Source organism: Nycticebus coucang, chromosome 7 (assembly GCF_027406575.1).
Source record: "Nycticebus coucang isolate mNycCou1 chromosome 7, mNycCou1.pri, whole genome shotgun sequence".
Lineage (NCBI taxonomy): Eukaryota > Metazoa > Chordata > Mammalia > Primates > Lorisidae > Nycticebus > Nycticebus coucang.
The window spans coordinates 51,089,261-51,161,349 of NC_069786.1; the positions used below are offsets into that span (position 1 = coordinate 51,089,261).

Below are 72,089 nucleotides of genomic sequence, written 5' to 3' on the forward strand. Positions count from 1 at the left end.
GAGGTACAAAAGATCACTGACTACTACAAAAAACTCTATTCCCCAAAATTTGAAAATGTGGAGGGAATGGACAAATACTTAGATTCAAACAATCTCCCTAAACTCAACCAGAAAGAACTAGAAATTTTGAACAGACCAATATCAAGCACTAAAATTACAACAACAATAAATTTTTCAAAAAAGAAAATACCTGGACCAGATAGTTTTGCAATAGAATTCTACCAAGCCTTCAAAGAGGAGCTCATACCTATATTACAGAACCTATAAAAAATATAGAGAAGTAAGGAATCCTCCCCGACACTTTCTACAAAGAAACATCACCCTGATATCAAAACCTGGAAAGGACCAACAAAAAATGAAAACTCTAGACCAATATCATTAATAAATATTGATGCAAAGACATTCAATAAAATTATAGCACACCTACCTAAGGTGTACAATATAATTCTATACAGCATACCCCCTCAGTAAGGGGCTCAACTACAATTTGAAATTTACCTGAGAAATGGAAATAATGTAACCTAATCATTTGTACTTTTATCTTAATCTAAATTTTTTAAAAATTAAAAAATTAAGTGAAATGAATAATCTTTATATAACTTTCAAGGTCTCAAAAAGAGAAAAATAGGGAGAGTGATAATATTCAAAGAATTTCCAAATAGTATTAATGCATGAATTCTCAGAAGTGGAGTACACAGTAACCTTAAGCAAATATTTAAAATATTATAGGGAATATCAATTAAGAGATGGAAGACAGTCTTAAGCACAGCCAAAGATAACAAATAGAATTACACATAAGAGAATGACATTAAGGGCTTATAGATAACTTTTCAAGTATAGCATGAAAAGCCAAAAATTAAGGAGGGGAAACATTGTTATTTAAGTACTAAGAGAAAACATTTTTCATGCCTCTATTTAATATGTAGCTAATTTATTATTGAATAAAGAAATAAAAGGCATGCATATCTGAAAGGAAAATGTTGATTTGTCTCCGTTTGCAGACAACATAATCTTACATATAGAAAACTCCTAAAAATTCTACCCAGAGTCTATTACTGTACCAAAAAAATCAGTAAAACTTCAAGATACAAAATTAAAATAACAAAAATCAGTACTGTTTCTGTACAATAAATGAACTCTCCAAAAAATAAAGAAAGAAAACAAATACTTTTTAAAAATACTTAGAAATAAGTTTAATCAATGAGGTAAAAGATCTGGGCACTGAAAACTATAAAACATTGATGGAAGAAATGGAAGTTATCTTGTGTTCATGAATTTGAAAAAAATATTATTACTCAAATGTCCATACTACAGAATACATGCAATCCGTATCAAAATTCCCATGTCATTGTTCACAGAATAGAAAGTATAATCCTAATATTAGCATGGAACTATGTAAAATTCTGAATAGCCAAAGCAATCTTGAATAAAAAGAACAAAGCTGGAGGCATCACATTACCTAATCTTAAAATCTATTACAAGATATAGTAAACAAAACAATGTGGTATTAGCACTATAACAGACACATAGACTAATGAACCAGAATAATGAGCCCCAGAAATCAGGCATTAAAAGTTAACTTATCTTCATAAAGATATAAAAGCAAACAGTGGCGATAAGATAGTCTCTTCAATAAATAGTACTGGGGAAACTACAGATTGGCATGCAGAAGAATGAGATTGGACATTTATGTCATCCCACACACAAAAAAATCAGCTCAAAATGGATTGGAGATTTAAATTTAAGACCTGAGACTATAAAAGCACTAGAATAAAACACAGGTGGAAAGCTTCTTGACATCAGACATGGCAAAGATGTTTGGATATAACCCACAAAACACTGTGAGCCAAAGCAAAATTGGACAAATTGGATTGTATCAAACTACAAACATTCTGCATAAAACCCTAGAACAATCAACGTAGTTAAAAGACAACCTATGAAATAGGAGCACATATTTGCAAAGCATTCAATCTGATGAGAGGTTAATAAAGAATTTAAATGACTTAATGGCAAGAAAACAAATAAACAAAATAAAAATAGGCCAAAGACCTTAAAAAGAAAACCTATAAATGGCCAATAGGTAAACAAAACCTGTTCAAGATCACTAATCAGCTAGGGTTCTTCCTTTTTATCTTTAGGATGTCACACCATTCTCTCCCCCATCCACATCTTCTCTTGTCTCACACCCTGTTGCCTGCTCTCTGCTTGCTCTCTTTCTCATCTCTTCCATTCCCACTCTCTTCCCTTTCTCTACTATCAAATAAACTTATACTTTAATATTCTTTAAAAAAATCATTAATCATCAGGAGAATACAAATCAAAACCACAAGAGATGTGACCTCACACTGATGAGGGTCAAAAAGACATGAAATTAAAAAAAAAAAAAAAAAAAGGAAAAAAAAAAGATTAAAAAGAAAAGACAAGATGTGAGATAAGTGTTGGAGAAAATGTAGAGAAAAGGAGACATCTGTATACTTTTTATGGCAATATAAATTAGTACAGTCCCATGGAAAACAGTATGGAGGTTCTACAAAAGGAAAAATAGAACTTCTCTATGATTCAGCAATCTCACCATCGAGTGTATATTCAAAGGAAGTGAAGACAGCGTGTGAAAGAGTTACAGTATTTCTGTCTTCATTGTATCATTATTCACAATAGCCAAGATATGGAATCAACCTAAATGGCCATCTTCAGATAAATAGATAAAGAAAATGTGGTATATATGCACAATGGAATACTATATAGCCTTAAAAAAGGAAGGAAATCCTGTTATTTTTGACAATGTAGTTTACATTGGAGGACATTATGCTTTAATAATAAGCCAGGCACAGAAAGACAAATATCACATAATCTCATTTATATGTGGAGTCTAAAAAAGAATGAACTGTATAAAGGAAGATTGAGTAAAAACAATGGTAAGCATGTAGATAAATCTAAAGAACAGAGAGTACAATGGTGATTACCAAGAGTGGAGGTGGTTAATCAGGAAGAGAAGAGGAATACAGGAGATATATTGTAGGGCATACAGATTATAGCATACCGATATATTACATGTTTGAAAACTGCTGAGGGTAGGTATTAAATGTTCTTACCAAAAAGAAAAAAAGTATGTGAGGTGATGGATATGTTAGTGAGCTTGATTTAGACATTTCACAATCCATGCCTACATCAAGAGCTCATGCTGTATCCCACAAATATGTACAATTTTTATTTGTAAATTGGAGCTGGAACATATTCTTCTTAGTGAAGTATCTCAAGAATGGAAGAAAAAGTATTCAATGTACTCAGCCCTACAATGAAACTAATTTATGGCTTTAATATAAAAGCTATAACCCAGTTATAACCTAAGAATAGGGGGAAGAGGGAGAGGGAAGGGAAGAAGGGGGGAGGATGGGCGGAGGGAGGATGATTGGTGGGATTACACCTGCAGTGCATCTTACAAGAGTACATGTGAAACTTAGTAAATGTAGAATATAAATGCCTTAACACAATAACTAAGAAAATGCCAGGAAGGCTATGTTAACCAGTGTGATGAAAATGTGTCAAACAATCTATAAAACCAGTGTATGGTGCCCCATGGTCACAATAATGTACACAGCTATGATTTAATAAAATAAAAAAAAAATTTTTAAAGAAAAAAAACAAGATATGAGGATAATAACACATGTGCCATTCCCAAAAGAACCACAATGTAATATACATCAGAAAGAAGAAAATTAAAAGAAGAAAAGAATGAGATGTTTAGACCAAAGATGAGAGAAAAAAATGATAGTCATGTGAGTAAATCTAAATAATTTCTGACAGTAGAAAATAATAATTATAACAATAATTAATATTTTATCGATGAAGGAATACTGAATAATTGTAAAATTTAAATACTTTGAGGGTTTAAAATTTATGTTTTTTGAATATGGAAGAAATAACTAGTATCATATTTTACAGATTATAGAAATCAAAATTTTAATGATTAATATGAACGGAAATCAAACAAAATAATTCCTATAGAAGTAGAAGTAAAATATGAAATATTTTAAACTTTAGCAGTCCAAGAGAAGAAATGTCAGGAAAATTGAGGAAAAAAGAAAGCAAATAATTATAAATATAAAAAATAAAATGATTGAGGGGCGGCGCCTGTGGCTCAGTCAATAAGGCGCCGGCCCCATATACAAAGAGTGGCGGGTTCAAACCCGGCCCGGCTGAACTGGAACCAAAAAATAGCCAGGTGTTGTGGCAGGTTCCTATAGTCCCAGCTACTTGGGAGGCTGAAGCAAGAGAATCGCTTAAGCCCAGGAGTTGGAAGTTGCTGTGAGCTGTGAGCTGTGCGATGCCATGGCACTCTACCAAGGGCCATAATGTGAGACGCTGTCTCTACAAAAAAAAAAAAAGAAAGAAAGAAAGAAAAAAAAGAAAAAAATAAAATGATTGATATTAAGAAAACATAAGAAATATAAATGGACTGAACTTGATATTTTTAAAAACAGTTTTTATGAAAATCTAAATTAACCTAAAAACCTGATATAGCTCTAATAATATACAAATAAATATACTTAAACATTAATAAGAAAAAAAACTTTTAACTTTTTATGTTTCATTTAGCATAGTTCCAAATACCTACAGAACACTAGGATAATTATTAGGAGAAATTGAAAAATCTAACTTTTAGTTATTGATCAAGTAAGTAGAAAATATATCAGCAAGAATATCAATTATTTGCACAACACAGTAAATAAATATTATGTTCTTATGAATATTATACAAAACAACCACAGTCATTATGTAGAGATTTTGGAATTTTTAACCATACAGTGTACTCTTACAAACTGCACACATACTATGCTATAAGAGAAATCTTTTTTTTTTTAAAGGAAATATGTGGGCAGTGCCTGTGGCTCAAAGGAGTAGGGTGCCGGCCCCATATGCCAGGGGGTGGCGGGTTCAAACCAAGCCCCCACTAAAACACACACACACACACACACACACACAAAAGGAAATATGTGTAAGAGTAATTTTTGCATAGAACAGGTTTTAGCTCAACAACCTTAAGGTAGGAATAAACATCAAGAAAGCCAATCCAAAATTTTATTTAATAACCTAGTTACAAAAAACTAGTGGGCCACATGAGAGATTGTAATAAAAACTAGAACTATAATGAAAATGTTACATGTCAAATGTATGGAATGTTGCCAAATTTTTTAAAGAATAATTTAAAATCTCATATATTTACATCAGAAAAAATAGTAAAAATTTTGATAGAGTTTTTAAAAATTATAATTTACCAAAACTATTTTATCTGTACATATGGTATCCATATCTGCAAAATCTATACCTTATCCCTCACTCCCCCCTCAAAAAAAGACATCTCCATAGATGTTTTATGAATGTATTATAATTTTATTTGAGTAACATAAAACGCAATACTCTAAAAATTCTTCTGGAGAAGGAAAAATCCTATGCTTACTGAATCATTTCATATGGCTAGTATAAATTTTATAGCAAATAGTACAAAAAGTATATGAGCAAAGTCATTAAAAGTGACCCCATTTATTAATGTAAGTGAAATATCCTTTAAAAAATGACCAAACTAGATGTTCAAGGTTAGTTTAATATAAAACACTCTTTTTAATCAACATATTAAATGATAAAGGAGAAATAAAAATTAGACAATTCAAGATTAATTCTAATGACAATGGATGTTATAAACTTTAGAAATGGAAGACAAGATGTGAGTAAATACAGAGATATACCTACCAAGTTTATGAATGGGAAGACTCATTATCATATGATGAAAATTCTTCCATTAATTACCATTCCAGTCAAAATCACAAGACAGTATTTTTAAAAAATTTCCCAAGCTGATCATATAATTTATGAAAGAAACAAAGCCCATAAATAGGTATAGTAAATTTTAAAGAGAAGAATAAGTTTGGGAAACTGTTGTATACTTTATGAGAATAACTATAAAACTAACATAATTCTAGTAACTCACCACTGGTAAATGGATGAAAAAGTAAACCAATAGTTTAGACTCACACATTCGTGTGTAGAAATTCAACATATGCAAATGAAGGCATTAAAAGTCAATGGGAAAAATTAATTGTTTAATGAATTACCAGAACAATTATTTAACGACAGGAAAGAAAGGAAAAAATGTTTACTCCTGGAAACATTCTCAAAGTAAATTGTAGATGAACTAGTCATCTAAAATTTAACCTTTGACTGCAAACAATCCCAACAGGTGTTCAAACAAGATGATCTGTTTGGTGTGAACGATGACCATAGGGTTTTGTTTCTGAGTGCTCCACAGTCAAAGGGTTATATTTACAAAAGCAAACATGAAAAAACTTATAAACAGAAAAAGAGAAACAAATACAAACCATAAGAAGAGACATGTGCATCACATGCAACTAGCAAAGGATTAGAATTATGAAGGTCACATACACAGAATTAGAAAAAAAATCCTCTAAAATAACTGGAAAAGCTATGACTAAGAATTCGCTAAAGTTGATACTCAAGTTATCAGTTAACACAAACTAAGCCATTTTTCTTGGCTACTAATCAAGAAAATAAAAGCTAAACCACAAGTATATATCTTTAGCTACCAATCAGATTAGCAAAATGTTAAAAATAAAGCAAGAGGAGAAATGAGTTTTCAGATGCAATTCTTTTTTTTTTTTATTGTTAAATCATAGCTGTGTACATTAGTGCAATCAAGGGGTACAATGTGCTGGTTTCATATACAATCTGAAATATTCTCATCAAACTGTTCAACGTAGCCTTCATGGCATTTTCTTAGTTATTGTATGTAGACATTTTTATTCTGCCTTTAGTAAGTTTCACCTGTACCCATTCTAAGATGCACCATAGGTGTGGCCCCACCCATTTCCCTCCCTCCACCATAACCTCCCCCCTCCCTTCCCCTTCCTTGGCCCTTTCCTCATAGTCTTGTGCTATAGTTGGGTTATAGCCTTCATGTGAAAGCTATAAATTAGCTTTATAGTAGGGCTGAGTACATTTGATACTTTTTCTTCCATTCCTGAGATACTTTGCTAAGAAGAATATGTTCCAGCTCCATCCATTTAAACATGAAAGAGGTAAAGTCTCCATCTTTCTTTAAGGCTGCATAATATTCCATGGTATACGTGTACCACAATTTGCTAGTCCATTCATGGGTTGATGGGCACTTGGGCTTCTTCTATGATTTAACAATTATGAATTGGGCTGCAGTAAACATTCTGGTACAGATATCTTTGTTATATTGTGATTTTTGGTCTTCTGGGTATAAACCTAGTAAGGAATTATAGTATCAAATGGCAGTTCTATTTTTAGGTCTCTAAGTATTCTCCCAAACATCCTTCCAGAAGGAACATATTAGTGTGCATTCCCACCAGCAGTGTAGAAGTGTGCCCTTTTCTCCACATTCACGCCAACATCTCTGGTTTTGGGATTTTGTTATGTGGTCTACTCTTACTGGGGTTAGGTGATATCTCAAAGTAGTTTTGATTTGCATTTCTCTGATGATTAAGGATGATGAGCTTTTTTTCATGTGTTTGTAGATTGTGCATCTGTCTTCTTTAGAGAAGTTTCTCTTCAAGTCCCTTGCCCACCCTGAGATGGGATCACATGTTCTTTTCTTGCTAATACGTTTGAATTCTCTGTGGATTCTGGTTATTAGACCTTTATCGGAGGTATAACCTGCAAATATTTTCTCCCATTCTGAGGGCTGTCTGCTTGCTTTACTTACTATGTTCTTGGCTGTGCAGAAGCGTTTGAGTTTGATCAGGTCTCAGTAGTGTATTTTTGATACTGCTTCAATTGCCTACGGAGTCCTCCTAATAAAATATTCACCCAGGCTGATTCCTTCAAGAGTTTTCCCTGCAATGTCTTCAAGTATTTTTATAGTTTCATGTGTTAAGTTTTAATCTTTTATCCCGTGAGAGTCTATCATTGTTTTTTCAAGATCTTTTAAGTATGACAGTAATAGGGATTGCGTTATGATTATATATTGCTTTGGGTAGTATGGACATTTTAACAATGTTGATTCTTCCCAGCCATAAGCATGGTATGTTTTTCCATTTGTTAACATTTTCAGCTATTTCTTTTCTTAGAGGTTCATAGTTCTCTTTATAGAGATCTTTCACATCCTTTGTTAGATAAACTCCCAAACATTTCATCTTCTTTGGCACTACTGTGAATGGGATAGAGTCCTTATCAGATCAGGAACCAGACAAGGCTGCCTATTGTCTCCATTGCTCTTTAACATTGTAATGGATGTTTTAGCCACCGCAACTAGGCAAGAAAAGGTGATCAAGGGTATCCATATAGGGTCAGAAGAGATCAAACTTTTGCTCTTCACAGACGATATGATTGTATATCTGGAAAACACTAGGGATTCTACTACAAAACTCTTAGAAGTGATCAAGGAATACAGCAGTGTCTCCGATTACAAAATCAACATTCATAAATCGGTAGCCTTTATATATACCAACAATACTCCTGATGTGTTTTTATTGCCGAGTAATGTTTTGGCTATTCGAGGTTTTTTCTGATTCCATATAAAACAAAGTATTATTTTTTCGAGATCTTTAAAATATGAAAATGGGGCTTTAATAGGAATTGCATTAAAATTATATATTGCTTTGGGTAATATAGACATTTTAACAATGTTGATTCTTCCCCGCCATGAGCATGGTATGTTTTTCCATTTGTTAACATCTTCAGCTATTTCTTTTCTTAAAGTTTCATTGTTCTTTTTGTAGAGATATTTCACATTCTTTGTTAGGTATACTCCCAAATATTTCATCTTCTTTGGCACTACTGTGAAAGGACTAGAGTCCTTGACTTTTTTTTTTGGCTTGGTTATTGTTGGTATATATAAAGGCTACAGATTTATGGGTGTTGATTTTGTAGCCTGAGACATTGCTGTATTCCTTGATCACTTCCAAAAGTTTTGTAGTAGAATCCCTAGTGTTTTCCAGATATACGATTCTGTCATCTGCAAAGAGTGAAAGTTTGATCTCTTCTGACCCTATGTGGATACCCTTGATCGCCTTTTCTTCCCTAATTGCAATGGCTAAAACTTCCATTACAATGTTAAAGAGCAATGGAGACAATGGAAAACCTTGCCTGGTTCCTGATCTGAGTGGAAATGATTTCAATTTAACTCCATTCAATACAATATTGGCTGTGGGTTTGCTGTAGATGGCCTCTATTAGTTTAAGAAATGTCCCTTCTATACCATTTTTCTTAAGTGTTCTGATCATGAAGGGATGCTGGATATTGTCAAAAGCTTTTTGCATCAATTGAAAGAATCATTTGGTCCTTATTTTTTAGTTTGTTTATGTGCTGAATTACATTTATAGATTTACATATATTGAACCAGCCTTAAGTCCCTGGGATAAATCCCACTTGGTCATGGTGTATAATTTTTTTGATGTGTTGTTGGATTTTGTTTGTTATTATCTTTTTGAGTATTTTATCATCAATATTCATTAGTGATATTGGTCTATAATTTTCTTTTCTTGTTGGGTCTTTCCCTGGTTTGGGGATCAAGGTGATGTTTGCTTCATAGAATGTGTTGGGTAATATTCCTTCTTTTTCTATATTTTGGAAGAGGTTTAGTAATATAAGTACTAGTTCTTCTTTAAAGGTTTGGTAGAATTCTGATGTAAAGCCATCTGGTCCTGTGCTTTTCTTTTTGGGGAGATTTTGTATAGTGGATGCTATTTCAGAACTTGATATGGGCCTGTTCAATTTTTCCACTTCATTCTGGCTAAGTCTTGGTGGCGTACTTCCAGGTATTGGTCGATTTCTTTCAGATTTTCATATTTCTGATAGCAGAGTTTCTTGTAGTATTCCTTGAGGATTTTTTGAATTTCTAAGGGGTCTGTTGTTATTTCATCTTTACCATTTCTGATTGATGAAATTAGAGATTTTACTCTTTTTTTCCTGGTTAAGTTGGCCAAAGGTTTATCTATTTTGTTGATGTTTTCAGAAAACCAACTTTTTGATTTACTTATCTGTTGTATAATTCTTTTGTTTTCAATTTCATTTTATTCTGCTCTGATTTTGGTTATTTCTTTTCTTCTGCTGGGTTTGGGGTTGGAGTGTTCTTCCTTCTCCAGTTGCTTGAGATGTCCCATTAAGTTATAACTTCCTCTCTTTCCATTTTCTTGAGGAAGGCTTGCAGTGCTATAAGTTTCCCTCTTAGGACTGCCCTTGCAGTATCCCAGAGGTTCTGATAGTTCATGTCTTCATTGGTTTTTTGTTCCAAAAATTTGGTGATTTCCTTTTTCTTAATCTCATCTATAACCCATCTATCCTTCAGCATGAGATTGTTTTCTCATGCAATTCTTAAGGGACAAAAAAAGCCCCAGAAATGGTGAGTGCTCCTTTTGCCTGTCACCGATATTTCCATACCCTGAGCTCTCTAGAGACGCTAACCCCCCAGCACAGTGCTTGGTCTCTACTCTGCTTTGTTCTTTGTCAAATGATGATTCTCTTTCTACTTGCTCGGAGATACCTCATCCTTATTCTGCTTGAACATGTTTTGAACTTTTCTCAAGCTGAAAAACAAATAACAATTGAACTAAGGTTTTACATTCATAACTATGAAAAAATTTCAGAAGAAATATCTATTTACATTCTAGATTTAGTTCATCAATTAAGTATTTATAAATTGGAAAAAAATGATTTATAAGGTGTATGAAAATAAAATGACATCAATTTCTCTAATTCATTTTCTTGTTGCCCTTTTAATAGCATTATTTTCTTTAAATACTACATTAAATAAATTAGGTTCATTTTGGAAAAGATATCATTTTGAGAGATAATTTACATAGAAAATACACTCATTTTAAGTGTATAGTTTAATAAATATTGCAAAATATGTTCATGTGTGTAACTACTGATACAATTAAGATATGGAACATTGTCATCAACCAGAAATGTTACTTCAAGCCCCTCTGAGGTCACATCCCAGACCTTACTGCCCCTTCCCTCTAGATGACCTCTGATCTGTTTTCTTTAGTGGTTTACCTTATCTAGAATTTGATATGTATAGAATCATTTAGTACGTACTCTTTTGTGACTGAATTCATTTGCTTAGTATAATTAATCCATATTACTTTTTAAGCCAAGTAGTGTTTTGCTATATGACCATGCCACAACTTGTATATCTGTTTCTTTCTACATGTACATTTGATTTGTTTTTAGGTTTTTGCTGTTATAAATAAAAATGATTGTTCCTATAAAAATCTTTAGGTAGACATACTTATTTTTCTTTTTAGCTTACTGTTAAATATAATGAAATTAAAAAAAGTTAAATATTGTAACGTTGTCTTCTAGCTCAATTTGCCCCATGTACACATGGTTAGTGAGTTCTTTACTCTTTCAAATGATTGTTATGTGTATATACTACCCTACAGAGCTGTGTGTTGTTTTTACCTTCCCTTGTCTCTCCAAAGGCAGAATATAATACATATATCTTTGCAACTGGCTTCTTTATTTCGTATTCATTTTATTTTTAATCAACATAAACTTTTTAAATTTAATTCACATTATTTAAATTTTAACTTGTATATAGATTTATGTAACCATCACCATAGCAAAGAGACAGAATTATTCCCTCATTTCATAAAATTTCCTGGTGCTACCACTCTGTAGTCGAATCTTCCATCAACATCTAACCCCTGATAATCACTTATATGTCCTCCATCAATGTAGCCTTTTTGGAACATAAATGGAACTGTATGGTATGGAACTTTTTGAGACCAGTTTCTCCTACTTAGTAATATCTTTAAGATTTATCCAAGTTAATGTACATGTCAATAGTTTTCTTTCTATTGTGTATTTTTTTCATATTTTTCACTGTTGCTTTAATTATAATGTTTCTGTCCATTCATTTAAAAATATTTTAATGAACTTTTCGTTTTAAGATACTTTCAGATTTATAGAAAAACTATGAAGATAGTACACGGCTACTATATCCCCTTGCACTTAGTTCCCCCTCTGTTATTAATATCTTTTATTAGTGTATTTGTTGCAATTAAATAATCAATATTGATGTACTATTATTAACTGAAGTCCATAAATTGTTCATACTTCTTTCATTTTAATATAATCCTTTTCTATCCCAAGATCTCGTTCCTGATAACTGAGTTATGTTACTTGTCACATCTTCTTAGACCACCGGACCATAGTGGTCTCTCAGCCTGTACTTGATTTTAACAATTTTTGACAGTTTTCAGGAGAACTAGTCAGGCATTTTGTAGACTATCCTTCAATCAGGATTTGCCTAATATTTTTCTCATGATTACAGCGAAGTTATCAGTTTTTAGGAAAAATGTCACAAAAATTTACCTTTGTCATTTTCATCATAACCTATCAATGCTAGATACTGTCAACATGACATTACTGTTGATGTTAATTTGTTCATTTGACTAATTTATTCTTTTTTATTGCTGAATAATATTCCATTGTATGGATGCAACAAAGTGTACATTCATCCCCTAAAAACATCCTGTATAGTTTTGGAGATTGTGAATAGAGCTTCTCCTAATAATTGTGTACAGGTTTCGGTGAGGACATAAGATTTTCTTAGGTTAGGGAAAATATCCTCTCATGGTATTATCTGATCACTAGGTAAATGTAGATTTAACTTTTCAAGAACTGGCCACACTGTTTTCAAACTCTACCACTGAGTATTTGCCCCAGTGATGAATCACAGTTTCTGTTCACTGTTGTCACCAACACTTTCTTAGTGCTTTCTTTCTGAATATTTTGCCCTTTGTAGATGCATGTAGTGCTAATTCACTGTGATTGTATTTTGTAAGGGTTATTTACATATTTTAATTAGTTTTTTGACACTTCCATTGCAGAAAGTTTCTATTTACCTGCCTTCTAATATCCACAACATTGTCTTTTAAAGAATAGTTTGATTTAACTTCAATTAAGACAGTTTCTCATATTTTCTTTATATTTTTAGTATCCTAAGAAATCTTTGTCAAATGAAGACAAGGATATTTGTACACCTGATTTTTCTTGGCTTTTACCCCCACTCTCTGATCAATGACAATGTTCTACAATCTGTTAATTATTTAATGTAATCCATATTTATTTATATTTATCATCATGTTTAATCCATATTTATTGTTTCTTGAAACAAACTTTTTTGTTTCTGGATTCATTAATCTTTTCTTGCTCAGTTCATTCTCTCATTGTAAGATGTACAACAGGTAAATTTCTGAGCTCTTATATAAATAGAAACTTCTAGTCTTTATACAGTTATAAAGGTGGAAAAATCACTATGAATTTAAAGTATCTTTTCCGCTTGCTGAGAAATTTGAGAACAGACTTACTCACATTTTGTTAGATATAAACAAAAATAACATTGCAGTTTGAAAAAATAATTTGCCTGTGCTCACTTTCCCTGCATATATGCTAAAATTGGAATGATACAGAGAAGATTAGCATGGTCCCTACACAAAGGTGACACACAATGTATGAAGTATTCCATATTTTTGAGAGTAAGGAATTGGTGATACTGCAAATTATTAGAACCTCTATAGAAAACACTATGGAGATACCTCATTCTCTTATTTGGATGTATATTGGAATGTACTAATATACCCTCCATGCCTCTTCATTTACATTTCATATTTTATATCTCTTGACATCTTTTTAAGTTATATACAAAGACTTTCTTAGCTCCTTATCAATATCCATTCTGCTATCCAGGCTTTATAGCAAGTTAAAATTTATATTTCCATAAGCTTATTTTTTACTTCCAACATATTTAATATTTTGAAATAATTGCTTATTATACTATGCATAAGTTATTTCACTATTAAACATAATTTTATTTCAGTTTGCTCTGTCATTTGTTTCTTTGGCTTCCCCTTAATATTAAAATATTATTAATGTCGGATGTTAGGTTAAACGTACTTGATGTGGGCTTTGCAAACTCTGCGGAAGATTGTGTGTTGGAGTTCTCTTCAATAGTGAAAAACAGGGTACCTTTTCTCAGTAGTTGATGCAGCTGTGGTTTAACATTAGTGGGCTGTAGTGATTTGCTAACACAGTGTGCACTATGTCCCCCAAGGACTTCAGCCACTGAGGCCATCAGACACCAACCCTCACCGTCTTCTTAGTGAAATATCCAGAGTGCTTCTGAGAAACACCTCAAATTCCTCCCACTGTCTTGGCTTTCTAGCTTGTTTTATTACTGCTGTTTTCTTTCAAAGCAGTGCTGCAGGGAATCAGGCCATAGGTGATGTCCTTTCTTGGTTTTCAAAAATGATTTTAGTTGGGGTGGCGCCTGTGGCTCAAAGGAGTAGGGAGCCAGCCCCATATCCCAGAGGTGGCTGGTTCAAACCCAGCCCCGGCCAAAAACTGCAAAAAAAAAAAAAAAAATTATTTTAGCTGGTTAGTTAGTTAGTTAGTTACCTTTCTATGATATCAATGTGTGTTGTGCCCTGAAATTTCCTTGAATATCTATATAGGGAAATGTTGGATTTTTTACATGCCTATTTCCAATAAAGTCTATGGATAATTTGAATTCAGTGACTGGACATTAGAAACTGTTTGTAGACTACCTAATATTCATTCTCCATTTCTTATTTACTAATAACATTCCACTTTATTTGTAGTGGCTCTCCCCAAGCTAAAAATATATTTCATGCTTCTTTTGCAGCTAAAAGTATACATTTGACAAAGTCCTGGTCACAGAGATGTAAACACAATTCACTGGGTATGCCTTCTGGGAAAGCTCTTTATTAAGGGCTGACACAGCTGGCATGTGGGTCCTCTTGCTCTTTCCATTCTCCTTCTTCCTGCCTGGAATGTGGACTGGATATCTACAGCCACAACATCTTTGCTGCCTTCCCACCCGGTAAGACAAAGAGTTTATCATTTCCATTGACATAAAACAAATTCCTATACTGTAGTATGCTTGTGTCAATCCAGTTCATATGCCCACACCTGTTCCCTTATAAGATGTCTATATACAATTATGAGATGATTTATATTCCTAACTTTTTGGAACAATAATTCTCTAGGTAATTGCACCTGTCCTAATTGGCTTAGTTTACATAACACATATCCTTGAACCTGGAACCCTTTCTAACTCCATGGCCGCTAGATGATGGCAAAGCAGTAAAATGGATATTAAGAAGTCACCCTCAACATGGACTCTATATTTTTTTTTTTTTGTTACCCAGCATATATAAATCCCTTGTCTTACACATTGACAAATGCCACTCCTGTGCATAGTATAAAATGATCTCACTGCACAAGAAGATAATCAAAGCCTCTCTTCATTTAACATTTCATGTCATCTTTTAAGAACACTCCTAAGCATGGCCTATTCCACAATACTTTTCTTGGGGTCATTTACCACCTGCCGGGTTATCTTCCTTCCTCTGTGCCTCTAACTCACGTTCTGCTGCCTGAATCATTTCACTTGTCTCCTTGATGGAAACTATCATATTGTTTGTCTAACTGAAAGACCTCTTCATTGCTAGACACCTCTCAGTCATCTGTGTTTGCTTAGTTATTAATTCAATATTTAGATATTTGGTAATTATTCATTAAATTGTTCATGATTTATCAGGTCTATTTCATTTAGTTCATGTTTTCCTTGAACCTTTGCATTACTGGAATATCAGGAATGTGGGTAGAGACCAAATACAGTTATTTAGAGTTTTAAAAATTTTCCATGATAACTAAGCATCTCACTGCAAATATATTAATTTCTCTTAGAGTTTGGAATGCCTGTATAATAATCAAAGAAATTTAGAATATAACTATGTTCTGAAAAATGGTAATGGGCTACTTTTAGTTTAAATCAAAATTCAATTATTAAAATAACTCTTTGCTTTAGTGTGCACATGTGTCTCACCCTCTCTTCCTCTCCTCTTTCACTCACTACATGTCCACACACTAATGGAACCATTAGCATTTATTTACTTACAGTGATCAGCGAGGTTATGATGAGAGAACACAAATGCAATTGTAAGTTACAATAGCAGCACAGGATGCCTAATTGCATTGAGTTTCACATTCTACCATTTCTCTTCTTAAAAAGTAGTTTTCATAATTATTTTATGAAAAATATCAAGAGTGATTGTACCAGGGCACTGTAGTATTCGGAGAATTTTTAAATTAAAAAAAGGCATGTTCATAAATCAAAATCTTATCTTCTGGGAAAGAAGAGTTATTTTATTTTTAATTAGAGATCTTCAATTTAAACAAAGATGGAAACAGTAAGTGCAGAAAGACGTGAGCATAATGAATTAATTTCTATTTAGGAAAGAAAAACAAATGAAGATATATTTGTGGCACACACCCAGAAGATTTTTAAGCAGCAATAATAACCATAAATATATATTTTTTGAATTCTGCCTATATATCTGTCTCTATGGCTCTAAATAATGTCCGGGTTAAATGAAAATGTTCTCAGCTGAAGTGTACCATTACCTAGTCTATCCTTTATCAGCTTCATATGTACAGTTCTAAGGTAAACATGCATTGTACACTTGGAAATTTTGATTTCAAATCTTGACAGCACATTTCCAAAGGTATAACATCTTAATCAAATTTAAAAATAAAACATCCTAGTGCTGAGGTTGGCTGTAAACCTAAAATTATATAACATACATGTTTTTATGTTTTGTCAATTACATTTGAAATAGGGGACTGTTTGTTTCAGCCCTTCTAAAAATGAGATGAGGATGAGAAAACAACCTATTTCCTTATTAGGTTCAGGAGTCAAAGGACTCAGCCAGGAGCCGCAGGCTTCAAGAGCATAGAAGATTAAGACATATATTGGATTCATGATGGAGGGCAGAAAGTTCATTTTCAAAATAAAACAGAATTTTATTCATATTCCTTTTAAAATTCAGATTGCCATTTGCCAGCTGACCTGTGACACGGCAGCAGTGTATTACATTTTCAATGAGCAGTCTTTCTAGAGCTGCTAGTGGGAAAGACTGCTTCCTGGTTTCTAGGTTTGTATTTTTGTAAGTAAGATATTGTTGTCAGAATTTTAGATGGTGCAAATAGGGGCAAGGTAGCCTATTTATTTTTAATAAGCAGGAGATGTAAAATAGCATAGTCATCAACATTATGCATGGTATAATCCTTTAAAAAAAAATCACCACTGCTCAGGTAAAATATGCATAGGGGACCATCAAAGATGTGGATGCCAGCATCTCAATGAGAAATGAGGGCAGGCCAAAAAATGAATCTTTATTTAAAAAATAAATACATGTGAGTGCCTTTTTAAACAAGTTTTGGTAGAGTGCGAGTCAAGCAGAGGTTTTCTACAGTCAAGGACTAGATTTATCCAGCTCTCCATCTGTCAAAATTATATTATAGATGACACATATGCATAGATACAAGACCACTGATTTTCATATATATTAAAACCTGAAACTAATGCAGGATATGAAAACCTACAAACTGCTAAGCCAAAAGGCTTCCATCTAGAACTTATTTTCCACATTGTTTTAATTCTATTCTTTTCTGACCCTACAGTCAGAAAAAAATGGACATAGCATCAATGGAAATAAATAAAAATTAATGTTCATTTAAGGAAAAATAAAAATAGAAACTTTTAGAAAATATAAAGAAAATAAGAGAAGGGATTTACTCATCTTTAATTTTGAGCCTGCTCTTTTGAGTCAGTATTTCAGGTACATACCTTGAAATGTTGGAAAGTGATCTTAGGACAAGGATGAAGACAATTCTTTTTTTTTTTTTGGCCAGGGCTGGGTTTGAACCCACCACCTCCAGCATATGGGGCTGGCGCCCTACTCCTTTGAGCCACCGGTGCATCCAATTCTTAATATAAAATAAACAGGGTTGATGTCATAAAAGTAGACAGCTAGCCATGATGATATGTGTGACTAAATTGAGTTGCCTCTAACCAAGGCAATGCCGTCCTTACTTCATTTCTGAGAATAGCTTTGTGATGAGTTACATGTGTGCTATTTTAGTTAACTTCTCCAATGAGGAACAAAGGAAAACAGACAAAGCAGTTTTGTCTATTTGATTTGGTACCATACTTTTAAAGTAGAATCCAATAGAGGAAGAAAAAACCCTTAAATTTATATTTACTTTGAAGAAATGCTGTATATATATGTGCATATTTTTCTCACATTTAGTAATAATAGCATATTTACTAGGTACAAAGTATTAGCTTTAATCCATTTGCTTCATTTAAAGATATTATTGGTTTGTAAGTATATCTCTTAAAGCTGTCTTCTGTATCTATAAATGAAATTGTATCCAGCCAGAGAATTTTTGGGAAAAACAAAAACCTCGTCATTGAGTTTTATGTCTTCTTATCAATGGCAATACACACCTTCAACATTATATAAATTATTCTTAATACTTTAAATGGAATGAAAATGATTTCACTTTAAGAAAAGCTATTGTAAAAACAGATTATTTCTGATATAATTTAGAATTCATGATAGAAAAACTAATATGGATATCCTTCTTAGACTTTTCTCAAACGTGTTTGCATGCTTTTTAACTGCAGTTTAGTTTTTGTAAAATCTCAGAATTATGATCCATGACATATCAAAGCCCATTTGACATTTTAATGGACAATCTGCAAATAAAAGTTCATCTGATCTTTTTTTAACTTTCACATTTAAAAGAAATAAACATATTTTCATTTTATGAAATTCTAAAACCATTGATTTTGAATATTTGGCTTTTGATGTCCTTTGTAGTCAATGGGGAAACTGGAGACTTTAATTTGTCACTAGCTTTGTTCTATTTTAATTACTGAAATACATTTTTGTAATATATTACTTCTATTACGTTCAAAAGGAAAGAAAAATCTTTCGATTCTCTTGAAAGAAAGAGACAGAAAACGAAACAACAGAGGGAGAAAAAGTGGGAGGGAGAGAGAGTGAAGGAGGAAAGTGGAGAGGAAACAACAAAGGGATGGAGGAAAAAAGGAATAAAGGGAAAAAAGAAAAAAAGAAAATCCTAAACAAACAAACAAATTTGAAATGCAGCAGAAGTGCTTTGGGATAATTTGATTTGCATGTACCATATGTCAAATCATGTACTCCCCTTCCCCTAAGCACACACCCCAAACATCACTAGAAGCCTGCAATTCCTGATATCCTGACTTGGTCTATGCCAAAATATTGGTCCATTGTGCCTAAACCTAGCACTATAGAGCAGACTTCATTACATCGCATGGAAAATGACTGTCAAAATTGATGAAATTAGCGTCTTTTGAGCTATAATGTGCTTGGCATATGTCCCTGGAAATGTTTTCCAGTAGCTCACACAAGCACCAAACAAAATTGTGTTTCTTTTTATTGACTAACAATAAATTGATATATTTTTAATTTAAAGAAAAAGTTTCAAGCCAGAGACGTAACCAGTTCAACCCCAAACAAAAAAAATATACCCCAAATTTAGCAATAAATTTGATTGAGATTGAGATTGCTTCTTCACTGAGCTAATTCTCCCAGAATCCACCGTTCATCTCATTCCTTATAAAATACAGAATTCTTAATTGGTCTGTGCTTCTCCAACATGTTTTTAATGAAAACGCAGCACATAACTCTTAGTTTGTTGGCTGCCAGAGCCCAATTTACAAAAGTGGGAGTGCGAGATAAGAAAAGAGTACATCTGCAAAGCAGGCTGCGCAATGAATCACACGGTGCCAGAGTTGAGTAGAATATAATTGAGTCCAACATCTCTGAGCACTTTCACCATAATTAATGATAATCTGTAACAGAGGAATCTGAGATTCCAGTTCAGAGAACTGTTTAATTAGGCCAAGTAATGAAAGCAGAAGCAGTACAAGAATATGGCCTGTCTCATGATTAATGATTCATGCTACTGAACACAAAAGTGCCGCACCGTTAACTCTAATGGATGCTGCATCTCTCTGGCATTTACAAAATAGTGAAATGCATGCATTTTTGTATTTTAAAGATGTAACTGGCAGTATCCCTTTCTGAGCTATTTACATGATAAATATGGTTCCGAAGGTAACTGTCTTCTTCCCAGGATCTTTGCTCTGGGGTAGTTTAAGATGAATATGGTATCTACCTCTACATCAGTATTAAGGTAACTGCCATTCCCCTGCACAGGATAATTAACACTTTCACTTTCACTTTCCAAGTTAGTAAAACAGTATTTTCAATGTTACTATTTTGGCATTATAAAGATGTGTCTTTTATTGATCAAATTATTCATCTTAATCTTTACATAATAGTCACTCCTTAACAAAATGATAAAAAAAATAGGTTGATGATCAAATGTTAAGTACAGAACAAATAAGGCATGCTGACAGTTATTTTTGGAGGTCAGGGTATATAATGTCCTCTCAGTGTACAGTAATTTAATGTTGGGATTGCTCTGCGAATATAGGGGACAAGAGAAAAGAATGGTTGGCCTGAGGCCTTAACTTACAAACCTGCAAATTATGTAGGTTTTCTGCCATGACTTACTCTGCTTTTCAATAAAATAAGAAATAGTACTTATCAGAGGGAGTGCAGAATTGTACCTTACATATGCAACATCTGTGATAAGACAACTTCCATAACAAAACACGTGTACTCTATTTACAGCAAAATTAAGTCTCTTTAGGTGTCTGCTGCAGAAGCTTCTGTAATTCATCACCCACTGAGATTCATACTGATTCAGAAGACAACTTTATCCATTACATGGATTAAAAGAAAAGATGTCTGTATGTTTCATTCTCCTTACTCTACCTTCCAATACATAGGGACACTTAGTCAATCACAAAATGCAGCAGATTTTGTCAATCACAAAATCTGAATGTGTTTGACATTCAGATATCTCCTGTTGGCCAAATAGAATGTATGATTTCACAAACAATTATTTCCAGGATTGTCAATAAATTTGGATGTACATAATCCCAGAACAATAGGTAGAAACATGAAATTTCACTGTTTATTTTCAATTAGGTCAAGGAAAACTACTCGATTTTATACATCTTTTACTTAACCTACCTAAAGAGAGATTTGCTCTTTCAGAAATATTTTGTAGAAAATTAGTGATGACAACAAAATGTAAATGCAGCAGTTATAAGAAGCAATAAGGAATCATAATTTATTCTAAAATTTGAAATTACATATTTGTGTACCTATATATCTTTGGCTAAATGTTACTATACAAACTTTAAAGTTCAAACCTTTTAAATTTTGTAAGAATGCTCACTTGCAAAAGTAAGTCAGTGTTTGGGTGGACTGTATTTATACAAACCATGATTGATATGTCTTATAACTACAGATGATATATACATCATATACAAGATAAACAATTTTCTTTTGAAAAATTAATACATTTACATTCCTTTTGGAAAGATATATGGAGAACACTCAGAGATCTAAAAATAGATCTGCCATTCAATCCTGTAATTCCTCTGCTGGGCATATACCCAGAAGACCAAAAATCACAACATAACAAAGATATTTGTACCAGAATGTTTATTGCAGCCCAATTCATAATAGCTAAGTCATGGAAAAAGCCCAAGTGCCCATCGATCCACGAATGGATTAATAAATTGTGGTATATGTATACCATGGAATACTATGCAGCCTTAAAGAAAGATGGAGACTTTACCTCTTTCATGTTTACATGGATGGAGCTGGAACATATTCTTCTTAGTAAAGTATCCCAAGAATGGAAGAAAAAATACCCAATGTACACAGCCCTACTATGAAACTAATTTGGGACTCTCACATGAAAGCTATAACCCAGCTACAACTTAACAATAGGGGGAAGTGGGAAGGGGGGGGTGGGTAGAGGGAGGGGAATCGGTGGGATCACACCTGTGGTGCATATTACAGGGGTATTTGCGAAACTTGGTAAATGTAGAATGTAAATGTTTTGGCACAGTAACTGAGATAATGCCGGAAAGGCTATGTTAACCACTGTGATAAAAATGTGTCAAATGGTTTATGAAGTGAGTGTATGATGCCCCATAATCATATCATTGTATACAGTTATGATTTAATAAAAAAATTAAAAAAAAAAGAAAAATTAATACATTTAATTAAAGAGCTTCAAATGAGTTCTTATATAGTTTCAGCTAGTTTGATTTTTGATATTTTTATATAATTTTCTAGATTAAAACTATTTCCTAATAATACTGTTATTGGATACATGTACTGTAGATGATAAAAAGAAAGGAGAATGAGCATTGTGGTGTGTAGGAACGAAGAAATCACATTAACAATTTTTTATACTGCATAAGAATACCTAACATTTTTTAAAGAATGTCTACACACCAGGCCCCAGGCTACACAATTTCATACATTACCTTATTTAGTTTTTATTATTTAAAAAAACTAATGGAATAGACACTACAATTAACTACAATTATCCAAATTTTATAGGTGAGCAGGTTCAAGCTAGTTTATGTGCCTAAAAAAAAAAAATTGTTAAATCCTATAATAACAATGACTTAATAAATGGAAATGTATCTGAAGACCACAGTGTCTTCAGGAAGTCAGAATTCTGTCTTTCCTTTCTGCCTTACTAAGCACATCACTATAGGATCATAGATGGCTGGTAAGTTCCAGTTAGTGCATTCAGACTCTAATCAACAGGAACTGTGGGAACTTAAAAAGAATTTGCCCCATCTTTTCAAGAAACCTTCTTATAATTACTATACAGCTTTTCAAATTAATTATACAGGCAAGAACCTTGCCACATAGTCCATATAACATAGGCTGCTAGTATCAACTTTAATCTTGGTAGCAATGTGATAAACTCAACATTAGGTTTCTATCACTAAGGAGGGTGGGAAGAAAAGATAGCCAAGACACAGACCTATGTAGCGACTTTCAAGCTCTTATGGAGTTCTTAATAGTGGATTCAAAATTTTAAAATAAGTCTGTCCTTTATATAGCTCTGTAGTATTCCATGGTATATGTATACCCCATTTTCTTAATCCACTCATGAATACATAGGCACTTAGTTTGATTTCACATTTTTGCAATTGTGAATTGGGATACCCTAAACAATCGAGTTCAGGTGTCATTTTCATAAAATTACTTTTCCTTTAGATAGATAGCCAGTAGTGGAATTGCTAGATCAAATGATATGTCTACTTTTAGTTCTTGGAGAATTATGCGTACTGTTTTCCTTAGAGTTTGTACTAATTTATAGTCTTGACCAAAAAGTATATCAGTGTACCTTTCTCTGTGCATCCACACCAGCATCTGTTGTTTTGGATTTTTTAATAAAAGCCATTCTAGGGGCAGTGCCTATGGCTCAAAGGATGCCGGTCCCATATGCTGGAGGTGGCGAGTTCAAATCCAGCCAAAAAAAAACTGCCAAAAAAAAAAAAAAAAAAAGCCATTCTAACAGGAGGAAGATTAATTAATTGTGGCCTTAATTTTCATTTTGCTGATGATTATGATGTTGAACATGTTTTCTCATTTGTTGACCATTTTTTCAATCTTCTTTGGAAAAATTCATATCTTTTGCCCACTTTTTAACTTTATTTTCCTTGCTGATATGTTAGAGTCCTTTTTAGATTCTGGATCTTAGTTTTTATCACATGTATAGTTTGTGAATATTATCTCTCATTCAGCAGGTTGTCTACTAACTGTTGACTGTTGACTTTGCTGTGCAGAATCTTTTCAGTTTAATTAAGTACCATTTATTTATGTTTATATTTTTTGTATTTTATTTTTTTGTCATCAATAAATTCTTTGCCTATGTCAAATCCAGAAAAGTTTATTCTGGATTTTCTTCTAGAATAAACACAGTTTATTCTGTGTTTTCTTCTAGAATTTTTATGGTTTTGAGACAGACATTTAAGTCTTTAATCCATCTTGAGTTCATTTTTGTTTTTGTTTTTTTTAACTTCCAAGTGTTTATTGCTAGTTTATAGAAGTACAGTTGATTTTTTTTAGTGATAAATTACATCCTAATTTTATTTATTTATTATTTTTTTTTGCCATTCCAATCATTTTTTTTTATTTATTAAATCATACCTGTGTACATTGATATAATCATGGGGCATCATTCACTAGCTTCACAGACAATTTACCAAGTGAACATGATGAGTTAGGAATCCAGTTTTATTATTCCGGATATGACTATCTAGTTTTCCTAGCACTATTTATTGAATAGGGCTACCCTTCCCCAGCATACGTCTTAGTCTGCTTTGTCAAAAATCGGATAATTGTAGTCTGTAGTTTTTCCTTTCTTTTTCTTTCTTTCTTTTGGATTTTTTTTTTCTGTGTCCTTTCCTTGCTTTGTTATCAGAGTGATAATGACTTCATAGAATAAGTTAGGGAGGATTCCTCCCTTCTTAATATTATGGAGCAATTTCCATAGAATAGGTGGCAGTATTTCTTTGTAGGTCTGGTGGAACTCAGCTGGAAATCCTTCTGGTTCTGGACTTTCTTTGGGGGGAAATTCTTTTATTACTGTTGCAGTCTTGCTACCTACTTTGGTAACTTTTCTTTCCTAAATAAACTAACAAATTCTCCAAGTTTTAAGGCTGCTGTTTTAGGTATTTGTTTATTTTTCTAAAGAAGGAATCTGCTTCTTTAAATTGCACATGTGGATATAAAAACCATTTAGTAATAGCACACACTTGGTAACAATTTCAATATGATAGTAAATATATCATGATTTCTGAGATATTTACATATAAAAATGTATATATTTGATTAGATGAACTATAAAGTACTTATTGAAACGAAGAACTCAATGGATGGATCAAGTAGCAAAACAGACATAAATGGAGATAAAATGAGTGAATCATGGAATAAATTGGAGGATATAAAACAGAATTCAGAAAAAAAGTGACAGAAAATTCAAAAATTACATGGAACATGAAGTTCATACCCCATACATTTATATAAGTAAAATATAATTTAAAAACATGAATAAACCAGTTAGAGTGATAAGTAGAAGAAGAATATTCACTATATAGATCTTAAGACTTATGGAAGGAGAATATAAAAAATTGGGAAGAGGATATAATGAAAGAAATAATAGAAAGTTACCCAAATGTAACAAAACAAATAAACAACAACAACAAAAAACACAAAACATTAGTCTAGATGTTCAGAAAGCTCACTGACCTCTGAGCTAGAGAACTTAAATACAGAAGAAAATCTTCATATTCATAAAAGTAAAATTTTAAAATTTTAAAGAAAGAGCAATTTTAAAACAGCCAGGATTAAAAGACAAGTTGTCAAAAAATAAGTCACAATTCGAATAACAGTAAATATCTTTTCGTAAAAAAAATGCCAATGGTCTTTTCCCAGCAAGAAATTCCAAGGGCAATGCGTTTTAATGATACTATTTTACTTAGTAAAAATATGATGATTATATTCAACTACAAAATAATTTACTCAAATTATTAGTTCTCAGCAAAAATATATAAATATCTAAATGTCTCCACTTAGATATTTATACCTAGTTAAACTTTCAACTTACAATGTCATGCAAATGAATACTGAAAAGGTTTTATATAACCTTATCAGTTATATAAAATCTCTGGCTACAATAACACAGGCTGAGTCACAGACTGGCCTCTACTCCCCACCACAAGGTTAGGCAGCACTGAGTGTCTAAGTACAATTGTCTCCTGAGGGAAAGGGGGCAGGAATGTGGAGAGACACTGTTTCTGAGATGTAGGTGCAGAGGGAAATCTCAGAATTTTTACTAAAGAGGGAGCTTAGAACATAGAAAAAACTACTTCAGCGAATAATCCCTACTTTAAGCACATGGTTATAACAGAGGAATATAGCTAAATTTTCTTTTTTTGTAATGGAAAGTGCATTTATTTCATGTTAATGTGAGGGAACAAACAACTAGGTCAAAATATTCAATTTTGTTAGTCTTTCTATGTTATGTCCTACACACAAAAGGTGTGCCAACCTCCCCCATCCCATGCCCATTCAATGAGAGCAGCACACCTTCCTCCCCTCCCCCTTCCTCATTATCCCTCTCCTAACTGAATTGAAATGAGTTTTTCTCTTATGTGGGCATGTATTAGCTCATCTGCTGGCTTCATAATAGCATGAAGTACATGGATATTTTCTTTTCCATTCTTGTGATACTTTACTAAGAAGAATGTGTTTGAACTCCAACCAGGAAATTACAAAAAATGTGACATCACCATCTTTTATATGGCTGAATAGTATTCCCTAGTAGCATATACCACAATTTGTGAGTCCATTTCTGAGTTGATGAGCATTTAGATTGTTTCCATGTCTTGGTGATTGTAAATTGAGATGTGACAGTTTAGTGCAAATGTCCTTATGATAAATAATTTTTTTTTTCTTCTGGGTAGATTTCTAGCCATGGGATTATGAGGTCAAATGGGAGACAACTTCAGTTCTCTGTGGATTCTCCATACTTCTTTCCAAAGAGGTTATATTAGTTCAAGTCTCACCAATAGTGTAAATGTCTTCCCCTCTCTTCACCTCCGCACCAGCATCTGCAGCTTTGTGACTTTGGGATGTGGGATAATCTTACTAGGGTTAGGTAAATTGGAAGATAAATCAGTGGAAATTATTCAAACTGAAACATGAGGAAAAAGGAATTTATAAACTAACACATCATTGAAGAGATCTCAAGTAATACTAATAATTCTATCATATATATACCTGGAATCTACAAAGGAGAAAAGAAAAGGAAGAACAGGGAAAAAGAAACTTAAAGTGATAGTGGCTGAAAATTTTCTCATACTATTAGAAGACATCAAACTATATGTATAAAAATCTCCAGAGCCTCAAATAAGGTAAATACCACCAATATCAATACCTGTACATATCATATTAAAAGTGTTGAAGCATATTTAAAATTAATATTGAATTAGCCAAAGAAAAAGTGATTAATTACATAAATATGAATCAAATGTTTTAAAAATTAGAACAGACCTTTCATCAAAAATTATTCAAGTCAGAAATAGAGTGAAACATTTAAAGGGCTGAAAGAAAATAAACAGATCTGTCAACCCAAAATTCTAAACGCAGCAACAATATTTTTCAAAAACGAAGAATTAACAACATACTGAGAAACAAAACTTGCATTGTAAGAAATGGCAATGAAAGGGTTTTAGGTGGAAGGACCATAATGCCAGATAGAAACAGAAATCCATACAAAGAAATGACAATTTTCTAAATATGAAAAGAAAATAAATACAAAGAGATATTTTTTATTTCTTATTTATCTTACATATCTTAGTGATAGTCTATAGTGAATATATTAGCAACGTGTTCCACATACATGACAAAAATAACATTCATCTGTTTACAGAAAAGAAAATTTGAATTTGGGAGTATACTTTTATAGGTTCATTACCTACACTTAAAGCAATATATTATTTGAAAGTGATTGTAATTAACCAAAAATGTACATGGCAAATATTAGGTTTAGAAATTTTAAAAATAGCTATAAATAGTAATGAGATAAAAGGGTACAATAAAAAAATTCTTATTAATTACCCTTAAAGGAGGCCTCATTAGAGTAGGGAAAATAATTAAAGAGAAACAACTAAAAAACAATAGATTTAAATCTACCACAGCATCAATTATATTAAATATAAATAGTCTAAACAAACCAATTAAAAGAAAGAGATTATTAAATTGTTAGATGAAGAGGCAGGAACAAGACATAAATATATGCTACCTTTAAGAAATAAATTTTTAAAATAGAGTTATAGATGAGAAAAATAAAAGAGTAAAAAAGGTTTATTATGCAAATATTAATAAAAATAACCTGGGGTGGCTATTTTAATAACAAAGTATACTTCAAAACAAAGCTGATTAAAGATAAAGAGAGATATCATGTGATGATGAAAGGGTCTATTCAATAGGAAATCAGAACAATACTAAATGTGAATGTACAACTTATCAAAACATGAAAATTCATCAATAACTGCAAAAGTAGACAGAAAATCAACAAAGTAATAAAAGGCTGAAAAATGTTGTAAATCAACATTTACAAATCTTTGTTCTTCCTTCTACTTGGTCTAATTAATGATTACAGAGAGATAGCAGAATGCATATTATTTTCATGAAATATTTTCTGGGCAATAAAATCAACTCAAAAGAACATAGAATAAATAGAAATATAAATGTATGCATTTACTAAAATGAAATTAAACTGGAAATTATTAAAAGAAAGTTATTGGGAAAGTATATTTGAAAATTAAAAAACACATTTCTTAAATAAAATAAAGTCATGAGGAAAATTAGAAAATTTTTTGACTTTAATAAAAGTTAAAATAGCATTTTAAAACTAGGGGAGGCAGTTTAAGCAGCACTTAGAAGGAAAGTTGGTTAAATTGAATGCTATAGTTGTATAATTATTCAAAATATACATATTTGTGCAAATATATGATCTATCATAGAGAATATTCTTACTGATCTTACAAACAATAAAAGGATAATAAGAGAATAAATAAATAAATATTATGTACTGTAATCTCATAAATGCAACAATTTCAGTGAAATGTATAAAATTCTTAAAAGTCTCAAACAATCAAAGCTTACTCTAGAATACATACAACGTCTGAATTTTATGTTTATTTGTTGAATTAATAGGTAACTTCAGACCAATAGGGTTTCACTGATAGTATGTAATAAACATTTAAGGAAGAAATAACATCAATTCAACACAATATCTTTCAGAAACTTGAAATAAAGTGAATATTTTCAGCTCATATTATGAAGCGTCCATTACTTTGATACCAAAACCAGGAAAAAGATAAAAGAATATAAAATTTTAGACCAGAATTTCTTGAGAACATATGCATAAAAATCCTCAACTGATCCATGGAAATTATTTTCTTTAATATTAAAAAAAAAGTTTTATTGCTATAAAGCTCTTGCTATAATTATTAAAAAGCCACACTTTAGTCATTCTTTAACTTTTAAATATAAGGTGATAAAATGTTCTAAAAATATATATTAGCAAATGAAATCATTGATTTATAAAAGGAATAACACATCATGGCCATATGTAGTTTATCCTGAGGATCCAAAGTTACTGTATGTTTAAACACCAATCAACATAAATCACATTATCTACAGGTCTACATACATTTATTATAAAAAAAGCAAAATAATAAAATGAAACAAAAATAGTCTGATACAATTTAATGTCAGTTTTTAATAATAAAAGTGTTACCCAACTGAAAATAGAAAAAATTCTTAATCAGATAAAAACCTTCAGAACTACTGCTAACATCATATTAAATGGTTAAAAAAAAAAAATCTTGTTTTCTAACCCCTCAATGATCTGAAACAAGGTAAGGTTATTTTCTCTCACCATTTCTATTCAACATCATACTGTAAAGCTCAATAATATAAAAGACAAGAAAAATAAATTAAAATTATAAAGATTTGAAAGGAAGAAATAAAACTATTCCAATCATTAGATTACAGAATTGTCTGCCAGAAAAATTCAGAGAATCACCAAAATGAAAATAATGAATAAATGAATTAGTCGATAGGTTCCATTGGCAACAAATATTAGTTGTATTTCTATATATAAGAGATAAAAAAATAGGAATTCAAATGAGATTGAAAGATACTACCATTTACAGTATCATCAAAAGCATGACATATTTAGGTATAGGTCTAAAAAAAAAAGTATGATTTGTGGACATTGATTTTATACTCTGAGATGTTACTGTATTTCTTGATCACTTCCAGGAGTCTTGTGGTTGAGTCTCCGGGGTTTTCTAAATATAAGAATATATCATCAGCAACAAGAGATAGCTTGACTTCCTCTGCTCCCATTTGCCCTTAATATTCTTCTTTTGCCTGATTACCTTGACTAGAGCTTCCAGAACCATGTTGAATACTAGTGGTGATAGAGGACTTCCTTGTCTTGTTCCAGTTCTAAGTGGAAAAGCTTTCAGTTTTACATCATTCAGTATGATATTGAATGTGGGTTTACTATAAATGGCTTCAATCAGTTTAAGAAATGTGCTATCTATGCCTAATTTCTTAAACATTCTTGTTAGAAAAAGATGCTAAGGTGTACCCCTATGGTGCATCTTACAAGGGTACATGTGAAACTTAGTAAATGCAGAATATAAATGTCTTAACACAATAACTAAGAAAAATGTCAGGAAGGCTATGTTAACCAGTATGATGAAAATATGTCAAATGGTCTATAAAACCAGTGTATGGTGCCCCGTGATCGCATTAATGTACACAGCTATGATTTAATAATAAAGAAAGAAAGAAAGAAAAAGATGCTGAATTTTGTCAAATGCTTTTTCTGCATCTATTGAGAGGATCATACAGTCTTTGTTTTTCCTTCTACTTACGTGATGAATTACATTTATAGATTCTGTTTTTCTTTCTACTTATATGGTGAATTACATTTATAGATTTGGGTATGGTAAACCAACTTTGCATGCCTGGGATAAAGCCTACTACTTAATTGTGATGTATAATTTTTTAATGTGTAGCTGCCTTCTATTTGTTTGTGTTTGTGAAATATTTAGCATTTTTGCATTGATATCTATTGGTGAAATTGGTCTGTAGTTCTCCTTTTCGTTGAATCCTTCCCTGGTTTTTGGTATTAGGGTTATGTTCACTCCATAAAATGTGTGGGGCAAGATACCTTACTGTTTAATGTTTTGTAATAGGTTCTGCAGAGTAGGTATAAGCTCTTCCTTGAATGTGTGATAGAATTCTGGTGTGAAGCCATCTGATCCAGGGACTTTTTGTGTTGGGAGCTTTTTTATCATTTCTTCAACTTTAGTATTTGATGTTGGTTTATTCATGATATCTATTTCTTCCTGGTTAAGGCTGAGGAAGTTATGTGATACTAGGTATTGGTGAATTTCTTCCACATTGTCGAATTTGGGGGCCTAGAGTTTTTTGTAGCAATTGGAGATAATCTCTTGTAGCTCTGTGGTAAATGTTTATAATAGTGAAGTTGAGAAGGAAACAAGGACACAATACTCTTCACAGTCATTTCAAAGAAAATGAAATACCTGGGAATGTACCTAACAATGGAGGTTAAAGATATTTACAATGGGAATTATGAAGTCCTAAGAAATGAAATAACAGAAGACATTAAAAAATGGGAGAATATACCATGGCTGAGAAGAATCAGCATTGTTAAAATGTCTACACCACTAAAAGTAATCCATGGATTTAATTCAATGCCTGTTAAAATACCAACATTATACTTTGAAGAACTGGGAAAAATAGTTCTTCATTTTGTATGGAACCAAAAAAAAAAAAATGTGTATTCCCAGAGCAATTCCTAATAATAAATTCCAGCAGACTTCAGGTTATATTACAAGTACACAATTATCAAAACAGCATGGTATTAGCACAAAAAGAGACATAGACATATGGAACAGAATAGAAAACCAGAGATGAAACCAGCCTCTTATTACCATCTGATCTTCAATCAAGAAAAGCATACACAAGGGAAAAGAATCCCTATTCAAATAAATGGTGCTGTGAGAACTGGATAACCACATGTAAAAGATTGAAACTGGACAAGTACCCTTCAGCGCTTACAAAAATTGACTCCAGAGGATCAAATATTTAAATCTAAAGCACAAAATGATAAAAATCCTAGAAAAAAGCATGGGAAAAACTCATAAGGAAGCCAGCCTCAGGAAATATTTTATGAAGAAAACTTCAGTGATAATTGCAACATCAAAAATAAACAAATGGGACTTAATTAAGCTGAAAAGCTTCTGCACAGCTAAGGACACAGCAAGTAAACAAATAGACAACCTTCAGAATGGGGAAAGATATTTGCATGTTATGAATATGACAAATGGTTGATATCTAGAATCTACAGAGAACCCAAATTAATCAACCAAAAAGAATGAACAATCCTATCTATCACTGGACAAGAGACATGAACAGAACTTTCTCTGACGAAGAGAGACAAATGACCAGCAAACATATGACAAGACGTTCATCATCCCTGATCAAAACCACCCTGACACATCACCTTGCCCCAGTGAGAAAAGCCCACATCCCCAAATCCCAAAGCTGCAGATGCTGATGCAGATATAAAGAGAAGGGAACATTTCTGCACTGTTGTTGGGATCATAAACTAATACAGCCTCTTTGAAAAGAAGAATGGAGAATCCTTAAATTACTCAAAATAGACCTTTCATTTGATCTCACATTCCTATTACTAGGCATTTACCCAGAATAAAAAATAATCATTTTATCATAAGGACATTTGCACTAGATGATTTATCTCAGCTCAATTTATAATCACCAAGATGTGGAAACAACCCAAGTGCCCATCAACCCATGAATTGTTTAATGAACTGTGGTATTTGTATACCACGAAATACTATTCAGCCATAAAATAAGACTGAAACTTTACTTTTTTTGTATTAACCTGGATAGAGTTCAAGAACATGCTCTTTCGTTAAGTATCACAAGAATGGAAAAGCAAACATCCAATGTACCCAATATTAGTATGAAGCCAGTGGATGAATTGATATACGCCTACACAAGAGAAAATTTCAATTTAATTCAAGTTGGGGGAGGAAGGGAAGAGCAACAGGGAGGGGTGGGAAGAGGGAAGAAATTGGTGTGCTCTCACCTAATGGGCCCTATGTAGAGGTAGATGGCACAATTACAACAGAGACCTTACCAAAGAAACATGAAGATTGCCACCTAATTATTTGTATCCTCATATTAATCTGAAATTAAAAAAAATTAAAAATAAATTTAAAAGTGTGCAACATCTATATACTAAAAGCTACAGAATACTGATTAAAGAAAATAAAGACACCAAATAAACAGAGAGATGTTGTGTTTATTGGTTAGAAAGCTCAACATTAAGATGTTAATTTTTCTTAGATTGATTGCAAAATACCCTCCACTATTGGACTATAATAATTTTGAAGTTAGGATTTAACCTAATGGCCTCATGTGCATTAAGACTTCAGGAGACTCTTGGGATTAATTTAGGAAGGCAGGAACATGACTAGTGTTAAAAAGATATTTACAGTATTAGATCACAAATGCAGTAAGATGATTTCATGATTACATAACTCAGTTTTTTATGTAAGCTGCATTATTTTAATATGATGGGATCACAAATGTGAGGAAGATATGACATGTAGGCTAAATAATTTTTCTTTAAAATCTATGATAAAATATAGTTATCTAATTAGAAGAAAGCGTAATGAATAAGGTATGGAACACACAATTTAAGTGGATACAGAATTCAATGAGAATTTCTAAGATTTTAGATTTTTTTCACCAATCACATAATTGATGTCTATAGAGTAATAGGAATTTTCAAGTCCAACTGGTATCAATTTTTCTGTACTCATTTCCAAATTTATTTCTTTTGTGTTCATATTTTATAAGGGGGAGACAAACAATGAATGAACAAATAATGTAAATATATATATATATATAAAGAGCTATGAAGAGAAGAAATCAGAGCAAAGAGAGGGTGAAATGATGTAGATGTAATTATGCTAAAATTGGGTATTTTGAGAAAACCTTTCCGAGTATATGATGTTTGCAAATAGATTTTAATCCTAAGAAGCATTCACAAATAGCAGAAATTGGATGGGAGAAGTAGCCAGGGGACCAATCTTTGCAGGCTTTTACAGACCATGGTACTCTAGGAAGTCAGTTAGGCTTTGAGCATGAATATGGTATCTTGTTATCTCTAAAAAACATATCCCCAAAATTCCAATCACTTCCACTGCTGATGCTCTGATCTAGACCATCATGGAATCTTGATTCAATTCACTCAATGGACTCCCAACTGATCTCCATAATTGTTCTCTTGTTCCCCCATCGTCAATTCACTACACAGAAATGAGTGATCCTTTTAAAACATGAATTAGATCATGTTACTCTTTTGGTCAAAATCAACCAACATTGCCAATGTTTCTTGAGTAGAACTACAAGTCTTTCCAGTGGCACATCATTGATTCCTCTCTACCCCTCACTTCATCTCCCACCACATATATTCTTGGCTTTCTGTCATAGAATTGATAAATTCATTCTTGCCTTAGGCCCTTTCTCTGTGATTTTCTCCCAGTTTATAATGATTCTTCTCTAGAAATGCATGATTCCTGCTCACATAATCCCCATGCCTTTGCTCAGATTATGCAAGGCCTTCCCTAATTTCTTTTACAAAACAACAACCCCACACCCTTCTGCAGCATTCTTTAACCCCTATATCTTTTTGTTTCTTAATACATATAAAGTCTAAAAATTATTTCTTTTCTTATACTGTCTTAGCTCAGGCTGCTGTAACATTTCAAGGACTGGTGGCTTGAACAATAAGCATTAATATCTCACAGTCCTAGATTCTGTGAAGTCCAAGATCAAAAAGATGTTTGATTTTATTTCTGATGGGGGCATTCTATCTGGTTTTTATATAGACACCATTTACTGTATCCTCAGGTGGTAGAAAGAGAATTCTGGTGTCTTTTACTTTACCTATAAAGATATGAGGGCCCCAACCTAATGAACTCATTTAAATCTAATTATCTCACAAGGTACCCATTTTAAATGCCATAATATTGGGGCTGAGAGCATTCACACTTGAATTTTGAGAGGAAAAAATATGTTATATAGCAAATAATATATTTAAGAAAATTTAAATTCTGTGTGTGAGTTCCTGTGTTAGGTAAGTTGAGGGATTTATAGTCAAGGAAGAACATTAAGAATACTGCCCAACTTTGAGCACAATCTCTACATACAGCATGATCTAAGTTTAGCACAATTTTGTGAATATCTTAATTACCTTAATATAAAAATATATTAAGTGTAGTTCTATGACCAAATACAGAACCTGAATTAAAGAAGTCATTTTTTTCTAATGGCGCTTATTTTTAATATTTGTCTTTTTTTTTTAAAGAAACTTACCTTCTGATTACATTTGCAAAGGAAATTGGGCATTGGAATATTTTCAGGAACAAATTTCAAGTATCATTTGAACTGTGTAAGGAGAGGCAGTGTCACACAGAGAGAAGAGTTCCATTCTAGTTCACATTTTACTCTGGGGGAATTAACCTGTGCAAAGACGTCAATGAAGACATTAAAAGAAAATCAGTAGCAGTGTTTTACCTCTATTCAACCAATACAAATATAGAAAATTCAGTTTTCCTTTCTTTGTTACATTTTTGTCTTGTCAATATAAAATGCAAAGGTCATATTTAATGTACTCATTTATGTTTTGAAATTGAAGAAGAATTTTTTTAAATGGCCTAAACAGTAGAGTGAGTAATGAATTCTTTCATGTGTATGGGAAGTCTATTGAGTTCTGCAATACATGTAAAAATATGTCTTTTCATAAAATCATTTCTGAGGTGATCAGCATCAATCTTTCATTCATTTTTTGGTGTCTTATTTCTTAATCAAATTGAGTTTTATTCAAATGACGTTTGTCTTTGCCCACATATTGCACAATAATCACTGCATTTCATTTTGGAATAAAGTAGGTATTTTTTATGTTATCTCTTCATAATGGTGGTGGACATATTAAACTATTGCAAAGACCTAATGCTTCTGGAATCACTTTATATCCTGTGCCTGATGTCAATAGATAAAATAATGTAAAATAAAAATCCTTGTATGACATGGTGATGACTTTTTACATAATCATGATAACATCTAATGCTGGCTTTAATTATAAAGAAGAATTTGTATTAAATTGCTTAGTTAAATGTCTAATCATTCAATGATATTGTGCCCAAATACTCCTATTCTAGTCTATCAAATGTTATTTTATAAAGAGATCTAACTATAAACTGGGTTATTAGAGATTATATTTTTAACATTCATGGAAATCTCATAGACATTTTGGTTTTAATAATTTATATTTCAAGAAAATGACTAGATATTACCGCATGTTTAATAAAGAATTTGACTCATTCAGATAGTCATTTCTTGAATTCATTGTACATTAAATCAACATATTAAGAGATAATTGCATTACAAACTATAGAACTATAATGAAATATAAATTAATGGCAGACAAGTATTTGAAACTCAAGCACATTTTGTGATGACCAGGAATGTGTCAATGGTGCATTGAGTATGGATATGACCTACTCAGTTCTTTCAGCCCAGATTACTTAAGTAGGACTAAGTAGGTTTACAGATTAAATGCAGCATAAGGATCAAGAAATACTCCCAGGGGGCGGCGCCTGTGGCTCAAGGAGTAGGGCGCCAGTCCCATATGCCGGAGGTGGCGGGTATACCCAGCCCCGGCCAAAAAATAAAAAAAAAATAAAAAAAAAAGAAATACTCCCAGATGCACAAAGGGGCACTTGTTTTACATGATGGATTAGTGACATTTCACCATTATATACACAAAAACCATTTGTATCTGTGTATATATGAACTATATATATATAGTTCATTCATACATTGACTCATTGACTTTCTGGGGTCACCTCATTCTATTATCAATTTAGCTTTTATTTCTTTATGGTAATTCTGTTTTTCCAATTATTATAGTATTACATTATAACTATGGAAATTTTTAAAAATATAGCAAAACACAAAGCCACAACTAATGTACATCCAAATTTCTATGATCAAGAATTAACAATAGTTAAACATTGTTTTTCTTTTGTTAACACCTGTGGCTTTCTTGCTGTTCCTAGCAGGTGCCAGGTACACTCTTCCCTTGGAGTCTTTGAATATGAACAGGTTGCAGTTTTAAATAGAGTAGTCAAGGAAGGCCATCATGGAATATGACCTGTCAATGCTGAGAAGGTTATGCAGGTGGCTATCAGGCACTATCCAGGTGAGGAAAAAAGTATTCTATGCAGTGAGAAGAGCAAATGCAAAGACTAATGACATTCCTATGATAAGTAAGGAGCCAGTGTGACTGGAGCCAGGGAGGAGGGTGTGCAATAAATTGATATGAGATTGGAGAGGTGAGTTGAAGAACAGATTAAATACAGTCTTGAAGGCCAGCATAAGGAGGTTTGGTGTTGCTTTTAGTAAAATGATAAGCCGTGAGGCTTATAAGCTTAGCAGTCACAAATTACTATGTACCATTTCTTTAATTGACTTTATTTTTTAGAGCAACAAGTTTTAGATTGACAACAATATTGACTAGAAGGTCCAGAGATTCTGATATACTCCCTATCTCCACACATCCATAGCCTCCCTCATTAACAACACCCCTACCACAACGGTAAATTTGTTACAATAGGTGGGTTCATATTGTCACATCTTCATTATCAATAGTCCATATTTTACATTAAGGTTCACTCTTGATTTTGTACAAATTTACAAAGTATTGTGTCCACCAGTATAGCATCATACAGAACAGTTTCCTTTTCCTGAAAATCCTCTATGCTCTGTCTATTCGTCCCTCTCTCCTTCTCTCCTAACCCCTGGCCACCACTCATCTTTTCACTGTCTCCATAGTTTTGCCTTAACCAGGAGCTGATATCATTGGAATCATATAATATGTAACCTCTTCAGATTGGCTTCTTTCAATCAGTAATACGTATTTAAATTCTTCATATACTATTTTCTAAAGATCATTTACAATTACTTTGAAGGAAGTCCTCATAGTTGTCTTAATGCTTATTTTTGATACTAAGTAAATTCTTTTTGTATCTCATCTAAATAACTATTTCTTTATTCAATTTTCTTTTTTCACCCTTTTTAATTTCTCATTTTGTCACCCTCAGTAGAGTGGCATGGCAGCACAGCTCACAGCAGCCTCAAACTCTTGGGCTCAAGAGGTCCTCTTGCGTCAGTCCCCCAAGAAGCAGGGACTGAAGGTGCCCACCATAATGATTGACTAGTTTAGTTACTTTTAGTAGAGACCAGGTCTCTCTTGCTCAGGCTGGTCTGCAAATCCTGAGCTAAAGCAATCCACCTAATTTAGCCTCCAAAGTGCTATAATTACAGATGTGAGCCACCATGCTTGGCTTAAATCACTATTTTTGTTAGCAGTGTTCATTTTGTTATTCATAGCTACTGTTGAACTATAATATCTGTTATATTCATAAAATGAATGAATATAAAAATATACAAATGAATACATATTTTAACAAGAGATTATACTGGATGTATACATATGTATGCGTCAGTGTGTGTTTTTCTATATATATGTATGAGCATATGTGAATATGTGAATGTATATACATCTATATCTATCTTTATGCCCCTCATTAAAATTTCATGATTTTCATTTCTAGGGCCTGCACATTGTTATTAAATTATTTTGAATTTTCACATTTTCTTTTCCAATAAAAAAAATTTTAAATACATATTTATACAATATTGCCTTTTTTTTTTTTTTTTGAGACAGAATCTCATGTTGCCCTCAGTAGAGTGCTGTAGCGTCACAGCTCACAGCAACTTCAAACTCTTGGGCTTAAGTGAGTCTCTTGACTCAGACTCCCAAGTAGCTGGGACTATAGGTGCCTGCCACAATGCCCAACTATTTTTTTGGTTGCAGTTGTCATTGTTGTTTAGCAGGCCGGGGCTGGACTTGAACGAGCCAGCCTCAGTGTACGTGGCCAGCACCCTACTCACTGAGCTACAGGCACCAAGCCAATGATATTGCTTTTATTGTGGAATCTTTGATATTAAATATTTATTTCATTACTAGTCATCTTACTAAAATCTCTTAATCATTTAGTAATTATTTAGTTAATATATTTTGCTTTCCAATTTGAAAATTGTAATATCTTTAAATAATAATAATACTGTTCTCCTTACCTATAATTCTTCCTTCTTTTGATGTATGTTAGATATTAAATAGCAAATCTGAGTATAAAATTATTAATTTGAAGGGGAATTCCACTTATATTTTACCAATCTGCATAACATCGACTGACATAAGCAAATAATAACCAGCTATTGTACCATGTTCTAGAAAAATAGAAGTCTGTTGCCAGAACATAAACTTGATTATTCATAACTCTATAGAATACTAACACTTTTTAAATAAATTTCAAATCTTTCCAATCACCTTTTTGGTATTTGTGAAAAGGAGTTAATGTTTGCCTCCCTTCTGAAATAACGATATGAAGAATTATATAGTTTTCTGAATGTTGACGTATTCCTGCATCCTTATAAAACAGCATATTTCATAATTTCATCATTTTTGAAATTCTAGATATTTTCCAATATTACATATGATTTTTTGGTCAGTAGATGGTAGGATTTCATAGTTTGAATGTTAGAGTGAGAAAAATCTGAATTCATATCTTAGGCTATTCATCCAAACCTGCAAAGTAAACCTTAGTATCTTTTTGGTAATAAGGTGATAATAAAGCACTCCATCATTTTGGAGTACTAAGCATTACAATGCACATGAAGCAGAGGTCCCCAACCTTTTGGCTCTAGGACCAGTTTCATGGAACACAATTTTTCCACAGACCCAGTTGAGAGGGGGATGTCAGGATGATTCATGCCCCTATATCTCCACCTCAGATCATCAGGCGTTAGATTCTTATGTGGTGCAACCTAGACTGATAACATGTGCAGTTTACTGTTGGGTGTGGCTCCTATGAGACTGTTATTCTCCTACTGTTCTGAGCAGGAAGTGGAGCTCAGGTGGAGATGTGAGCAATTGGCTGTCGATACAAATGAAGTTTCTGCTCCTTTGCTTGCCTCTCACCTCCTACTGTGTAGTCAGTTCCTAATAGGCCATGGGGCAGGGCTGGTCTGTGGCCCAGAGGTTAGGGACCACAGATGTAAAGTATTTAGCATAGTTTTAGCAGGGTTAATAAATGTATAATCATAAGTGTGGCTGGCCAGGTGTGGTGGCTAATGCCTGACACCTGCAGTCCTAGAACTGTGGTAGGCTGAGGCAGGTGGATTGCCTGAACTCAGAGGTTAAAGACCATCCTGAGCCAGAGTGAGACACCTTCTCTATCAAAAAAAGTTGGGCATTATGGCAGGTGCCTATAGTCCCAGCAACTTGGGAGACTAAGGGCAACAGAATCACTAAAGGAAGAAAAGAATAAAAAAAAAAAAAAAACCTTCAAACTAAGATGAGTGAAAACCAGTTGAAAGCAAAATTCAAAATAAATAAATAAATAAAAATCAATGTGGTTTGTCAGTAGATTTTCCTTTTATATATTTTACTGATGAGGTCTTTTATACTAAGGCCATGAAAGTATCTTAAAATTAATTAACTCCTTTTAACTATACTATAAAGTATGATTTAAGTGATATATAGATTATATTCTTTAAAATTCTGTGATAAATTACTCTCATGAAAATATCTGAAATTGGTATAATTTCTGGATATAATAATTTGCAAATATAAATAATTTTCAATTGCACCTACAGCAATTTATGTAACATTCTCTCAGATTCATTTTGGTAATTTATATTTTTTTCAACTCCATTAATTACTTAGAGATTGCTACACTTTTAGCATACAGTTGTTAGTTTAAAATCAGTTCACAGAACCCAAAGCCTGGGGTGGAGCTGTGAGTTAGCAGCTGTGTCGGCAGCCTGCCAGTCTCCAGAAAAGAACCTACTCTTTTTAGTTTTCTTTTTTTTCTTTTCTTTTTTCTTTCTTTTTTTTTTTTTTTTTGAGACAGAATCTCATTTGTTGCCCTCAGTAGAGTACTGTGGTGTCACAGCTCACAGGAACCTCAAACTTTTGGGCTTAAGCAATTCTCATGCCTACAGGAAAAGAATCTACTCTTCATGCAGATTTCCCTGCAGCAACCTGAAGACTGAAATTGAGCCTCAAGAGACAGGTATACACTCCACTCCCAAATAACTAATGAAAATATTTCAGAGAACATCAGTCAAACAACTTGGATTTTCAGAGCTGGGAGGGTGGAGACAAGATGGCTGACTGAAGCCAGCTTTCCACAGAGGCTCCCATCCAGAAGGAGAGTTAAAGGACAGAAATTTAGCAAGTAACCTGGTGGATTAGAGCTGCACAAAGAGAGAAGATTGAAGAACGCACATCAACCCTACTGAGGTGAACTAGGTCCCCAAGGATACAAACAAAAGGTACAAAATCCATCACCAAGCGGAAGTGAGTCCCCTTCCCCATGAGAACAGCTTGGAGTGCCCCACAAACAAATGAGCAGAGTTCAAAGTTCCTCCCACTATACTCCACAGGAGACACCCTCTAAAAACTGGTCCTACCTACCCTACTAGGGTGCCATGACGTTGTTCTGCTAGGCATAACTCTGTATAAAACTGTATATATTCTCTGCCTGCAATTCCGAGCTCCTAGCACTCCCCTCCACTCTCATTATGGGGTCTAGAGGCCTGTCCCCCAGGAGTCCAGATTCTTGGGTGATTTCTCGAGGGGTGTGGACAGGGTCTGGACTGCAGCTTGTCAGTGCTGAGTCTGCAGCACAGAAGTGAGAAGAGGACGGTTGGCTGGGAGGGAACCATGCTGGAGTGGCAGTGCCCCAAAGCACAGAGCAGCAGCCATTTTGGCAACAATAGGGCTCACTCCCGGATGTTCTGAAGTCATAATCCATGTCTCTTCTAGGCAACCAGAGGAGGCCGGGCATCTTCTCAGGTGGCAACCACAGCGGAACAGATCTGGGATGGAAACACAAGCCCTGTGAGTAAAAAGTTTGCCTGAGGCGGTACCGGCCTGAGTGGAGTGCAGGGACTAGAAAACACACACGCAGAGCTGGGAAATTCCCAGGGAGTGGCTGACCTGAAGACAGCTTTACTGAAAGATGCACCCAGCCCCCAGGGGATTGTCAGCTTAAACAAAGAGAGGCAGGCAGAGGCTGGATCTGACTGGTAACCGTGCTGTGAATACAAAGAGCTAAGACCATACAGCAGCACAGATAGGGCCTGAGGCACAGGTTCTGGGAACTCAAAACAGCTTCACTTCTGCAGGGGAATTTAGCAGGGACAGAAACAAATTCCTGCTAAGTTGTTCTGTTCTGTCAGTAACATCAATCGGGGTGGGACTGGAACAGAATGAACAGCCCCCAGCCTCCATCAAGCGCCCAAGGTGGTCAAGCCTCACCTCCCTCTGCTGGATAGAGGCAGAGAGCAGTGGCCTGGCTGAGCAGACATAGATTTCCTTGAGATTCAGGTAGGTGCAAACCCCTGGAGTAGATGCTCATTGGAGGCAACTGGGTCACAGCCCTGCGGGGCTATCAGTGACTGGGTGTTACAGAGGTGCAAGGTGGGGAAGGAGGCATCAACCTTCCCAGACTAATCTATTTGCTGGTTGGATCCTCCTGACTTCACAGAGCACCAGACCAAGTCATATTTGGGTTGTTACCAGATCCCTGCAATCCAGTTCCCACAGACCTTTGAAACTCTCCCACAAGAGACAGGTGCTGACTGAGACAATTGATTTGGAGTTTTTGAACTGAGCCAATCACCTGAGAACTATCCAAGTGGTGTCCTGGGTGTGTGGTTGTAGGAAGGTTTGATTCTATTTTTCCAATTGTTACCTGTGGGGGGTGGGGTGATTTAATTGCTGGTATTTCTCCACAGCTGAGACTTCAACCCAGAGTAACTGTTTCCCTAGGGTCGAACAGACCAGCTGAAAACAAGACAAAGCCACTTAGCCCTACTACACCAAGAAGGTCCCCAATTCCTCAGGCTGTATGTATGTATGGGTCCTCGACAAAGCTCCAGGGGGAAATGTCAAATGCTGTAAAATAATCATGGGGCAGAATCAGTGGAAAACCTCTGGTAACATGAATAACCATAGTCAATCAACCCCTCCAGACCCAAGGAAAGATATGAAAGATGTAACTGAAGATCTCACTCATAAACAGTGGGCCGATATGTCAGAAATCAAATTCAGAATTTGGATTGCAAACAAGATTAATAGAATGGAGGGAAATTTGAAACTAGAAATTCGAGGACCAATTCAAAACTCACATTAGAAATTCAAGGAGAAATTCAAAAGTTGTCCCAAGAATTTAATGAATTTAAAGACAAAACCACCAAAGATTTCAATGCACTGAAGCAAGAATTTTCAGCCCTCAAAGATCTGAAAAATACAGTAGAAGCCCTCAGAAACAGAGTAGACCAAGCATAAGAAAGGATTTCTGACATTGAAGACAAAGCTTTTGAACACTCCCAAACTCTCAAAGAGGAAGAGAAATGGAGAGCAAAAATGGATCATTCTCTCAGAGAGCTCTGGGATAATTCGAAGCTGGCTAATATCCACCTCATGGGAATACTTGAAAGTGATGAAGTGGCTTTGCAAGGCACAGAGGCCCTTCTCCATAAAATTATGAAAGAGAATATTCCAGACAAGACAAGAGATTCTGAAAATTCAGATAGGTGACAGTTTCAGAAACCTAGCAGGACTCAACCCCAATAAAACAAAATAACTTTCAATCCTGAATCCTGTATCCAGCTAAAACTGAGTTTCATTTATAATGGAGAAATTAAATACTTCAATGACATTCAGATGTTGAAGAAACTTGCTATAACCAAACCAGCTCTTCAGGATTATTCTCATACCTATCCTCCATGATGACGAGCCCAATCCTCTACCACAGAAGTAAACTCACTCAGAAATTTTGGATCAAACTCCAACTTCCACAGTGGTGAAAAGATTAAAAATGTCCACTGGACTTTCGAAAAACTTGATACACAAAATTTTACCAGACTTATCAATATTCTCTATTAATGTGAACGGCTTAAACTGTCCTCTAAAGAGGCACAGTTTGGCAGACTGGATACATAAACTCAGGCCAGATATTTGCAGCATAAAAGAATCACATCTTACCTTAAAGGATAAATATAGACTCCGGGTGAAGGGATGGTTGTCCATATTTCAGGCAAATGGTAATCAGAAAAAAGCAGGTGTTGCAATTCTATTTGCAGACATAATAAGCTTTAAACCAATAAAAATAAGGAAGGATAATAATGATCACTTAATATTTGTTAAGGGTAGTACTCAATGTGATGAGATTTTCGTTATTAATATTTATACAGCCAACCAGAATGTGCTTCAATTTATAAAAGAAACTCTAACAGACATGAGCAACTTGATTTCCTCCAGCTCCATAATAGTCGGAGATTTCAACACTCCTTTGACAGCGTTAGATAGATCCTCCAACAAGAAGCTGAGCAAAGAAATTTTACATTTAAACCTAACCATCCAACATTTGGATTTAGCAGACATCTACAGAACATTTCATACGAAGAAAACTGAATACACATACTTCTCATCAGCCCACGGAACATACTCCAAAATCAATAACATCTTAGGTCACAAGTTTAACCTCATAAATTTAAAGGAATAGGAATTATTCTTTGCATCTTCTCAGACCACCAAGGAATAAAAGTTGACCTCAGTAACAACAGGAACCTGCATCCATATACAAACACATGGAAGTTAAATAACCTTATGCTGAATGATAGTTGGGTCAGACATGAGATCAAGAAGGAAATTGCCAATTTTTTTTTTAACAAAATGACAATGAAGACACAAATTATCAGAACCTCTGGGATACTGCAAGGGCAGTCCTAAGAGGGAAATTTATAGCACTGCAAGCCTTCCTCAAGCAAACGGAAAGAGAGGAAGTTAAAAACATAATGGGGCATCTCAAGCAACTGGAAAAGGAAGAACATTCCAACCCTAAACCCAGTAGAAGAAAAGAAATAACCAAAATTAGAGCAGAATTAAATGAAAATGAAAACAAAAGAATTATACAAGAGATCAATAAATCAAAAAGTTGGTTTTTTGAAAAGGTCAATAAAATGATAAACCTTTGGCTAACCTAACCAGGAAAAAAAGAGTAAAATCTCTAGACTCATCAATCGAAATGACAAACACGAAATAACAACAGACTCCTCAGAAATTCAAAAAATCCTTAATAAATATTAGAAGAAACTTTATTCTCAGAAATATGAAAATCTGAAGGTAATTGACCAATACTTGGAAGCACGTCACCTTCGAAGACTTAGCCACAATCAAGTGGAAATTTTGAAAAGGCCAATAACAAGTTCTGAAATAGCATCAACTGTACGAATCTCCCTAAAAATAAAAGCCCGGGACCAGATGGCTTCACATCAGAATTCTACCAAACCTTTAAAGAGGTATTAGTGCCTATATTACTCAACCTGTTCCAAAAGGTAGAAGAAGAAGGAAGACTACCCAACACGTTCTATGAAGCAAATATCACCCTGATTCCAAAACTAGGAAAAGACCCAACAGGAAAAGAAAATTATACATCAATATCACTAATGAATATGGATGCAAAAATATTCAACAAGATCCTAGCAAACAGAATCCAGCAACACATCAAACAAATTACACATTATGACCAAGTCAGTTTTATCCCAGGGTCTCAAGGCTGGTAAATCTATAAGTATAATTCAGCACATAAACAAATTAAAAAACCAAGACCATATGATTCTCTCAATTGATGCAGAAATAGCTATTGATAATATCCAGCATTCCTTCATGATCAGAACACTTAAGAAAATTGGTATAGAAAGGACATTTCTTAAACTGATAGAGGCCATCTACAGCAAACCCAAATCCAATATCGTATTGAATGGAGTTAAATGGCAATCATTTCCACTCAGATCAGGAACCAGACAAGGCTGCCCATTGTTTCTCCTGCTCTTTAACATTGTAATGGTAGTTTTAGCCACTGCAATTAGGGAAGAAAAGGCGATCATGGGTATCCATATAAGGTCAGAAGAGATCAAACTTTTGCTCTTCGCATAAGATATGATTGTATATCTGGAAAACAACAGGGATTCTACTACAAAACTCTTAGAAGTGATCAAGGAATACAGCAGTGTCTCAGGTTACATAATCAACATTCATAAATTGGTAGCCTTTATATATACCAACAATAGTCAAGATGAAAAAACAGTTAAGGACTCTATTCTGTTCATAGTAGTGCCAAAGAAGATGAAACATTTGGGAGTTTATCTAACAAAGGACATGAAAGATCTCAAAAGAACTATGAAACTCTAAGGAAAGAAATAGCTGAAAATGTTATCAAATAGAAAAACATACCATGCTCATGTCTGGGAACAATCAACATTGTTAAAATGTCCATACTACCCAAAGCAATATACAATTTTAATGCAATCCCTGTTAAAACTCCACTGTCATACTTTAATGATCTTGAAAAAATAATACTTCGTTTCATATGGAATCAGAAAAATCCTCGAATAGCCAAGACATTACTCAGAAATAAAAACAAAGCAGGAGGAATCATGCTACCAGACCTCAGACTATACTATAAATCGATAGTGATCAAAACACCGTGGTACTGGCACAAAAACAGAGAAGTAGATGTCTGGAACAGAATAGAGAACCAAGAGATGAACCCAGCTACTTACCTTTATTTGTTCTTTGACAAGCCAATTAAAAACATTCAGTGGAGAAAAGATTCCCTATTTAACAAATGGTGCTGGGTGAACTGGCTGGCAACCTGTAGAAGACTGAAACTGGACCCACACCTTTCACCATTAACTAACATAGACTCTTAAAGATTAAAGATTTAAACTTAAGACATGAAACTATAAGAATACTAGAAGAGAGTACATGGAAAACCCTTGAAGAAATCTGCCTGGGAGAATATTTTATGAGGAGGAACTCCCCCACCCCCCCAGGCAATTGAAGCAGCTTCAAAAATACACTACTGGGCCAGATCAAACTAAAAACCTTCTGCACAGCCAAGAACACAGTAAGTAAAGCAAGCAAACAGCCCTCAGAATGGGAGAAGATATTTGTAGGTTACGTCTCCGACAAAGGCTTAATAACCAGAATCCACAGAGAACTCAAACGTACAAGCAATCCCATTGCAGGCTGGCAAGGGACTTGAAGAGAAACTTCTCTGAAGAAGACAGGCATGCAGCCTACAGACATACAAAAAAATGCTCATCATCCTTAATCATCAGAGAAATGCAAATCAAAACTACCTTGAGATACCATCTAACTCCACTAAGATTAGCCCATATCACAAAATCCCAAGACTAGAGATGTTGGCAGGGATGTGGTGAAAAGGGAACACTTTTAAACTGCTGGTGGGAATGCAAATTAATACATTCCTTTAGGAAAAATGTTTGGAGAACACTTAGAGATCTAAAAATAGATCTGCCATTCAATCCTATAATTCCTCTGCTAGGTATATACCCAGAAGACCAAAAATCACATTATAACAAAGATATTTGCACCAGAATGTTTATTGCAGCCCAATTCACAATTGCTAAGTCATGGAAAAAGCCCAAGTGCCCATGGATCCACGAATGGATCAATAAATGGTGGTATATGTACACCATGGAATATTATGCAGCCTTAAATAAAGATGGAGACTTTACCTCTTTCATGTTTACATGGATGGAGCTGAACCTATTCTTCTTAGTAAAGTATCTCAAGAATGGAAGAAAAAGTATCCAATATACACAGCCCTACGATGAAACTGATTTATGGCTTTCATATGAAAGCTATAACCCAGTTATAACCAAAGAATATGGGGAAGGGAGTGAGGGAGGGGAGGGAGGGGGGAGGATAGGTAGAGGGAGGGTTATTGGTGGAATTACACCTGTGGTGCATCTTACAAGTGTACATGTGAAACTTAGTAAATGTAGAATATAATTGTCTTAATACAATAACTAAGAAAATGCCAGGAAGGCTATGTTGACAAGTGTGATGAAAATGTGTCAAACTATTTATAAAACCAGTGTATAGTGCCCCATGATCGCATTACTGTACACAGCTATGATTTAATATTAATAAAAAAAAAAAGAAATTCAAAATATCCTTAGTGAATATACAAGAAACTTTATTCTCAGAAATATGAAAATCTGAAGGTAATTGACAAATACTTGGAAGCACGTCTCCTTCCAAAGACTTAGCCAGAATCAATTGGAAATGTTGAACAGGCCAATATCAAGTTCTGAAATAGCACCAACATATGAAATCGCCCTAAAAAGAAAAGCCTGGGACCAGATGGTTCACATCAGAATTCTACCAAACCTTTAGAGAGAAACTAGTACCTATATTACTCAACCTTTTCCAAAATATAGAAAAAGAAGGAAGACTACCCAACACGTTCTATGAAGCAAACATCACCCTGATCCTCAAACCTGGAAAAGACCCAATTAGAAAAGAATATTATACACCAATATCACTAACAAATATAGCTGCAAAAATATTCAAAAGATCCTAACAAACAGAATCCAGCAACACATCAAATTAATTATACATCATGACCAAGTCAGTTTTATCCCAGGGTCTCAAGGCTGGTTCAATATACGTAAATCCATACGTATAATTCAGCACATAAACAAATTAAAAAACAAAGACCATATGATTCTCTCAATTGATGCAGAAAAAGCTTTTGATAATATCCAGCATCCTTTCATGATCAGAATACTTAAGAAAAATGGTATAGAAGGGACATTTCTTAAACTGATAGAGGACATCTACAGCAAACCCACATACAATATTGTATTCAACGGAGTTAAATTGAAATCATTTCCACTCAGATCAGGAACCAGAAAAGGCTGCCCATTGTCTCCACTGCTCTTTAACATTGTAATGGAAGTTTTAGCCATTGCAATTGGGGAAGAAAAGGCGATCAAGGGTATTCATATAGGGTCAGTAGGGATCAAACTTTCTCTCTTCGCAAATGATATGATCGTATATCCGGAAAACACCAGAGAATCTACTACGAAACTTTTAGAAGTTTAAATACTTTTAGTATTATTTAATAAAAATAAATAAATAAATAATTAAATAATTAAAAAAATTTAAAAAATAAATAAAATCAATTCACATATGTAATCATAGTCTTTTAAATTAATAAATGTCTAAGTCACATGCTTGCTACTATCTTTGTTGTTTTTTGTTCCTGATGGTATTTATCCATGTATCATATCCAAATTTGGGGCACACTGATAAGTTTGTAATTATTATTTCTCCTTTTTTTTTCTGATTTGATAGCTTAATTTTGCGGGCAGGGTGAGAAAATGTCTTTGCTTAATTTTGTAGAGAAGATACTGAATTATTTTCAATTTTCATTCTTTAAAAACAAAATTATTTTTGTCCATAAATCTGCTATTGGGTATATTTGAAGAATTGACATAACTTTTTATAGAATTCATGCTCATTATCATTATTTATCAAATAGCCTTTTGTTGAAATTTTTGTTTCTGTTTATTCAAAGTGTCAAGTGGATTTGTTCATTGTAATTATTAAATAATTTTTTTTTGCTGCTTCAAGTTGTGCTTATAACTTTCAAATTTTTTCATAATAACAAAAGCCTGTGACTTACATGATTCTTTTATAATATTGCATGTAAAAAGGAAAAGGGAAAACATAATTATTGCAAGTGTGTATGATAAATCAGAAGAATACAAATAAAAAGTGAAGGGGGGTGGAGCATGATGGCAGACAGAACGGACGTGTAGCCCACCTCTCCCAAGCCATCAGGTGAGAGGAAAAGGGGTCTGGACCTTCCCTGTGTGTGGATTATTGGAGTGGACAGACAGCTGGAGACGCCCAGAGAACTGGCAGATTGCTATATATGAGGTGTAATTTAAAACCACAGACTCTGTTGTAGAGATTCTTCCCTGCTCAGCCATGCCTAGCAGGCCCCTCCCCTATGGAGGTCAGCAGCTTGTAAATGCTGACAAAACACAATTGACAAATATTTATTCCTGAATTGAGGGAGGCATCGAAAGGAGAGCCACTCAAAACCACGGGGAGCTGGGCAAACTGTTGGACAATTGAAGGGAACAGATCCTGCCTGGGAAACAGACATTTTCAACTACCCAAAAGGGTGGTCACCTTTCCCCCAGGTGTTGGATGGGGCTGGCGGTTCAGGCTGCACGGCAAACTGGCAGGTGCCGATCCAAAAGGGAAACTCTGAACCATAAAACTCAGAATAAGTTCCCCCAACGCTCCAACCATGGGAACTGGCTACAGCTACTGAAGCAGCAGACCTGGCTTCAGCTGCTAAAGCTGCAAACTTGACATCAGCCCCAGGAACCAGCTACAGCAGCTAAAACCGCAAACCCACCAGCGACCACGCAAACTCAGCACCACTCCCCCTACAGGTGATTGCAGTCTCCAGTTTGCAGGAGAATGTGGGAACAGAGTGGAAAGACTGAAGAAGCATGGACACCTGCACTGAGAGGGAAGGTCGGTGGCAAGTGCTGTCTGGAAAAGAACAGCCGAGGTTACACAATTCTTAGGCGACAAACTTTTACAGAAATTCCAAAATGGTGATCAGCCATGGTGGTGTTTACCATGGTAACAGTATAAACTGTAAATCAGGTATAAGCCTCGGAACCACTCACAACACCACCTGGTGTCCATAAAGCATATTGCAGTATGAATATATTCCTACGAAAGTTGATCCCTACATCAGACATATAGATATATATAGGTATATTTCTACACGCAAGAATATTTTTGTAGTTGGTGCCTTTTTTTTTGTTTTGTCTTGTTTTGTTTTGTTTGGTTTTCTTGTTTTGTTTTGTTTTTTTGTTTGTTCTGTTTTGGTCTGTTTTTTCCTCACCATTTTCTTGGAGGAGATTTCGATAATTTTTTACCATTACTTTTTATATAGATATATTTTTTATTTCTATGTTTTCTAATTTTAATTTCTTCTTTCTTCTCTTTTAACATTTCTACTAACACCACTTTTTTCTCTCTTTTTTTTCTTTCTTTAAATTATTTTACGATTATCATTATTTTTATTGCAGTTGTTCTTATATTTCTGTTGTCGCGGCTGTTGCCTGTATGTCTATGTGCTTCTGTCTGTCTCTGTATCTATAGGACCGTGTGCCTGGTAACCTTTGTATCTGTTTATTTGTTCATTTGGTCTCAATGAGCTGGGTGTTACGACCTGCAACTCTGAGCTCCTAGCACTCCCCTCCACTCTCACCCCTTGATCTGGAGACCTGCCCCCCCAGGAGTCCAGATTCTTGGGTGAACTCTCAAGAGGTGTAGACAGGACCTGGACTGCAGCTGGCCAGTGCTGACTCTGCAGCAAAGGAGTGAGAAGACGACGGTTGGCTAAGAGGAAATCACACTGGAGCGGTGGTGCCACGAGGTGCAGAGCAACAGCCGTCTTCAGCAATAACAAGGCCCACCCCCAGATATCCCATAGCCTCTCCTCTTCCTGGGCAAACAGATGAGGCCGAGCATCTTCTCAGATGGCAACCACCATGGAACAGACCTGGGACGGAAACACAGGCCCCGTGAGTAAAGGGTTTGCCTGAGGTGGCACTGACCTGGGTGGAACACGGGGACTAGAAAACACACCCGCAGAGCTGGGAAATTCCCAGGGTGGGGCTGATCCAGAGGACCGCTCTACTGAGCCTAAGACACCTGGCCCTTAGGGGATCACCAGCCTATAGACAAAGGAGGCCAAGAGGCTACAGCCGACAACTGATTGTGCTGTGACTACAAACCCACAGGACTAAAGACAGGGCCTGAAGCACAGGTTCTGGGAACTCAAATCAGCCTCTCCTCTGCAGAGGAATCTAGCAGGGTCAGAAACAAACTCCCACAGGGTTGTTCTGTTCACCCAGTAACATAAACTAAGGGTGGGGCTGGAACTGAGTGAACACCTCCAGCCTCCATCAAGTGCCCAAGGTTGACAGACCACACCACCCCCTGCTGGATAAAGACAGAGAGTAGTGGTCTAGACGAGCAGACACAGACTACTCTGTGACTTAGGCAGGTGCAAACCCCTGTAGTATATGCTTACTGCAGACAACTGACTGGGTCACAGCCCTATGGGGCTAGAAGTGACTGGGTGTGACAGAGCTGCAAGGTGGGGAAGGAGGCATCAATCTTCCCAGACTGATCTATTTACTGGATGGCTCCTCCTGACTCCATGCAGCGCTGGAGCAAGCCATATTAGAGCAGTCACCAGACCCCTGTGATCCAGTTCCCAGGGACCTCTTGAACCCTCCCACCCGAGGCAGCTGCTGACTGAGACAATTGATTTGGACCTTTTGAACTGAGCCACTCACCTGGGGACTATCCAGGTGGTGCCCTGGGTGTGTGGTTGTAGGAAGGGTTGATTTTGCTTTTCCATTTGTTGCCTGTGGTGGGTGGGGTGACTTAATTGCTGGTATTCTCCACAGCTGAGACTTCAACCTAGAGTAACTGTTTCACTAGGGTCAAATAGAAACCAGCTGAAAACAAGACAGAACCACTTAGCCCCTCTACACCAAACAGGGCCCCAGTTTCTCAGGCCACAGCACTGTACGGGTCCTCGACAAAACACCAGGGGAGAAATCAAAGGGAGTAAAACAGTCATGGGGCGGAATCAGTGGAAAAACTCTGGTAACATGAATAACCAGAATAGATCAACCAACCCCAAGGAAAGATACGGCAGATGTAATTGAAGATCCCATTCACAAACAACTGGCTGAGATGTCAGAAATCGAATTCAGAATTTGGATGGCAAACAAGATTAACAAAATGGAACTAGGAATTCATGGAGAAATTCAAAAGCTATCTCAAGAATTTAACGAATTTAAAGACAAAACCACCAAAGACTTAGACACACTGAAGCAAGAATTTGCAGCCCTCAAAGATATGAAAAATACAGTAGAATCCTTTAGCAACAGAATGGATCAAGCAGAAGAAAGGATTTCCAACATCTAAGATAAAGCCTTTGAACGCTCCAAAACTCTCAAAGAGGAAGAGAAATGGAGAGCAAAAATGGATCATTCTCTCAGAGAGCTCTGGGATAACTCAAAGAAGGCAAATATTCGACTCATAGGATTTCCTGAAACAGATGAAGTGGCCTCACTGGGCACAGAGGCCCTTCTGCATGAAATTATGAAAGAGAATTTTCCAGACATGCCTAGAGAACCTGAAATTCAGATAGCCGATAGCTTCAGAACCCGAGCACGACTCAACCCCAATAAGACATCCCCCAGGCATATCATGATTAACTTCACTAAAGTTAATATGAAGGAGAAAATTCTCAAAGAGGCCAGGCGAAAGAAAACTATTACCTTCAAAAGGAAGAACATTAGAATGACTGCAGATCTCTCTGCTGAAACTTTTCAAGCCAGAAGAGGGTGGTCATCAACATTTAATCTCCTCAGGCAAAATAACTTTCAACCCCGGATCTTGTATCCAGCTAAACTGAGTTTCATTTATGATGGAGAAATTAAATACTTTAATGACATTCATATGCTGAAGAAATTTGCCATAACCAAACCAGCTCTTCAGGATATTCTCAGACCTATCCTCCATAATAACCAACCCAATCCTCTACTACAAAAGTAAACTCACTCAGAAACTTCAGATCAAACTCCAACTTCCACAATGGCAAAAGGATTAAAAATGTCCACTGGACTTTTGAAAAACCCAATACCCAAAATTTCACCAAACTTATTAATGCTCTCCATTAATGTGAATGGCTTAAACTGCCCTCTAAAGAGACATAGGTTAGCTGACTGGATACAAAAACTCAGGCCTGATATTTGTTGCATACAAGAGTCACATCTTAACTTAAAAGATAAATACAGACTCAGGGTGAAAGGATGGTCATCCATGTTTTAGGCAAATGGTAACCAGAAAAAAGCAGGTGTTGCAATTTTATTTGTGGATACAATAAGCTTTAAACTAACAAAAGTAAGGAAGGACAAGAATGGTCACTTTATATTTGTTAAGGGTAAGACTCAATATGATGAGATTTCAATTATTAATATCTATGCACCCAACCAGAATGCACCTCAATTTATAAGAGAAACTCTAACAGACATGAGCAACTTGTTTTCCTCCAGCTCCATAATAATCGGAGATTTTAACACTCCTTTGGCAGTGATGGATCAACCCTCCAACAAAAAGCTGAGTAAAGAAATTCTAGATTTAAATCTAACCATCCAGCATTTAGATTTAGCAGACATCTACAGAACATTTCATCCCAACAAAACTGAATACACATACTTCTCATCAGCCCACAGAACTTACTTCAAAATCAATCACATCTTAGGTCACAAGTCTAACCTCAGTAAATTTAAAGAAATAGAAATTATTCCATGCATCTTCTCGGACCATCATGGAAGAAAACTTGAGGTGAGTAACAACAGGAATCTGCATACTCATACAAAAATATGGAAGTTAAATAACCTTTTGCTGAATGATAGCTCAGTCAGAGATGAGATCAAGAAGGAAATTGCCAAATTTCTGGAACAAAACGACAATGAAGACATGAATTATCAGAACCTCTGGGACACCGCAAAGGCAGTTCTAAGAGGGAAATTTATAGCAATGCAAGCCTTCCTCAGGAGAACGGAAAGAGAGGAAGTAAGCAACTTAATGGGACATCTCAAGCAACTGGAAATGGAAGAACACTCCAACCCCAAATCTAGTAGAAGAAAAGAAATAACCAAAATGAAAGCAGAACTAAATGAAATTGAAAACAAAGAATAATACAACAGATCAATAAATCAAAAAGCTGGTTTTTTGAAAAGGTCAACAAAATAGATAAACCTTTGGCCAACCTAATCAGGAAAAAAAGAGTAAAATCTCTAATCTCATCAATCAGAAATAACAAAGACGAAATAACAACAGACTCCTCAGAAATCCAAAGAATCCTTAATGAATATTACAAGAAACTTTACTCTCAGAAATATGAAAATCTGAAGGAAATTGACCGATACTTGGAAGCACGTCACTTTCCAAGACTTAACCAAAATCAAGTGGAAATGTTGAACAGGCCCATATCAAGTTTGGAAATAACATCAACCATACAAAATCTCCTCAAAAAGAAAAGCCTGGGAACAGATGGTTTTACGTCAGAATTCTAAGAACCTTTAAAGAGGAATTAGTACCTATATTACTCAACCTGTTCCAAAAGGTAGAAAAAGAAGAAAGACTACCCAACACATTCTATGAAGCAAACATCACCCTGATCCCCAAACCAGGAAAAGACCCCACAAGAAAAGAAAATTATACACCAATATCACTAATGAATATATATGCAAAAATATTCAACAAGATTCTAACAAACAGAATCCAGCAACATATCAAACAAATTATACATCATGACCAAGTCGGTTTTATCCCAGGGTCTCAAGGCTGGTTCAATATACGTAAATCTATAAATGTAATTCAGCACATAAACAAATTAAAAAACAAAGACCATATGATTCTTTCAATCAATGCAGAAAAAGCTTTTGATAACATCCAACATCCCTTCATGATCAGAACACTTAAGAAAATTGGTATAGAGGGGACATTTCTTAAATTGATAGAGGCCATCTACAGCAAACCCACAGCCAATATCATACTGAATGGAGTTAAATTGCAATCATTTCCACTCAGATCAGGAACCAGACAAAGCTGCCCATTGTCTCCATTGCTTTTTAACATTGTAATGGAAGTTTTAGCCACCGCAATTAGGGAAGAAAAGGCGATCAAGGGTATCCACATAGGGTCAGAAGAGACCAAACTTTCACTCTTTGCAGATGGTATGATTGTATATCTGGAAAACACTAGGGACTCTACTACAAAGCTCTTAAAAGTGATCAAGGAATACAGCAGCATCTCAGGTTACAAAATCAACATTCATAAATTGGTAGCCTTTATATATACCAACAGTAGTCAAGTTGAAAAAACAATTAAGGACTCTATCCCATTCACAGTAATGCCAAAGAAGATGAAATATTTGGGAGTTTATCTAACATAGGACGTGAAAGATATCTATAAAGAGAACTATGAATCTCTAAGAAAAGAAATAGCTGAGAATGTTAACAAATGGAAAAATATACTATGCTCATGGTTGGGAAGAATCAACATTGTTAAAATGTCCATATTACCCAAAGCAATATATAATTTCAATGCAATCCCCATTAGAGCTCCACTGTCATACTTTAAAGATCTTGAAAAAATAATACTTCATTTTATATGGAATCAGAAAAAACCTTGAATAGCCAAGACATTACTCAAAAATAAAAACAAAGCAGGAGGAATCACGCTACTAGACCTCAGACTATACTACAAATCGATAGTGATCAAAACAGCATGGTACTGGCACAAAAACAGAGAAGTAGATGTCTGGAACAGAATAGAGAACCAAGAGATGAATCCAGCTAATTACCATTATTTAATCTTTGACAAGCCAATTAAAAACATTCAATGAGGAAAAGATTCCCTATTTAACAAATGGTGCTGGGTGAACTGGCTGGCAACCTGTAGAAGACTGAAACTGGACCCACACCTTTCACTATTAACCAAGGTAGACTCTCACTGGATTAAAGATTTAAATCTAAGACATGAAACTATGAAAATACTAGAAGAGAGTGCAGGAAAACCCTTGAAGAAATTGGGTTGGGTGAGTTTTTCATGAGAAGGACCCCCTGGGCAATTGAAGCTGCTTCAAGAATGTCCTATTGGGACTTGATCATACTAAAAAGCTTCTGCACAGCCAAGAACACAGTAAGTAAAGCAAGCAAACAGCCCTCCGAATGGGAAAAGATATTTGCAGGCTATGTCTCCAACAAAGGTTTAATAACCAGATTCCACAGAGAACTCAAATGTATTAGCAAGAAAAGAACAAGGGATCCCATCGCAGGCTGGGCAAGGGACTTGAAGAGAAACTTCTCTGAAGAAGACAGGCGCATGGCCTTCAGACATATGAGAAAATTCTCATCATCATTAATCATCAGAGAAATGCAAATCAAAACTACTTTGAGATATCATCTAACTCCAGTGAGACTAGCCTACATCACAAAATCCCAAGACCAGAGATGTTGGTGCGGATGTGGAGAAAAGGGAACACTTTTGCACTGCTGGTGGGAATGCAAATTAATACATTCCTTTTGGAAAGACATATGGAGAACACTTAGAGATCTAAAAATGGATCTGCCATTCAATCCTGTAATCCCTCTACTGGGCATATACCCAGAAGACCAAAAATCACATCATAACAAAGATATTTGTATCAGAATATTTATTGCAGCCCTATTCATAATTGCTAAGTCATGGAAAAAGCCCAAGTGCCCATGGATCCACGAATGGATCAATAAATTGTGGTATATGTACTCCATGGAATATTATGCAGCCTTAAAGAAAGATGGAGACTTTACCTCTTTCATGTTTACATGGATGGAGTTGGAACATATTCTTCTTAGTAAGTGAATGGAAGAAAAAGTACCCAATGTACCCACCCTTATTATGAAACTAATGTAGGACCTTCACATGAAAGCTATAACCCAGTTACAACCTAAGAATAGGGAGAAGGGGGAAAGGGAGAGGAGGGAATGGGGGAGGGAGGTGGAAGGAGGGGGATTACAAGGGTATATGTGAATCATCGTAAATGTGGAATGTAAAGGTCTTAGCAAAATAACTAAGGAAATGCCAGGAAAGCTATGTTAACTAGTGTGAGGAAAATGTGTCAAATGCTCTATGAACCAAGTGTATGGTGCCCCATGATCATACTAATGTACACAGCTATGATTTAATAAAAAAAATAAAAAAAATAAAAAATGAAAATGCTTCTATTGCCACAATACCATGACTAATCTTTTTTTCTTGTTTTTTTTTTTTTTTTTTTTTTTTTTGTTGTTGTTTGTTTATTTGGCAGCTGGGTTCTCTTGAACTGAATGCTAAATGCTAATGCAGAATTTAGAATGCTGGACATGTTTAGAGGTCAACATCTGTGGAAAGAATGGTCGAAAGCAGACTTTAGAAGAGGGAGAAGCTGAAGTGCACTGCAGACTTGACATATCTTAGGAAACCTGTATGGAACTCGGGAGGACATATGAGCTATCACAGTCTGTCTTACATCATCCCTTCCATCTGATGCTGAATGAGAATATCCAATTCTGGGAAGTGCAAGATCTCAAGAAATTCTTCCCTCTGCAGCTGAGGTGGACTCTGCCGGAGCTGAGAGCTAGAGTTTGTGCTGGTAGCTAAACAGGTCCTCTCTCAAGGGGACTTGCAGATGCAAACTAATGCGCTCCACATCTTTGTTTTAAATCATCTTGGAATAGTTCATTAAAACGTGTATATATATATACATTCAGATTTATATACATATATGTATATACTTTTTTAAGCTTTCACTTTATTTTCATCTAAATAATTTTATTACATATGTAAGAGGTTTATAATCTTTAATATACTTATTAAAAGTTGTTTTATAATATCAAAATTTTCTATCTTTCAAATCTTAGTATTAATTTACCTACTAGTGGTCTTATTAAATTATATGAAAAATGTCTTGAAAAAACATGGAGTAGGGGTATTTTCTAAGTTATTGCTCAATTAATATTTTTTACATGAATGACTAGTCTTCTGAAAATGAGCTGCTCTATCTTCTGACGTTTAACATTATAAATTCATATTTATTTATGCTTACACACTTTACTTATTTTTAAATTTAAAAAAGCCCTAAGAGCTGTCCAAGTATGATTATCAATTATTACTCTTTGGACAGTGAGGAAAAGAAAAATTAAGGAAGGATTATCATTAGATTTGCACTTTCACAATTATCCCTCTGTCTTTGATCTGGAGATTATATCTTGAGGAAAATTAATAGATGCAAGGAAAAACAATTACAGATAGTTCAGTTTTATCAAAGGGACACTAATGGATAAAGGTAACACAAGAGGAGAAATAATACTTAGAAGATGGTGAAATCAATTTTATTCCTTCTGAGTTTGGGGAGCTATGAACCAGCAAATTTAAGATACATAAGAGGCTATTGCTGGAACTCAACAAGTTTTGCTATGAATAAATATAATGACATTCATTACTAATTTAAGATATATGTGATCTCTTGGAGATTGAATAGCATAAGTGGAAAGGTAGATTAGGATAGATAGCTAAAACATACCAATATATAAGAAGAGCATAAAGAAGAAAGTGCAAGCAAGGGACAATGAGGACTGGTCAAAGATGTTGGAAGACTGGAAGAAAATTCTGACATAGAAAGCAAAGCAAGAGTGTTTCCAAAAGAATGTTCTCAACAGGGGCAAGTGCTTCTCTGAAAGAACAAAAACGAGATCTGAAATGTATCCTTGGGTTTTATGAATGTGACGATTAATGACAACATTGGCAAAGACAGCTTTAGAGGAAGGAATAAACAGCAGACTACAAAGGATGACAAATGTAAGAAAAGGCATTTATTGACTACAGAGAATTTATGCCAGCAGTTTTAATGTAGTAAGAAGGAGAAAGATCAATTTTGGCCTGAACAAATACAAGAAAGAATTAATGCTTTTGTCGCTTTGTTTATTTTCAAAGAGTGATCAGAAAAATCCGGTAGAGATTAGTAGACAAGCAATAGAAAGAATATCAGATAGCATTAACCTCCTAAGAAGAGGGAAAGAAACAGGGTCCCAGAGATGGACCTTGAGTGTCCTGTTGGTTGTTCTAAGAAATAGAAGATAATTGGGATGTTTAATGGTAAGTGTATTGGTGAGTTAATGCCATATAAGGACTTCTGTTGTCCCTGCGAAGTAGAAAGACACTTTCTTGGTGAGTGCCTCATATAGGAAGCACAGGAGTCTTGAGGAGACAGAGAAATTTGGTAATCCTTCTTGTGGTGTATATATGACTGGGATCAACGGTAACATAACAGGATGAAGGGCTCTGTCGACTATTAGGAAATTTTAGTGTTGGGTGGCACCTGTGGCTCAAGGAGTAGGGCGCTTGCCCCATATGCCAGAGGTGGTGGGTTCAAACCCAGCCCCGGCCAAAAAAAAAAAGGAAATTTTAGTGTCAACAAATAGACAAGTTGTGTAATTTATCCAACTTTTTAAAAACAGTGCAAATACTAATTGCCAAATTTACATATCCTTATAGTAAGGTAATGATATGATGGAATAAACAAGTTTAAGAAATCTGAAAAAGACATTGGTATGGTCCGAATGTTTGTGTTCTCTCAAAATTCATATGCTAAACTCTTAACACTGAAGGTGATGCTATTAGGAAGTGTGGCTTCTGGGGTAATTGTTAGATCATGAGGGCAGACAAAGTCCTTAACAAGGAGTAGGGCGCTGGCCCCATATACCAGAGGTTTCAAACCTGGCCCTGGCCAAAAAAAAAGGAATGGAGTTAATGCCAGTGTAACAGAAACTCCAGAGAGTTGCTTTCCCCGTTTCATCAAGTGAAGACAAAAACACAGTAAAAATGAGGTATTTAAGAACTAGAAAAGAGCCTTTTACCAGACACCAAAGCTATCAACACTTTGATCTTGGAATTCTGAGCCCACTAGAATTGTAAGAAATAAATGTATTTTATTTATTAACTACTCAGTTAATGGTATGACACAGTAATATTTTATTTTTTTTTTTTTTTTTTTTTTTTTTTTTAATTTTTTTATTAAATCATAAGTGTATACAATGATATGATTATGGGGCATCATACACTCACTTCATAAACCATTTGACACATTTTTATCCCAGTGGTTAACATAGCCTTTCCGGCGTTATCTCAGTTACTGTGCCAAAACATTTATATTCTACATTTACCAAGTTTCGCAAATACCCCTGTAATATGCACCACAGGTGTGATCCCACCGATTCCCCTCCCTCCACCCACCCCCCCCCTTTCCCACTTCCCCCTATTGTTAAGTTGTAGTTGGGTTATAGCTTTCATGTGAGAGTCCCAAATTAGTTTCATAGTAGGGCTGTGTACATTGGATATTTTTTCTTCCATTCTTGGGATACTTTACTAAGAAGAATATGTTCCAGCTCCATCCATGTAAACATGAAAGAGGTAAAGTCTCCATCTTTCTTTAAGGCTGCATAGTATTCCATGGTATACATATACCACAATTTATTAATCCATTCGTGGATCGATGGGCACTTCGGCTTTTTCCATGACTTAGCAATTATGAATTGGGCTGCAATAAACATTCTGGTACAAATATCTTTGTTATGTTGTGATTTTTGGTCTTCTGGGTATATGCCCAGCAGAGGAATTACAGGATTGAATGGCAGATCTATTTTTAGATCTCTGAGTGTTCTCCATATATCCCTCCAAAAGGAATGTATTAATTTGCATTCCCACCAGCAGTGCAGAAGTGTTCCCTTTTCTCCGCATCCACGCCAACATCTCTGGTCTTGAGATTTTGTGATATAGGCTAGTCTCATTGGAGTTAGATGATATCTCAAAGTAGTTTTGATTTGCATTTCTCTGATGATTAAAGATGATGAGCATTTTTTCATATGTCTGAAGGCCGTGCGCCTGTCTTCTTCAGAGAAGTTTCTCTTCAAATCCCTTGCCCAGCCTGCGATGGGATCCCTTGTTTTTTTCTTGCTGATGCGTTTGAGTTCTCTGTGGATTCTGGTTATTAAACCTTTGTCAGAGTTATACCCTGCAAATATTTTCTCCCATTCTGAGGGCTGTCTGCTTGCTCTGCTTACTGTGTTCTTAGCTGTGCAGAAGCTTTTTAGTTTGATCAAGTCCCAGTAGTGTATTTTTGAAGCTGCTTCAATTGCCCGGGGGGTTCTCCTCATGAAATACTCACCCAGACCAATTTCTTCAAGGGTTTTCCCTGCATTCTCCTCTAGTATTTTTATAGTTTCATGTCTTAAGTTTAAATCTTTAATCCAATGAGAGTCTATCTTAGTTAATGGTGAAAGGTGTGGGTCTAATTTCAGTCTTCTGCAGGTTGCCAGCCAGTTCACCCAGCACCATTTGTTAAATAGGGAATCTTTTCCCCACTGAATGTTTTTAATTGGCTTGTCAAAAATCAAATAGCGGTAAGTAGCTGGATTCATCTCTTGGTTCTCTATTCTATTCCAGATATCTACTTCTCTGTTTTTGTGCCAATACCATGCTGTTTTGATCACTATCGATTTGTAGTAAAGTCTGAGGTCTGGTAGTGTGATTCCTCCTGTTTTGTTTTTATTTCTGAGTAATGTCTTGGCTATTCGAGGTTTTTTCTGATTCCATATAAAACGAAGTAATGTTTTTTCAAGATCTTTAAAATATGACAGTGGAGCTTTAATAGGGAGTGCGTTGAAAGTATATATTGCTTTGGGTAGTATGGACATTTTGATAATGTTGATTCTTCCTAGCCATGAGCATGGTATGTTTTTCCATTTGTTAACATTTTCAGCTATTTCTTTTCTTAGAGTTTCATAGTTCTCTTTATAGAGATCTTTCACGTCTTTTGTTAGGTAAATTCCCAAATATTTCATCTTCTTTGGCACTACTGTGAATGGGATAGAGTCCTTAACTGCTTTTTCAATTTGACTGTTGTTGGTGTATATAAAGGCTACCGATTTATGAATGTTGATTTTGTAACCTGAGACGCTGCTGTATTCCTTGATCACTTCTAGGAGTTTTGTAGTAGAGTCCCTAGTGTTTTCCAGATACACAATCATATCATCTGCGAAGAGCGAGAGTTTGATCTCTTCTGACCCTATATGGATACCCTTGATCCTCTTTTCTTCCCTAATTGCGGTGGCTAAAACTTCCATTACAATGTTGAAAAGCAATGGAGACAATGGGCAGCCTTGTCTGGTTCCTGATCTGAGTGGAAATGATTCCAATTTAACTCCATTCAATATGATATTGGCTGTGGGTTTGCTGTAGATAGCCTCTATCAGTTTAAGAAAAGTCCCTTCTAGACCAATTTTCTTGAGTGTTCTGATCATGAAGGGATGCTGGATATTATCAAAAGCTTTTTCTGCATCAATTGAGAGAATCATATGGTCTTTGTTTTTTAATTTGTTTATGTGCTGAATTACATTTATAGATTTACGTATATTGAACCAGCCTTGAGACCCTGGGATAAAACCAACTTGGTCATGATGTATAATTTGTTTGATGTGTTGCTGGATTCTGTTTGTTAGGATCTTGTTGAATATTTTTGCATCTATATTCATTAGTGATATTGGTCTATAATTTTCTTTTCTTGTTGGGTCTTTTCCTGGTTTGGGGATCAGGGTGATATTTGCTTCATAGAACGTGTTGGGTAGTCTTCCTTCTTTTTCTACATTTTGGAACAGGTTGAGTAATATAGGTACTAATTCCTCTTTAAAGGTTTGGTAGAATTCTGACGTGAAACCATCTGGTCCCGGGCTTTTCTTTTTAGGGAGGTTTTGTATAGTTGATGCTATTTCTGAACTTGTTATGGGTCTGTTCAACATTTCCACTTGATTCTGGTTAAGTCTTGGAAGGTGGCGTGCTTCCAAGTACCGGTCTATTTCCTTCAGATTTTCATATTTCTGAGAATAAAGTTTCTTGTAATATTCATTAAGGATTTTTTGGATTTCTGATGAGTCTGTGGTTATTTTGTCTTTGTTGTTTCTGATTGATGATATTAGAGATTTTACTCTTTTTTTCCTGATTAGGTTGGCCAGAGGTTTATCTATTTTATTGACCTTTTCAAAAAACCAGCTTTTTGATTTATTGATCTGTTGTATTATTCTTTTGTTTTCAATTTCATTTAATTCTGCTCTAATTTTGGTTATTTCTTTTCTTCTACTGGGTTTGGGGTTGGAATGTTCTTCCTTTTCCAGTTGCGTGAGATGTCCCATTAAGTTGTTAACTTCCTCTCTTTCCGTTCTCTTGAGGAAGGCTTGCAGTGCTATAAATTTCCCTCTTAGAACTGCCTTTGCAGTGTCCCAGAGGTTCTGATAGCTTGTGTCTTCATTGTCATTTTGTTCCAAAAAATTGGTGATTTCTTTCTTAATCTCATCTCTGACCCAGCTATCATTCAGCATAAGGTTATTTAACTTCCATGTTTTTGTATGGGTATGCAGATTCCTGTTGTTACTCAATTCAAGTTTTATTCCATGATGGTCCGAGAAGATGCATGGAATAATTTCTATTCCTTTAAATTTACTGAGGTTAGACTTGTGACCTAAAATGTGATCAATTTTGGAGTAAGTTCCGTGGGCTGATGAGAAGTATGTGTATTCAGTTTTGTTGGGATGAAATGTTCTGTAGATGTCTGCTAAATCTAAATACTGGATGGTTAGGTTTAAATCTAAGATTTCTTTGCTCAGCTTCTTTCTGGAGGATCGATCCAACACTGCCAAGGGAGTGTTGAAATCTCCAACGATTATGGAGCTGGAGGAAATCAAGTTACTCATGTCTGTTAGAGTTTCTCTTATAAATTGAGGTGCATTCTGGTTGGGTGCATAGATATTAATAATTGAGATCTCGTCATATTGAGTATTACCCTTAACAAATATGAAGTGACCATTCTTGTCCTTCCTTACTTTTGATGGTTTAAAGCCTACTGTATCTGCAAATAAAATTGCAACACCTGCTTTTTTCTGATTACCATTTGCCTGAAATATGGATGACCATCCTTTCACCCTGAGTCTGTATTTGTCTTTTAAGTTGAGATGTGACTCTTGTATGCAACAAATATCTGGCTTAAGTTTTTGTATCCAGTCAGCTAACCTATGCCTCTTTAGAGGACAGTTTAAGCCATTCACATTGATGGAGAGTAAGGATAAGTCTGGTGGAATTTTGGGTATCGAGTTTTTCAAAGGTCCAGTGGACATTTTTAATCCTTTCGCCAGTGTGGAAGTTGGAGTTTGATCCGAAGTTTCTGAGTGAGTTTACTTTTGTGGTATAGGATTGGGTTGGTCATTGTGGAGGATAGGTCTGAGAACATCCTGAAGAGCTGGTTTACTTATGGCAAATTTTTTCAACATATGAATGTCATTGAAGTATTTAATTTCTCCATCATAGATGAAACTCAGTTTAGCTGGATACAAGATCCTGGGTTGAAAGTTTTTTTGCTTTAGGAGATTAAAAGTTGATGACCAGCCTCTTCTTGCTTGAAAAGTTTCAGCAGAGAGATCTGCAGTTATTCTAATATTCTTACCTTTGTACGTTATAGTTTTCTTTCGCCGGGCTGCTTTGAGAATCTTCTCTTTCATGTTAACTTTAGTGAAGCTAATTATGATATGTCTGGGAGATGGCTTTTTGGGGTTGAATCGTGCTGGGGTTCTGAAGCTGTCTGCTATCTGAATTTCAGATTCTCTAGGCATGTCTGGAAAATTTTCTTTCATAATTTCATGTAGAAGGGCCTCTGTGCCCTTGGCTGCCACATCATCAGCCTCCGAAATTCCTATAACCCTTATGTTATGTTTTTTCGAATTATCTGAGAGCTCTCTGAGTGAGTGATCCGTTTTTGCTCTCCATTTCTCTTCCTCTTTGAGAGATTGGGAGCGTTCGAAGACTTTATCTTCAATGTCAGAAATCCTTTCTTCTGCTTGCTCCATTCTGTTACTGAGGGATTCTACTGTATTTTTCATATCTTTGAGGGCTGTAAGTTCTTGTTTCAGTGTGTCTAAGTCTTTGGTGGTTTTGTCTTTAAATTCGTTAAATTCTTGAGACAACTTTTGAATTTCTCCTCGAATTCCTAATTCCATTTTATTAATCTTGTCTACAAACCAAATTCTGAATTCGACTTCTGACATCTCAGCCAGTTGTTTATGAATGGGATCTTCAATCACATCTGCCGTATCTTTTCTTGGGGGGGTTGATCTATTCTGGTTATTCATGTTACCAGAGTTTTTCCGCTGATTCCGCCCCATGGTTTACTCCCTTTGGTTTTTCCCCTGGGGTTTTATCGAGGGCCCGTACAGTGTTGTGGCCTGAGAAACTGGGGCCCTGTCTGGTGTGGTGGAGCAAAGTGGTTCTGTCTTGTTTTCAGCTGGTTTCTGTTCGATCCTATTGCAACTTCTACTCTGGCTTGAAGTCTCAGCTGTGTGAAAAAATCAGCAATTAAGTCACCCCGCCTGCCCACCTCTGGCCCCAGTTGGAAAAGGAGAATCAAACCTTCCTACAATCGCACACCCAGGGCACCACCTGAAAAGTCCTCAGTCTATTAGCCCAGTTCAAAAGGTCCGAATCAACTGTCTCAATCGGCACTTGTCTCAGGTGGAAGGGTTCAAGAGGTCTCTGGGAACTGGATCACAGGGGCCTGGTGACTCCTCTGAGACAGCTCACCCCAGTGCAGCGTGGAATCAGGAGGAGCCACCCCGCAAACAGAGCAGTCTGGGAAGGTTGACGTCTCCTTCCCCACTTTGCCCCTCCGTCGGACCCAGTCACTGGTATCTCTGCAGATGGCTAACCCAGTTGCCTGCAGTGAACAGACACTCCAGGGGTTTGCACCTGCCTGAATCGCGAGGAAGTCTGCCAGGCCCCCGCAGACTGCCGCTATCTAGCAGGAGGAGATGGGGCCTGACATCTTTGAGTGTTTGATGCAGGTGATGGGAAGGAGGTGTTCACTCAGGCTTAGCCCCGTCCCTGATGGATGCTGCTAACAGAACAGAACAGAACAGACAACTTTGTGAGGTTCTGTCTCTGTTCCTGTCATCGCCTACAGGAGACGGGCTGTTTTGAGTTCAAACGTCTTTGCTGCTGGAGAATTGCGTCTGAACACCTCTCTGGGTCGGCCCCGCCCTGGAGGCTTCTGGGTTTGTGAGCCGTGACACCGGTGGCCTCCTCTGGTTGCCCAGGGAGACAGGGGGTGTGGCCTCAGAATATCCAGAAGTGAGCGTTCTGCCGTTAAAGAAAAAACGGCTGTTGATCTACCTCCAGGGAACTGCTGCTCTGGTGTGGGCACTCAGGCGACCCTTTTCTCCTCTGTCCCGCGCCCCAGAGTCAGCACTGAGCGGCTGCAGTTTGTGCTGGGTCCACACCCCTTAAGAGATCCCCCAAGAATCAGAACTCTTGGGGGATGGGCCCCCAGACCCGGATTGGGAGTGGGGCGGGGGGAAGCTAGAGTTTCATTCAGTTTCACGCAATACTACGGTCAGGGGAGGGCTCCTGCACTGCACCGCAGGGAAGTGCCGCCAAGGCTTGATTTCCCCTCAGCAGAGTGCCCTCTCCTCGCTCACGTATCCCAGAGTCAGCGCTGACCTGACGCAGCTCAGGCACTGTGCACTCCCCTCGAGAAATCACCCAAGGAGCCGAACTCCGGAGGGATAGGCCCTCAGACCCCGAGTGAGAGTAGGGGCTCTCAGCTCTCAGCGGGGAGGCCAGAGTCTTATTCAGTCTTGTGCCCGGGGAGGGCTCCTGCACTGCACCGCAGGGAAGTGCCGCCAAGGCTTGATTTCCCCTCAGCGGAGTGCCCTCTCCTCGCTCACGTATCCCAGAGTCAGCGCTGACCTGACGCAGCTCAGGCACTGTGCACTCCCCTCGAGAAATCACCCAAGGAGCCGAACTCCTGGGGGATAGGCCCTCAGACCCCGAGTGAGAGTAGGGGTTCTCAGCTCTCAGCGGGGAGGCCAGAGTCTTATTCAGTCTTGGGCCCCGTATGCCCGGGGAGAGTTGGTGCACTGCACCGCAGGGAAGTGCCGCGAGGCGTGACTCCCCCTCAGCCCGGTGCCCTCTCCTCACTCGCGGGCCTCAGAGTCAATGCTACCAGTCGCAACTCGGGGACTGTCCACTCCCCTTGAGAAATCACCCAAGGATCCGAAGTCCTGGGGGACAGGCCTCCAGACCTCAGTGGGCGGGAGGGGAGCGCCGGGGATTCAGGGTTGCCGGCAAAGGATTCCCAAAGTTTTATTCAGCCCTATGTCCGGCAGGAGAACGCCACGGCACCCCAGTAGGGGAGGTAGGTCCAGTTTTTAGAAGGTCTTTCCCGTGGAGTGTAGTGGGAGGGCCTTTAATTTCTGCCCGCTTGTTAAATTGTGGGGCTCCAGAGCCGGTCTCATGGGGGAGGGGGACTCCCGTCCGCTTGGTGGTGGATTTTGTACCTTTTGTTTGCGTCCTTGTGATCACAACTTGCCTCAGCGGTGTTGATGTGCGTTCTTCAGCCTTCTCTCTTGGTGAGGCTCAAGTCCACCAGGATACTTACTAAATTCCTGTCCCTTAACTCTCCTTCTGGACGGGAGCCTTTGTTGAAAGCTGGCTTCAGTCCGCCATCTTGTCTCCCTCCTCCTTCGACACAGTAATATTTTAATTTCAAGTGCTTTTTTTGTTCTTTGTGTGCTTTTTCCAATAACATGGCATTCTTGTTTTATGGAATTTTTACTTTTCACTGAGTGTATCAATTATGGTGATTTAAAATAACATGTTTTTCTTCATAGGCTATATTATTTCAAATTTCATCTTTTGTTAATTTTACCCTCTTCCTTTTAATATATTAAGGTGTTTCCCCACAGGTTGTATTATTGGCTATCTATTCATAATTAATAGAGGAACTCTAAAAATATTTCTCTTGCTATTTTGTAAACATGGATGCAGCTTGATGAATGTGACCTTGGTATTAGGTGATGGAGTTGGCTCCTTTCATCAGAGTTCCTTCGATATTAATATTATTCAAAAATTTTCCCTTAAATTGGAAAGATTCTTTAGAAAGATAATGTTTTTCTATATCCTGCCTAGAATATATAATCTTAACTACCAGTTTTCCGGTAGCTGATTAAGGTGAGAAAATTGAATAATGTTCTTATGCTATACAATATGCAAATTTTCACATAATCACCTTGTTTTCTGCATGGTATTCAGTGGGACTTAATGTTCCCATTTTAGGGACGCCTTGGTTTATTCTCTAGTGTTAATAGAGGTCCTGTGGAGTAGTAGCTGAGGAGGAACGGTTGCCCGGCTGCATTGAATAAAGGAGGGGATTTGTAAAGCTAGCTAATTCTGAAACATGTTTTCAGTTATTCATTCCACTTTTTAGCTTCATAACCACCCCCTCATTTCTTGAAGCATCAACCACTACCGACCCCAAACTCAGGGGTGGGAAGCCCTCATGCATGTTTGCCTGCTTCTTGGTTTTTCCCTTATGGCCCATAAAATTTGCCTTTCTGAAGTCTTCTGAGACAGACAACTCTTCTATTAAAGTTCAAGCTTTAAAAATTTATTTCTTTTCTCCTATATTCATTTTGATTTTGTTGATTTATCCACCATCCTTGCCTCTTTTTGAAACACTTTTCTCTTGTTTTAGCCATGATGTTGGAAGAAATAGAAACTAATTGATGAATGTATGTAATTTTTCATTATTAACTGGAAGGCCAACAACTATGTTTCTGCATGAACTTCTCTAGTAGTAGTTTTTCTCCCTGCACTGATGTGTCTGCCATTGCTGTATATCTTCTAGAGTTTGTGGAGTTTTTTTAAATCATAGTTTGTGCACATAGTAGGTCCAAAACATTAAATAGGAACAAAACATTAAACATAAACATGAATGTTTAAACATTAAACATTTTCTATCCAAGTATGTTTTAACTATTAGTATTTCTATTTGTAGGAATCTGTGGATTTCTAAAAGAGATGCATGAATAGTAGTCACTTTCCTAAATAATAAAATTCAGTTAAATTAAGTAGCCAGCTTGAGAGTTCATGGGATCATAAAAAAGAAATATGTCTTACTACTAAAGAAACAGAAAAGACTTTATGTAAACAGTTTGTTGCACATGAAAGGAATTTGCAATTAAAAGAACATAGAAAAATATAGAATATGCGGACAGATTTCTATATAGAATAGAGAGAAGCACAAATAAGTCATAGGTGTGTTAAAGTGGACAAGTCTTAGCTATTGTTTACAGTATAGGCTCCTTTATGTTTCCAAGTGTTCTGGTTTTTGAAGACTAGGTTCTGTTTGTAAAGCTGTATGTGAAGCATCTGCTACCATTTATAAAATCTCCAATTGTTCACAGTTCCTTTCACACAGTACACTCCTAAAGTTGAGTTAAAATAAAATATGTCGTATTGTGTTAAATTCACAGATTCTGGAGTTAAATTATCTGGTTTGAAAACATAGTTCCAGTGTTTTCTACCTCTGTGATTTTAGGAAAAGTTACTTAGTAAAGCTGTCTTTTAATTCTCACATCTGTAAATGCAGCTAATAAAAGTGCCTAATTCACAGGATTTTGATAAAGTTTAAATTAGTTAATTCATGTGAATCATTCAAGAGAGTACACAGCACTCAGTAGGCACTGTATTATTATGGCCATTTCATTATTGTTACAACTATTGCTATATATTCATCAATATTATTAACATTTAACAGAATCATAGGATGATCTACACTTCAGCAAGGACAACTGTATCTGGGTGAAAGTAATGGTGACACAATTTTAATGAACAGATATCATCATCAGAAGCTTAATTCTTCCACCATTTTAAATCTCTGGCTCAGGCTTTATCTAGGTGTCTTTGTTTGCCATTCCATGAAATAGTTTAAACAGTTCAGGGTCTTAAATATAATAACAATAATCATCATTTGTCAATGGAACAGTTGTCTTATGGGATCATGATTTGAGCGCTCTGATAGAAGTTAATAAAGTAGTCACAAAGGAGTCTGTCTACTACTGTACTGAAGACGATCATATTAAGGCTGCATTTAATTTGCAAAATGTCAAAGAACATCAAAAATGAAATTTACCGCATTAATCTTTGAAAAACATGGAATAGAAACCTGATAGTAGCCAGAGTTATTAATCAAAATTAGCTATTGATTTTTCTCAATCAATAGATCTAAATTTATTAGATTAGATACTAGTTATCAACACCTAGTTTATGTAAGTAAATGTTTGACTCTTTTTTCTATCAAAGAATGTTTTAACTATTAGTATTTCTACTTGTGGGAATCTGTGGATTTCTAAAAGAGATGCATGAATAGTAGTCACTTTCATAAATAATAAAATTCAGTTAAGTAGGCAGCTTGAGAGTTCATGGTAAATAAATGATTAGCAGTGACCTTACCAAATTTTGTTTTAATAACACAAACATTCCAGAAGTATAAGCATTTATTTATAGGAGATCTACTGGAGTTAAAGAAATCAGTAGCAATATTATTTTATTGTTGAAAAATCAAAAGACTCCTATACTTATAAAGTGTACATAATTATTATGGAAGTGGAAGCAATAGAACTTGTCTGTAGGTTAAGAGTGGAATATAGGGTGGCGCCTGTGGCTCAAGGGAGTAGGCCACTGGCCCCATATGCTGGAGGTGGTGGGTTCAAACCCAGCCCTGGCCAAAAACTGCAAAAAAAAAAAAAAAAGAAAAAAAGAGAGTGGAATATAATAATTTTATTCAAGCAAAAACCTATGAGACAAGTAGTGTAGGATACATAACTCATTGAAATAATTCAGAAAATTGAGGCCCAATTAAAGAAGAATGCAGAAGACTATAATCTAAAACAACACAATTTTTTCAATTATAATATTCTAAAGCATAATTATTGCTTAATTTTAGGAGAAAAAACATAAACAATATAAAGCTCTGCTAAATTAATTTCCCCAAGTCCTATAAAATATTTCTAAACAGAAAAATACTAAAAAAAGATACTTTATCTATTTAGCCATGCCTAATATGGATTTTGTTTGTTTAAATTTTTACTAAATATTTATTTTGGCATCATTTATTTCTTCATTAAAAGTAAAATTAAACATAATTTGATTATACTTTTTGATTGATGGCTATGATTTTGATTTAACTTTTAAATTATTCAGCAGGCATAGTACTTACAGGTAAAGAGATGAGAAACAAAACACACGTTTCTTCAAATGCTTGTTCCATTTTCTCTAAAGAAAGAAAGTGACCAAAAGAGCTATTGAATGTTAAAGATATAGGAAATATGAAAAGCATTTAGATTGATGTTGATGTCCTTTTTCCTCAAAGAAGATATTCATTGAACATGTTAAATTATATAAGTATTTACTTTTCTAAACTTCCCTGAATAGAAATTATAATTGTCAGACCAATACTCCAACTCCAGGAAAGAGTATATTTAAAAAGGAACAACATTATGGCAAACTATCCACTTGGGAAGGGATTAATAACCAGAATTTATAAGGGACTTGACTTGAGAAAAATAGTAAATATAATTTATTTAAAAATGGGCAGATATCCGATTAGGTATTTTTCATAATAAGATATATATATTATATAGAGCCAATAGATATATAAAAAAATCATTAGCATCACAAACTATCAGGGAAATGTAAATCAAAACCACCAAGAGTTATCATCTTACCTGAGTTAGAATAATTATTATCTCAAAGACAAAAGTAACAAACACTGGTGAGGATGTAGAGGTGGGAAACTTACACATTGTTGATGAGAATGTAAGTAAGAACAGTCTTTATGAAAAACAGTATAGAATTTCCTTAGGAAACTGAAAATAGACTTTTTATGTGATCCAGTAACCCCACTTGTGGATATATATCTAAAAGAAAAAAAAGAAAATCAGCGAATTGATGAGCTATCTGCACTTTGTGCTTATTGCAGCATTATT

The 72,089-nt window shown here is 35.4% G+C and overlaps 1 non-coding gene across 1 annotated transcript; it reads left to right on the top strand.

Annotated features, from left to right (window-relative positions):
- Nucleotides 1-13,413: 13,413 nt before the first annotated feature.
- On the top strand, nt 13,414-13,519 carry LOC128590985 (U6 spliceosomal RNA). The gene has a single exon (XR_008381441.1). It is a non-coding gene; the product is annotated as a U6 spliceosomal RNA (small nuclear RNA).
- Nucleotides 13,520-72,089: the final 58,570 nt, after the last annotated feature.